The following is a 72089-nucleotide window of genomic DNA, read 5'->3' on the forward strand; positions in this document are numbered from 1 at the left end:
ACTCATTCATTTCCATATTGGAAATTGCCCTGGCATATGGCTCTGAGGGCCTTTGGGGGAGAGACATTGCAAGTTTGGATACAACAGTAACACAAATACATAGAAAATCTTTCAGCTCCCAAGTTACGCATCACAAGTCCAGATCAGGTTAGAGTTTTGGCTAATAAAATAGTCCCATGTGATACGTGTTGCGTTTTCTCTCTTCTATCACAAGGTCAAATTCGCAGAGGCACACATTAAACTACGATTTATGAGAGGATATCATGAAAAGGCCAGGCGCACCAGCGTGGGCCTACCTTGAGGAAACAATTACTCTTTTTGGGTTGGCAAATCTGTGGCCAGTTGCTGCAAGCCATGTCATCTTTTAAAAAAAGCTGTCAATAAAGCCATGAAAATAATTTTTTCACTAGATGATAAGGCAGTTCTAAAAAAAGCGCTTGCATGCCTGTGCTGCTTTAAACAGATACGAAGCCTTAAGACACCAGGAGGAGATAGCGTTAAACTGTAGGGTGAAGAGCAGCTATCTGAACTATTGTTTAGGGATCCTGCCATCCTATATACACAGTGGTTCCTGGCTGAGGACAGAAGGGCAAAAAAGACTGCTGATTATGCGTCTCGTAACTGAGATTCTGACTCATACCATCTGCCTCTGCAGTTCTACTTTATACATCCATCAGAAATGGCTGCACCCTGTCTTGAACCAGCTAGGGATGTATGCCGGCAGATAAGCCATTTTGGCATGCCTCAACTCAGCTGACCGTAGAATAATCTTGCTAACTGTCAAATACCCCCAGGGAGTAGAGAGAATCTTAAAGCAAGCAAAAAACAACTAATCTGTTAGAAGAACATGAATTATGCTGTTTCTCCTCCCATGGTGTAAATGTACCTACAGTACTTTTTTCTTTTTTTAACGTATTTTACTGAGGTTTGCATATCTTAAACCTTTTATTTTTAGTTATTTCAAAAAATCATCTTTCACATTGCACTTCCACTTTGAGATACACGTTGCACTTGAACTACTTAGTCCTCGTTCAAATGTGTCCTTTTGTATACTGCAATAATTTTAATCAATCTAAACAACAAAGTTATTCTTCATAGTGAATCTCTCCATAACTTTCCATACAGTACCTAAACAAATTAGCGTACAAGTTTTGACAAATTTCAAATGGCGCCAAAGTTATTAGATAAACACAAAACTTTATGTCTATGGGAACAGTTGGTGCTAACGCTAATTACCTACTGACCATCGCCAGTAGGTATGTATATATATATATATATATATATATATATATTCCTTAATGGCAGTTACCAGTAGGTAGTTATGGTTAGGACCATGTATCTATAGAAAAATTATTTGACTTGCTTATATCTGTGTCGCCGTTTGACGAACTTCACAAAATCTTCCCCAAAAAGTGTGCCAGTGATTCTTGTTGTGCAACAAATATTGTTGTAAAGGAATGAATGGTAAAGGCAAATGTATTGTAAAGCTTTTACATGTAAGTATTAAGTATATATATATAAATACACGCACACACACTCAAACATATATATATATATATATATATATATATATATATATATTTATAGATATATATGCATATTTTCACTGAAAACATAGAAATAGAAAATAGGAACAAGGAAATAGAATGAAACAAAACATAGAAATTCACTTAAAATCAAAGGATACAAGGACGTTATAATTAAGTTCTGAATTTACTCATACAAAACCTTAGAAATGCAGCAGTTAGAGTTATGTCAAGTAGGGAGACTATAACTCCTGCCTCCACCATGCATACATTTTTCTTCATTAATTTGACTGCTAAAGCTTCCTTGATACCATCAAACGAGGTTGGATGATGAAACACTTGCGGCTGTGAAAGGTTCAGCTGATGGTAAGCCTTTACCAAAAGCATATCCTGCCAAATATTCCTGCTGCATAACTAGCCTAAACACTGCCCTAGTAACAATACCAGGGGTGGGTGATTGTGTGATTCCCAACCAAGATCAAATATTTAGAGGGGCACAAATGAGAGTTGTTTCTGCCTATTCAGGTGTAGTGGCTACTATTTCTTTACTGCAGAAACGATATTGGTGGCCAATTCAATACAAACAGACAAAACAATATGGCCCTCATTCTGACCCTGGCGGTCGGCGGAGAGACGGCGGTCGGACCGCGAACAGACCGGCGGTATTAAAAATGGCATTCTGACCGCGGCGGTCCCCGCCGCGACCGACCGCCACTTCTCCACTCCGACCGCCGCGGCGGTCATGACCGCGGGGCTGGAGTTTGCGCACTCCGGCCCGGCGGTCGTCCCAAGACCGCCAAGGGTATTATGACCCTGCCTACCGCCGCGGTTTCTTGCGGGCGGGAACCGCCGTGCGAACCATGGCGGTAAGCACTATCGGGGCCAGGGAATTCCTTCCCTGGCACTGATAGGGGTCTCCCCCACCCCCCACTACCCACCCGAGTCCTCCCCCCACACCCTGCACCCCCCTGCCACCCCCCAGAGGTGGTACGAACCCCCTCCCCACCCCCACCCCGACATGCACATACATGCACCCCGACATGCACACACCCCCAACATGCACATATACACACCCCCTACACACACATACACAACGGGGACACATACCCGCACACATACATGCCGACATGCACACCCGCCGAACTAAACACATTGCCCATAGGCACAGCAGCACTCCCCGCCCGCATGCACGCACTCACACACCCCCTCTACACACTCACACGCACACCCCCATGCACGGACACATCACACAACACCCCCCCACCTCCTCCCCTCACGGACGATCAACTTACCTTGTGCGTTGGTCCTCCGGGAGGTGACAGGAGCCATGGGGAGGTGACCGCCAACAGAAGACCGCCAACAGAAGACCGCCACACAGAAATGTGGGTCGTAATTCTGTGGGCGGTGTTCTGCTGGCGTGGCGGTGGAGGTTGACCAGTCTCCACTTTCCCGCCGACCGCCAGTGTGGCTGCTGGCGGTTTTCCGGCGGAACGCTCCCAGCGGTCAGAATGCGCACAGCGGCATACCGCCGCGGTCGGCGGTCTTCACCGCGGCGGTAACTCGGCGGTCTTGCGAAAAGACCGCCAAGGTCTGAATGAGGGCCTATGTCCTTTGTTGTGGCATTTGTCAGCAAATAAAAGGGTCCACTGTTAAACGCCACCTGCAGAAACCTCTTCTATTTTCAAACAAGCCATTAAGATGTGTGTATCTGGACCACTGTGGTCCCCTGATTCCTGATGGTGCAAACAAATATATTCTAGTCGCTGTCGACTCATGCTCCAGATTTCTATGGGTCTGGCCACAATGACCAGCTGACACTTGAACTGTTATTAAAGATTTGCAAGTCTTTATCCGTTCATATGCAGTTGATGCTTTTCACTGGGACAAGGGCCCTGCTTTTGCCTCAAGAGCATTCAAGAACACCATGGTTTTAATAGGTGTCCAACTACATTTTTTCATTCCCCTACCATCCAGAGGGTAACAGTGTAGTAGAGCAGAATAATCGAGACTTAAAGCAATCCTCAAAAGTGAGAGTATTAGGCACAGATTGTAGAGGACTTAATCACCTGTATGGAGTCCAGAGAGCACTTAATCTGCCCAGACAGTCCTTGGTAGGGCGTACCCGATATGAGGTGCAGTTTGGAACATGAATGTATGTTCCAGATCTTGATGGCACTGGTATGGGGGTTGCAGACATACTCTCTGACAAATGAATGTGTCACTGTCTTGTAGGACATACAACAGTTCCGTGATGAAAACAAATCTGCCTGTGCCACCTCATTAGGACTAAGGGATGCACTAATAACATCGACCAGCTGGATTCCAAAATTTGGGGATCTAGTATGAGACAAGATTGCTGTGAAAAAGGAGTTTGGTCCATCATATCGTGTACTGGTTCCAGTCCTGGGAATACCTGGCACCAGAACTGTTATTCTACCACCGCTGTCTGGATCAAAAGAAAATCACTTTGTCTCCATTGATAATGTCAAGCTACACCATATGGTTGATCCTCCCTAGCAGACCTAAAGACTCCCGGGTAATTCCAAAATCCCTCTCACTACAGATCATGATGTTCCTCTACAGGTTTTGAGCAGTGATGCTGACACTTCCCTGAGCTTGGGGAGGGTGGAAAATTATATTTCATTAGTACCACTATCTTCATCTGCGACAAGAAATGACCCATATAATGAGCACTACTACTCAAATGCAATTCAATTGTATGGCATTGTCTACTATGAACCACCAGGGAAGACATCAGTCAGTTCTCCACTTCCTAACTTGGCTCCAGCTTTTGCACTAACTGCTTCTACATATTTTGCCAATCAAAATGATTCCTCCTTTGACTTACCCACTTCTTCTGTGACACCATTGTCAAGAGCATGTAAGATGATAAATTGGCTTAAGGATAACTATCTCATTCCATGGCGGAGTGGTAATAACATATCTGCACAGCTTTGCTAACTTTCTCCTTGTGAGCAGCCGCTCGACTCCTGTGTCGCATTGGTAGCGGCGCGGGAAGACTTGGGGAGGCTGTAAATGGTGGCAGAGCACCGCTCAGAAGGTGGAAATTGTTCCGGCTGGCCTGGCATCTCCGGACGGGCCTGGCTGGGCTCGAGGTGAGCATGGGCCTTGACTGGGGAGGCGGGCCTGGCCACAGTCGGAGTGATCTGTTGGGTTGCGCGGGGGCTGTCCCTTGATTTGTACTCCTTTTCCGCTCCTCATATCGGGAGCTGGAGCTTGGGCGGCAGCCCCCCTGGCCTGCGCGCTTGGCTGCCTGATTCCTTGCCCCTGCAGGGCCCACTCAGTGGTTGCGGCGGTGTGGGCCCCAGATTGTGCTGGGGGACAGCCCTCCGGCCTACCTCTCTCACGCCTGTGCAACTTTTTGGAGATTGCTGCTGCTTGGGGGTTGTGGAGGTGTGACTCAACCCCTCCCCTTTGTTGCGAGTTGGTGGATACCTGGAGTGCTGTGGCAGGGCGCCGTGGCCTGGACTGGGGCCCGGCTGTGGACGACTAGCGGGGCCTGCTCGGTGGCGGGACTCGAGCCGCGGAGCCCTAGGGTGCAGGTGGATTGCCGTTTTGGGCTGCAGCGGTTGGCTCGTGTGGCTGTGACTGGCCTTGTGGCGCCGGACGCAGGATCAGCTTTAGGGCCCAACACTCAGTTCCCTTCTCCAGGCTTGGACGTGATGTGACCAGGGGACCGGAGTGTGTTCCTGTGTGGTGTTTTTATCCTTGGTGGCCTTACTTTACGGGGGACTATACTGGTGCGGTACGGTGCACTTGATTGGACGCTAACCTGGGAGACCACATTGAGGATGGTGAAGACTGACCATAAGCAGCCTAAACTCACCTTTGATCTGCCGCCTGAGGAGGGGGCTTCTGCTTCCTCTGTGAAGGCAATGTTTTTAGACCTCAAGCATAGCCTGGCTGGCATCGATGCTAAGCTCGACCATTTGACCGAGCAGATGGATTGTTTAAAGGAATGGGTGGATGGTCATGACGCTCGTTTTGAGCAACTGGAGTCTCGTACCTCGGACATGGAGGATGGACGCCGCGGGGACGGAGAACAATTGCTACGCATGGAACGAGTACTGGATGTGATCTGCAATAAGAGCAAGGATCTGAAGGCCCGGTCTTGCCTTAATAACATTTGCATTCTTGGCCTCCCAGTCGACAGCTACGGGACGTATGGAGGACTATGTTGAGATTATGCTGTCTGAGCTATTCCCCGGCGAACTCTCCCTGGTACTGGTGGTGGAGAGAGCCCACAGGTCCCTGAGTCCTCTGCTGCTGCCGGGAACTCCTGCGCCCTATAATTGTTTGTTTGTTGAACTATCAAGACAGGGACACCATACTTAGACTGTCCAGAGAGTGGAGCCCTGTGATTCATAACAACACTGAGCTTAGCATCTTTCCTGACTATATCCCTGGGGTACAGGCTGTCCGTAAGGCTTTCCTGAAGGTCAAGTGCACTCTAAGTCATACGGATGTTAAATACTCCCTCATTTATCCAGCTAAACTAGGAGTGCAGAATAAGGGCAAGTTGCATTTCTTTACTGACCCGGAATTGGCCACTAAGTTTGCAAAACCGGTCCCTAAAAAGACACCGTCGGAGAGTTCAAGAGATTCTGGCGGAGAGAAAGATGCCCTAAGTGACAATGACTAAATGGTTTCTACTGTTCTGGGGCCCTGGTGGCCTTGCTCACTGCCTTGTGACTGGCACACTGGTTATTGTTTCATATCTGCATGATGGATGCTCTATTATACACTTTGCATTGTGAGTCCCCTTGCCCCTCCATCCCATTCGGGATGGTGTTTCGGATGGCCTGTCTCACACCCCACTGGATGAGTCCTTCCATATTGTTTAGCACTATTTGTTGGGATGTGCATTTGGGATGGGTGGGATTGTAGCACTGACCCATTTGGGGGGTCAGCGTGGGTGGGGGTCTGGGCTGTTCTGCTTCTGGATTACTTCCACTATCTTTCTTCCTCTATCCTTGCTCCTCTCTTTGCATGCTGCCGAAGCCTTAACTGTGATGGTATGGGAGGATAAATGCTCAGACAGAGGTTTGGAGTGGCACAGAATAGCGTGATGCCTGTGCACTGCCTAACTTGGAATGTACGTGGGCTGAATGGTGGGCGTAAGATGAGACTGCTGTCTGCCTATGTGCAGCGCCATGCGATTTGACATTTGCATGTTGTAAGAGACCCACCTGGTGGCGGCCACCAAAAATCAGATAAAGGCCGGCTGTATTGAAGAGTGCCCACTGAGATGTATTCACGCTATGCTAGAGGTGTGGCAATTCTGATTCAGAAACGGTTACAGTGGCACACTGAAAAGTCACTTGTGGATCCTGCTTGGCGTTACGTCATGCTACGTGGTATGCTGCTGGATCGACCTTGTAGATTGGTATCGATCTACGGCCCTAATACTGATTACCCTGATTTTTTCCGGGAAGTGTGGCAGTTGATTGACTCATTGGGTCCGGGACCTTGCTGTGGGGGGGGATTTCAATATGATATTGGACCCTGTGACGGATCGTGAAAGTTTGTCTCGGCCGCAGCATGTTGGGACTGCTAGGGCTCTTGTGCAGGTGATGACTGAGGGAACTTTGGTAGATGTATGGAGGGTAAAGCATGGACCTGTGTCAATTATGTTCATAACAGTTGGTCCTGTATTGGCAGATGGCTTGGTACCAGGGATGTTGAGCTCTGGACGTGGACAGTTGAGCATATGGCACATACTCTGTTGGATCATTCTCCGGTCCTGCTGGAGTTGGCTGTACCGGGAGACCCTGTGCGGGCCTTGACATGGAGACTTCCTCACGGTGTTCTTAGAGATCAGGTATTCAGGAATGAGATCCGTGACACCATTATGCATTATTTTGCCTAGAATCGGGGGTCAGTGGCCTCTGCCAGAACCGTGTGGGAGGCTTTTAAAGGGGTGATTTTTGGCATTTTCCTCTCTAAATAGCATGGTGTGTTGAAAGTGCTGAGGAGGGATCTTGCGGAGCTGGAGGCCCAGCTTGTTGATCTGGAAAAACACTTAGTCGCGAGCTGGTCAGATGACTTTTTGGCCACTATGAGAAGTAAGATGACACAGTATGAGGAGGCAGTGCTGCACAAGGTTTGCTTCCTAGGGAGGCACGCTGCGGAGAGGAGATATGGCCAGGGAGAGAGAGCTGGCCGTACCCTAGCAAATATGCTTTGTAAGCCGTGGGCAAGTAACTATATTGTAGAGTTGTTGGATTCAACCAGTGAGTGTCACAACAGCACTGAGGAGATCGCACGCGTTTTGACTGACTTTTATGCGGATTTGTATGCGGAACCTCCAGGGTTGGACTCGGCGGCAGCCATTGATTACTTTGCAGATATCAGCTTGTTGTGGTTTCAGAACTCACATCGGTCATACCTAGATGCCCCTTTTTCAGTGGACAATGTGGTTCAGGTGATCCGCAGTCTGCCGGGTGATAAGGCACCTGGGCTGGACGGCTTAACACCGTCCTTTTATAAGGAATATGCTGACCTCCTTGCGCCGCACCTCCTGAAGGTCTATGCGGAAGCTCTTGAGGCCGGTACTCTTCCTGCCTCACTACGGGAGGCTCTCATTGTGACTATTTTAAAACCTGGGAAGGACCCGTGCAGTTGCGACTCCTATCGCCCCCTTTCATTAATCAACATAAACAATAAGATTCTGGCGAAGCTGATTGCTGCTCGATTACAGCCTTTACTCCCTCCCCTGGTGCTGCTGGACCAATCTGGCTTTGTGCCTGGCCGCTCTACCTTACACAATCTCCGTACATACTTTGTGGTATCTAGCATGATTGACCCTGATGACGGTGCAGCAGTGGTGTTCTTAGATGCCACCAAGGCTTTTGACTCCCTTGCGTGGTCATACATGTTTGCTCTGCTGACTGTGACTGAGTTCCAGGTTTATCCAACTGGTTCGCTTGCTGTATTCGAGACCTTCTGCCCGGTTGAGAGTAAATGGGACTATCTCTGACCCCTTTCTTATAGCTAGGGGCACTCTCCAGGGCTGCCCACTGTCTCAGTTGATTTTTGCAATAGCGATGGAGCCGCTGGCTGCTTGTTTTGAGACAGCACCACAATCATAGAGGACTGGCATTTCGACAGTGTCCAATACTAATTTCTTTGTATGCAGATGATATTGCCCTGTATGTCCGCGATCCGCAGCAACATCTTGACGCCCTGTTAGATTAAATAGTTTGCTTTGGATGGTTCTCCGGAATTACTATCAACTGGTCCAAGTCGGTGGTGTTGCCTCTTTCTGAGGCTATGACGCAGATCCCCTCTGAATATCCCATTGGCTAGGCTGACAGCCCGGTGTGGTATTTAGGTTTCTGGCTGAGCAGGGATATTAATGCGCTTTGGTCAGCGAATTACAGCAAGGCTCTTGCGTGGTTGTAGGACAAAGTGGAGATGTGGCGCTCGTTGCCACCTTCACTGATGGGTCGCATCGCGACAGTGAAGATGGTTATTTTGCCCTTATTTTTCTACCTGTTTATTAATCTACCCCTTGTCCTCACTGTGAGTTTTTTGCAGCGGCTTAGGTCCAAGCTGGTGAAGCTGGCCTGGGTTCATGGACAGCCCAGAATTTCGTGAGAAAAACTGACACTTCTGTTAAAGATGAGAGGTTTGGCTGCCCCAGATTTAGAGCTTTGTCATCAATGTGCGCAGGCACATGTTGGGCATTTCCGGCTGTACCCCACACAATATTTGCCACACTTGGCAGCTGAAAGTGACTCTGTGTGGCCTGATAGACTACCGTGGGTGCTTGGGAGCCTGTTTAGACCCATACCACGTGGGGTTGATACTGTGGCTTGTACAGTGAGGGCTTGGACCACTTTGTTGCAGCATGCCAACGTGCATGAGCCTTTTGCTCCTGCGATGCCGGTATTGGATGTTGCAGACAGGCAGCTGTCGGGAGATGCCCGGGTGCATGAGTTTCTTCGTGAGTCTAGCTTGACCACCTTGGGTTCTTGGTTTTCTGATGGGCTGGTCATCTCCTCTGAGGAGGCGCTTGGTGATGGGCGTGATACTGTGCTGAACGGACTATGGGGGTGATTCTGACTGTGGCGGCCGGCCGAGGCCGCCCGCCACAGTCCCGCCGACAAATGACCGCACCGCGGTCAAAAGACCGCGGCGGCCATTCTTACATTTCCGCTGGCCCGGCGGGCGCTCTCCAAAAGAGCGCCCGCCGGCCCAGCGGAAATGCCCCAGCAATGAGGATGCCGGCTCCGAATGGAGCCGGCGGAGTTGCAGGGGTGCGACGGGTGCAGTGGCACCCGTCGCGTATTTCAGTGTCTGCTTTGCAGACACTGAAATACTTTGCGGGGCCCTCTTACGGGGGCCCCTGCAGTGCCCATGCCATTGGCATGGACACTGCAGGGGCCCCCAGGGGCCCCGCAGCACCCCCTACTGCCATCCTGTTCCTGGCGGGAGACCCACCAGGAACAGGATGGCGGTAGGGGGTGTCAGAATCCCCATGGCGGCGGAGCGCGCTCCGCCGCCATGGAGGATTCTCCCGAGCAGCGGAAAGTCGGCAGGAGACCGCCGACTTTCCGTTTCTGACCGCGGCTGAACCGCCGCGGTCAGAATGCTCGAGGGAGCACCGCCAGCCTGTTGGCGGTGCTCCCGTGGTCGGTGACCCTGGAGGTCACCGGCCGCCAGGGTCAGAATGACCCCCTATATGTGCCTAGAATTGGCGCTATGCTACACTTGCGCTACCCCTGTTTCCCCGCGATGCCGCCGGTGTGCCGTGCGCTAGAGCTTTATGCTTGTATGCAGAGCGAGACGCTTGAGACTGTGATGAAGACTAGAGTACACTGGGAGGCAGACATAGGTGAAGCCATCTCTGATGTGTGGCAAAGATGCTTCGCACATATGAGAGAGCTGTCCCCTAACTATAGGCTGCACCTTATTCATTTTAAGTTCTTACATTGTTTGTATCATATGCCCTGTGGATTGGGAAGTATGGGTCTACGTGCTGATGCACGATGTGAGGGATATGGGGACCCTGATGCAGACTTCCTGTACCTTGCGTGGAGTTGAGCTGCACTGCGTGAATACTGGACAGAATTGTTGGGGATGATTGAGGAGATGACTGATGTCGAGCTGCTGCATACTCCTAAGCTTGCCTTTCTAGGTTATGTGGAAGAGATTCCCGCTCATAGGCAGCTGGAAGGACTGCTGTTGTTGCTAGCTAAGCGCAGGGTTGCGATGTGCTGGGGACACAGCCAAGCTCCCCGTTGTCGTGAGTGGCTGCAGGTTGCTTTGTTCTGTCAAGAGTAACTGATGATATACTGGGTACTTATGCCTGAGGGCTCCCGACCGAGAGATATATGGGGCCCACTGCACTCTTTTTTGGAGAATCGGGATTTCGGTGGCGTCTGACGGCTTGGCGCTTCCTATTGATAACATTAAAAGGTTTCTTTCCTCCCGTGCTATCCCTCGAGGCCTAAAGGAATACTGAAGCACTTTCGGCTGCATTGTTGTTCTGACCTTTCCTCTTCCAATTCTATCTTTACCCCCCGTATTTTCCTTTCTTCCCTATTCTTTATCTTCCTGAGTTGAGCCATTCTGTTGTTGTAAAGTTCTCTCACTCCTCGGTGTGCGTGTCAGGAGAGTTCAGATTTTGACAGCATTGTGCCGTATTTTGTGAAGCCTTGAATCCTGTTATCGAGATACTGTAAGATGGTTATATGATTTCGTTGCTAACTATGCTTTACTCAGTTCATGTGATATTAATGCTGACCTCTCAGATGTGACACATTCAATATGTTGTTATAACTGCAGTATATAAAAAAAAGAAAAAAAGAAAGGGAGGGTGTGTTTTATGCATGTGTGTGGTGTGTGCGTGTATGTATATGTGTAGCAGTATGGGTGTGCATGAGTGTGTGTGTGTGTGTATGTATATGTGTGTGTGGATGGTGTGTGTCTGAATGGAAGCGGAGGGGAGAGGGGCGTGTCGGGGTGCGAGTGAGTAGGCGTGTGTATTGGGATAAATGCGAGTAAGGATGTGCAAGCGAGTGAGAGGTATGTCAGGGAGTGTGTTGATGAGTGGGGTGTGTGCATGAAGGTGTGCGAATGAGTAGGGATGCTTGTATGAAGGTCTGCGGATGAGTGGAGGTGCATGTATGACAGTGTGAGACCGAGTGGGGGTACGTGTATGTCAGTGTGAGAGCAAGTGGGGGTGCGTGTATGTATGTGTGCAGTTGGGTGGGGGTGTTTGTATGTATGCATGCGGTCGGGTGGGGAGATGTCTTCAACTGTGTGGTTGGGTGGAGGGGTGTTTGCAAGTGTGTGCACGGGTGGAGGTATGTGTGTTGCCAGGGCTTTCATGGCATGGTGACTGCTGCGAAAAGCCTGGAAATTTGCTTCATCCTAATACGACTGACAGTCTTAGGCCTACCTCTGGCCCAGAGTAGCTCACCGCCGGCCACAGTGATCCAACCGGACCAGCAGGACTGGTGGGGTAGTGCCAGTTTGGCTTCGACCAAACTTCCAGACTCGTAATGTGTCAGTCTTTAACACCATACCAGTGGCAATAAGACCACCACCGTGAGTGTGGTGGTCTCAAGACCGCCACACTCGTAATGAAGGCCAAAGGCGGTCATTATGAACACGGCGGTAAACAACGCTAACCGCCGTGGCAACGGTGAACAGAAAACCGCCATTGACGGTGAACAGAAACCCACCATATAATGAACCAAAAACCAGATCCCGTCAAAAATCACCAGTCCACCAGTCTCTGTCAGGACCCTGTTGGCGGAAATGCTGGACCTCCCACCCCGCCACTGCCAAGCACACCCACATCCCGCCCTCCAAATAATGATGCACATTTCACCCTGGCGATGCAGACCACCACAGGCGGCAAGTGGACCCAACAGTAAGAAGTGCACACATTGGATAAGTTAGAAACCCACACACCTGACACACATCCACAACACCATAAAAACACTCACAGACACACCCCACAATCCTTTGCAACAAAAGTAGGCCAACGGAGACAGAGAACACCAGAAGCAGACACCGAATGCCACAATACACGAGACTCACACCGAACCACAGAAGAGTACCCTCACCGTGATTCCACCCCGACACCATTCACCACACTCACCATGTCACCCCCCAAGCATCCACACTTCACAGAAAGGGAGGTAAGGACTATGGTGGATGAGATCCTGAAGGTGGAGCCACAACTATTGGGGGATCAGGTGCAGCACACACCCATCGCCAGGAAGATGGAGCTATGGCAGGCCATTGTCAACAGGGTCAATGCAGTGGGACACCATCCACGCACCAGGGACGACATCCGCAAGAGATGGAACAACCTGCGGGGGAAGGTCAGGGCCATGGCACCCAGGCACCACATTGCAGTCCAGAAGACTGGGGGAGGACCTCCACCAACACCACCTGACTACACTGGCTGGGAGGAAAAGGTACTGGCCATCCTGCACCCAGAGGGACTCACTGGACTCACTGGAGAAATGGACTTGGGTAAGTCGTCTACAATTACCCCATATACATCACACCTGGAATGCATGCACCACCCCACCCCTCCAACACACACCAGGACCAACACCCCACCCAGCCCACCAGCACTTAAACCACCACCCATGCATGCTCACAAACCCACTAACAGGCCCATATCCCTTCCCCTGTGCACAGCCACCCACCCCTGCAATGAAACACAATGGGCTAGAATACCCACAGTGCACCTCCACACCATAAGTTAAAAGCAATGTTAACCCCACTAAAGCATCCTGCATGTTCCCAAAGTGTGTAAGCTGCACAAACCCGCCCAGGCCTCTGCACCCCATCCAACTATGCGAATGTAACAGACATGTCCATTTCCCCCAACAGGCACCACCACCCATGCCACCCTGACGGACAGGACAAGGAGTACCAGTGCCCCCCAGTGCACAGAGGCACCTCACAGGACACTGGGGATGGAACCCTAGACACTGATGAGCAGGCTGGTCCCTCACACAGTCCTGGACTGTCACCATCCAGCAGCCCCACCCAGGATACCACTGACACCCCTACCACCCTGGCAAGAACAGCAGCCCAGGGCAACCGTCCACACACCTGTGTATCCAGGCCACAGACTGGTGGAACACAAGTACAGAGGCCACAGTCACCTCCTACCAACAGGCAGGAAGACGATGGCCCCAGTACAAGTGGCACCGCCAGACCTGTGCAGGGGACACAGGCACAGGGGGCTAGGCCCAGTGAGAGGGCATCAGTGGCCCAGGGGGGAGGCCACAGGATGGATGCTGCAGCCCAGGGCGTGATCTCTGAGGTCCTGGGGGTCTACCAGCATACCCATGACAGATTGGCCCAGATAGTATCCACCCTGGAGCAGAGTCAGAGGATGCAGCAGGAACACCACCAAGAGGCCATGGAGCAGTGGAAAATGCACAATGCCACAATGGCCAGCATAGCAGGTGTGCTGCTGCAGCTTCTACACACCCAGTCTGAGACCCACACAGTACAGGAAGCCCCTACTACAGCACAGGAGACAGACCGGACAATGACTGCATCAGCAGCAACTTCCCACAAACTACCCTCAGAGACAACACAAGGAACAACCATTTCATCCCTTATAGGTCAACAACAGGCGCCAAACAGACCCTCAGGCCAAGAAATAGGACTGGAACACCTGCCAAAAACAAGGCCCCTTCAAAGAAGTGACTCTGCAACAATCTGTCCACCAACTATCCCACACAATCAACCACCAAACAGTGCTAACAATAAATAAGAACTCATGTGAGCATTGATGGACGTACCAATACTTAAAACACGGCTGCCACCATGTTGGCATTTAGAATAACCACCCATGACCAACTGCCATCACTGTAATTTGCACGATTCAATCTCTGCACCAAATAAAACACATATCACACCTGTAACACTGTCCCCTGTCATAACGTGTGAACAAAGTGAAGTATGGATGCAACTGGGTGATAACGACTTTATTTGTACCTGCGTAGCATGAAAGTACACACTCGCCTTACATGTTGGTGTGCCTAAATATGTTGAGAAAAAGAACCACTGAATTGTATTCTGTCCTATGCAGACCTGGACACAGTTGCAATTAGTATATTCAAACCCCCCCCAGATGACAAGGCACACTGACAGTATGTTTCACAAACACCAATCTCAGCCCTTGGTCTCACATAGTTACTGGTAGTATAGTTGTATAAGTTGGGACCTGGAATTAACATCTTCCCCTTCCTCATCATCACCATCACTCTCGTCCCCTCTCTGAGGAAGCTGGTCTAGATATACAGCACCCTCCACCTCCAAGGGGGGGATAGAATTTCTCACTGCCACATTGTGCAGCATGCAGCAGGCCACTACTATTCTACACACCTTTTCAGGCCCATAGGCCAGGGAACCCCCAGAGATATGTAGACAACGAAATCTAGCCTTCAGGAGACCTGTTGTGGGCTCTATCACCATCCTAGTACATCCATGGGTCTCATTGTAATTTCTCTCTGCATCTGTCCCAGGATTCCTCACTGGTTTCAGAAGCCAACGCAAGTTTGGATATCCAGAATCACCTAGAAAAAGGTGCAAAACAGAACTGTCATTGACAAGCCTCAGAGTCAGACAGCCTGGCTGTCTGCTAGGTGGCAGTTAGTGACAGAAACACCTACCTATGATCCACGCTCTGTCCTCTTGTAGTTGTTCCATCTTGTGTGGCACACTACTGTTCCTCAGCACAAAGGAATCATGGACTGAACCGAGGAACATGGCATTCACTAGTGAGATGTACTGGTCTGCAGTACATACCAATTGAATGTTTATGGAGTGAAAGTTCTTCCTGTTTCTGTACACCTGTTCACTGACTCTTGGAGGGATTAGAGGTATGTGGGTGCCATCGATGGCACCTTTCACATGGGGTATGTTGGCAAAGGCATAGAAGTCAGTACTTTGGGGAAACCTCACATAGGACTGCAGGTGTCGTACAAATGCATTCAGAAATCTTGTCAGTATCAAGCTGAACATTGGCTGTGAAAATCCAGCACCCATGCTCACTGTCACTTCAAAAGAGCCCGTGGCCAGGAAATGGAGTGCAGAGAGCACCTGCACTTCAGTAGGGATGGCATGCTGATTACGATTTGCCGGAGTCAGTGCAGGATCCAATAATGCACAAAGTTCGAGAATAGTTGGACGGGTGAGTCTGTAATTGATTATGATGTGATGCTCCACCATGGTCCGCATATCCACAAGTGGTCTGTACACTGATGGGGCCCTTCCTCACCACAAGGGTCTGTACCTAGGAGGAATTTGAAATACGTGTGAGGAAGACACATACATCGGCACACATTGTTAGTCATTGAGCACTGCTGACTTGATTGTAGGGACTCAAATGCTAAATGTTTTTGAACTAACATCAACTAGACCATAATTATTGATCAGGGTTTGTCAGGTGTGGTATTGTTAATGGTCACATGCATAGGTGTGTTAGGTGAACATTAGGGCCTGCATTGTGCAGATAGCAGTATTATAAATTAATTGTTTTTGGCAAAATGTCTGCCCCCTGTAATCCCGAACTGTCGTGGTGAAAGTGACCTCATACCGCTAGCGGTTGACTTAACAGTGTAAGGTGGTGTTTACCGCCGTGCGCACAGTCATTGGTTAACATGGATGTCAATGGGGAATCCTAGCGTATCATGATGGCCGCCGACGGTGACGGTGCACACCGCCGTGGTACGTACGCAAAGTCGTCACCCCAACTTCACTTGACTCCCTGATCTCGTGCAAGCAGGTCATCCACTGAGTGTACTGCTGTGTCCTGCCTCTGGTCATTGAAGTGGCTCGTGTTGCAGGGGAAAGGGCCCTGGCCTTCACCCAGGAGGAATTGGAGAGGCTAGTGGATGGGGTCCTGCCCCTCTACGCCAAGCTCTACGGATGACCAGAGGTACAGGTGAGTCGGGGGATTGTGGGCAATGGTTGTGTGTAATGGATAGTGTTGGCAGTACCTATGTGTGCACCTCTGACCCTGGATGGACCATGGTTCATGACATGCTGCATGCGTATGTGCTGTTAGTCTGTTTGTACTGTTCATCCCATAGTGGACATATAGCCAGCCCTATATATTTGCCAAGTGCCTGACCTCTGTGTTACATTCCTCTGTGTCCCTTTTAGGTCAGCGCCCACCAGAAGAGGGCCCTTTGGCATGCCATCGCCAGGTAAAGTGCAGACCCTGGGGGTCTACATCCGCCGGAGCACCCACTGCAAGAAGAGGTGGGAGGACCTGCGGCGATGGGTTTAAAAAATCTGTGAGGCACACCTGGGGAAGTCCTCCCAACGGGGAAGGGGTGCCTGTCGGGCACTGACCCCCCTCATGCTACGCATCCTGGAGGTGGCGTACTCAGACCTGGATGGGCGCTTGAAGGCTGCAGAGCAGTCACAAGGGGGTAAGTACACATACCACATTTTTGACCCTTGATGGGTGTCAGTGTGTGCATTCGGGTTCATGCTGCTTAGTTGCAGCGACTCTGACTGATGTCCATCTACATGATGGCCCCAGTAGGGAGGAGGGGTGTTTGGGTTAGGTCTCCTACACGTGGGGTCCTTAGGTTGTTTAGGGAATGGGTGTAGAGCAGGGTTCTGGTCACTAGTCAGGGGCATGGCCGTGGGTATAGTGGAAGGTGCTGCCTGTTGGAGGGTCTTCTGGGTGGGTGTATGTATGACCACTATGTCTCTCCTTTCAGCTATTTACAAGTGTCTCTCCTGTTTTGTCTCTCCATCCCTGTTGTCTTGTGTTGTTTGTGTACATCAGCATCATCTGGCGTGGGAGCTGAGGTACCAGCGAGTGGGGATGCAGCGGTCCACGGATCCTCAGAGGCAGAGTCATCCGACGCCAAGGGGACCAGTGGGTTGGAGGGCGAGGGGAGTACCTTGGGGGAGGCAACTACCACTGGAGGTAGTGACTCTGATACTTCCAAAGACTGAGACCAGACCACCATGACATAAAACTCTTTTTACAAAAGCTAGCAGTATTAACTTCTAAGCAACCTAGGATTTAATTTGTAAAGCCGAAAAAACTAAACATACAGAATCCTTGAGTTAGGAGTGAGGACTCAGGAGGAAAAGATTTGGTTAATTCATGTTGCTTAGCTTTTGTAATCTACACATGGAGGGCCTGATTCACAAAGGTAAAGTTACACTTGATGGTAGCTCACTGTCTCTTGCAGTGTAAGTTTCTGACTAGTAACTTTTCAATCAGTAATGTTATGAGTAGTAACTTTGCAAGTAGTAAGTAATACCTATTAGTTTGGAAGGAGTTACTACTACTAGTTAGTTACTACTTGTAAGATTACTACTTACTAATGGTAAACGTCTGGTAGTTCAGTTGAACAAAACAGCAAAAGTGCAACTTTACTTTTGTGAATCTGGTCAGATAGTGTACACTAGTACTACTACCTTTCATGAAACACTAGACCAGACATTGTTCTGACTCTGCACTATGATGATGTGTTATGGTACTCCTGTTATGCCTGGGTGGGTAGGTGGTGCTGGCATGGTCTACTGTTCAGGAAGAACTTGATCCTTTCACAACATCCGCCCCACCAGGTGTGTGATCCATTTATGATGTAACATTTGTGAGACACAACTCATTATATCACACAGCCTGGGAAAAGAAGGTAAGCGATTTGCAGCACATTATCATCATCAAATCTGTTGTGGAAGGAAATGAATGAATGAATCAGTTAGTTAAATGCAGTGCAAACAATACTTCAGCCCCAGAGATCAAAGTTATTATCTAATTGTTCTGTCATCTAGGTTTGAAAAACACACATTAGGAAGAAGTGAACGCACACAGTTCTATAAATTATGATTGTTAAAAGAAAATATTATGTATTTAAATACCAAATGTATTGGTGCTTCTGCATTCTTCTCTGAATGTCTCTCTTGGGTGCATTGCTGAACCAGCCCAGTAAGGTAAGTAGAAGTGTTATGGAGCTTTAGTGCAAAAGAAGAGAAGGTTGTGGATTATAAAACAGTAAATATCAATATTGTAGGGTCAAGGAGAAGGTAAGCTTCATGAGGAGTGGACCAAGAGGCAGGGCTATAGCATAGGCTCAGGATGACTCATGTGTGATTAACTGAGAAGTAAGAACAACTTTACAACCAATCCCAGCCAAGTAGCTGCATGTACCTAACTGATCAATCTCACAGCTGTAATAACATTTAGCCAAGTGCATCCATCATGTGATATGTCTGTCTCAGGTTACAACACCACCCGACCACAACCACTGCATTAGAGGCATTTGACATTTGAGCCAGCAGATTACTCAGCATTTCCCAAATCAACGCAACTCTGTCCAATCCACAGAACTGAGTAGGCCTGTTTGAGTCATGTTGGTTTTCTTTTGAACTTGAAGTGGATAATTCCTTCTTCTGACTGCTGAAGTAGTCCCACCCTGAGTCCAGGTCCGAGTTCCATCTTCTTCTGACTCCTGAGTCCTCTTGACCCAAATGAGATTGAGAGGTATAGACCTGTAGTGCACTGAGGTTCGTTGAACAAAAAGAGTAAAATAATTTGAGCATTTTGAGTAGATTTGTATTTGTTAACTCAACTGACTGGTTTGGTCTTTGAAAACCCCCAAAAACAGTATAGCAATGAGTGGACCACGCAAGTATATCTAGCTAAGTATGAAAGGGCTAATCACATTCCTGAAGAATCACCCATTTGCCCAGACCATTGCAATTAATTGAAATCAAGTTTATAAACATTAATTGAACAGCACCCTTACTGTCTGTCACCACATTAATCATCATCACTCACACCCACTCAAAATGTATATCTTAGTCATTGCTGCAACAGTTATCTGTTCCAAACATGGTGGTACACATTTGTCTATTGTAGCTTATCTTTTTTACAGAAGCAACACAATGGCAGTCTTCTTATATATTTATTAGGGCAGCCCAGCTAGGGAATGAAAAAAAGAAGGATAGGAATAGGATGGAAGCAGGCTTTGGCATCATTTCCTTTAAGCAAATGGGAAGGCTTCTTCTGTGCACACTGGCCCAATCCTAATCCAGCCATATCTGTGAATAAATGGAGGTGCTGCATAAGTCAGACACCAAATATAAATAAATGCTCCTTTAGCTATGCCCATTTTCTTTGCAAAGCAGTTTGCCGATAATGCACATTTTGTATTGTGATCCATTGAGTCAGGGAAGTAGAGTTCACCCTCAAATTCAGGGAGTTTACCCAGAAGTTAGTCAGCTAACACACTTGACACCAAATATAAATGTTCCTTTAGCTATACCCGTTGTTTTTGCAAAGCAGTTTGTCGATAATGCGAATTTTGAATTGTGACCCATTGAGTCAGGGAAGTGGAGTTCACCCTCAAATTCAGGGGGTTTACCCAGAAGTTGGTCAGCTAACACACTTGAGTCTGATCATTCACCCTCCTCCTCCTCCTGTGCTGTTTCAGGAACAGTGTATTCTTATGATATGAAGTGTTGATTCATTGAAATGATGGTCAGTCTCTCCAGGTTTTCAGGTGAGAGACTGGTCCTTATGACTGTGTCTGCTGAGCACGCTGCACTGAACACAGGCTCAGCAGACATACAGGCTACCAGAGAAGCCCAATACTTTATTGGCAGCTTGCTGAGTTCTGGCCATTGGCACATCTTCCCATAATAAATGACCAATAGGTTTTGATTATGCCAGACCTTTTTTGCATCATCCAGATAGTCTACAACCATCCTCTAAATGATCATTGGTGCTGCTTCTTGCTTGACCACTGTCGTTTTTACCTCTGTTCTTGACTTAAACCTGGCCTCTTGAAACCATGCCGTGGCAGAGGTTGAGTCTGATTCCTTTGTTGCTGGTGCTGTTGCCGGAGTTGTTGCTGGTTTTGTTGGTGTTGTCTGCTTTGAGACAATTGCACTGACCTCTCTGAAGGTTGAAGGCTGCACACCAGATCTTCTACCCAGGACTCTATATTCCAGCCATTCGTCTTCCAGGTCTCTCGCTCGCTCAACAACCAACGTCTTGTATAATGAAACATCCCCTTTTGAATAAGGAAACAGTCAGTATTTTTTTGTACTCGAGTACTTAGTATTGAGGTACAGCTGTACTCTTTAGACAACAACATCTCTCTTTTCATTCTTAGATTAATAGCCAGGCAAAGCATTAAGCTTTGAACCAACACATACACTTCTTCGTTCACACAAATGCAACAACAGGATTGCTTGGCTCTTCATACTGACCTCCTTGCTTCTTCCCTTATGAAAACTTCAAAAGGAAGAAGCATTTGTGTCAGGCATTTGACTAGACCCCATTTGTCCATCTCCATGGTCATGTTTTTCACAGTTGCATTCCCTCCTCTTTGAAGGACATAGTGAGTGGTCTGTGATGCTCAAACAGATGTTGCAACATGTAGTAGGTCGAGTTTCAAAGTGCAGGCATATCCTGGTTGAGGACTTTACCTAATACTCTATTAGCCTGCTGAATGATCATCAACCGCTTCCAGGCTTTAAAAGAATGACTGAAATGGGTGCAGATTCTTCTGTTAAAATCTTCCAAGATATTTGCAGCTCTATGGGATTTCTCCATGGCAAACATCTCTTTTGTTGCATAGGGTTGAATGCCTTTAAACGTTTCTTCAGAGCTGAGACCTGCAGCTCCTCATAAAAGAGATCTAGTGTGCAGTGATACAATTGTAATCAGTTGCTTGACAACACGTCCACGTGTCTGTCATCAGGTGGATAGTATGCACAGCACTCTGCTGCAAAGCTTGTCCAACCAACTGCAACACATCGTGATGGAGCACTGGAACAGCAACTCTGGCAAAATAGGTCCGCCTGGAAACCTTCCATTTGAGGCAGATGGCTGCCACAAATTCTAAAAATCCCACTCCTTTCACAAAAGAAAAGGAAAGGAGGTACCATGCTAAAAGTTTAGCCAGCTTCCCATTGTACAAATGTGCCATTCAGTGGTTGCGTTGATAGAGCCCATCTGAATAAACATGCCAATAATAGTCGTTTGGATTGTTTTATTTTGTGTTGCCACTGATGAAGGTAACTTCCAAAGAAAGCCAGGAGGGGGTAGAGTCAGTGTGTGTCTGGGGGGAATAATCCCTGTTTATGGTGGATCTCCATCTGAGTCTTGTGCCATGTGGAGGTTTCTGATGCAACTGATGCTGGCACACTGCTGGGGACAGGGGGGCTATGTGTAAAACTGTCATCATCTTCTTCCTCATTACCTCCTGTCATCGTGATCAGAGCTGATTCCCCTCTCTCATCACCACTACCACCATCATCTATTTTTTTAAGGTGCTCCTCTCATCCTCCCATCAGATTGCATGATGTTTTTTCATATGGGTCATTTGGACTCCAGTACCATAGTGTGAACAAGGCTTACCGCAATGAACACTAGTGTGAAAAATGGAGCATACTGCAAAGCTATCCTCCTGCTTGCTAATCATAAAGAAGTTCCAAACTGGAGAGAAGAACTTTTTTAGTGTGTCAATGCCTGAATAACTGGAGGTAGGATGATGTGTATCTGCAATGCGTACTTCAACTCAGTGGTGGATGTAGGTAGGTGTCTGTGGGGGCTTGGAAAATATGGAAGCTGGCGGTGGTGGTAGTGGAGCTAGTGCCACATCCCTCTGAGCAGGTCGAATGGGAAGGTAATCTCTGTGTCCTCTGAGCCAACTACCCTACTGATATTCACTGGCTCGTCCTCACTGCTTCTTTCCATAATTCTAAGACTTTCATGAACATTTATTTTCTCTTGTCTCTCGTAGCAGGACTCAGACTCAGCTGGAGTCCAGTGCATGTTCATATCATCAGAAGAAGGCTTGGGGAAGATGGTGGAGTGCCCTTTCTTTTTCTTGCTGGAGATCGGGAATGGTAGAAGAGCTACATCTTGCTCAGCAGGAAGCTCAACCTCCTGTTCTGCTCCTACTTTAGGAAGAACTGTTCCTGGCTTTGGCGACTTTTGTCAACTTTGCTAGGTTTCCTGTGATGATTTGAGTACTCTGTAGATGGGACAAATCCAATTCAGACTCAGTGCTCGTCTCCATTAATTAGAGGTGGTGCCTTGCTGAGAGATATGGGCTTGGGCTTAGGTTAGGGTGGTGCTATTGATGTGGAAGTGCTGCTCCCAGTTTGTTGCCCAGAGGATGGTGCAGCAGGCACACCGTGTTCCCTGAAAAGGTGGAGGGCGGCGCACAATGGTGGAAATCTGCTTCTTCTTCTCCTCCTCCTCACTGGCCACTTTCTTGGCAGGAACACGTTTCTTTGGGACCTTTTTCAAGCTCTCTCAGTTGGCAGTTAGCTACATACGCGAGAGCAGGCAGAGGAGTACTCAGGTGTTGTGGTGTCACGTTGTGCCAGCCTTCTGTCTGGCAGTACTGTGGGTGATATTTCTTGTGCACCTAAGCAAACAAACAAGAGGACCAGTATGTGAAACTGGGTACTTATGCAGTTTGAATTATTCATGTGCACCATAGTGAGGTTAAAATAATGAACAACAATAGTTTATCCATTCTAATCCAAACTATATAATAATATTTCAATTAGGATAACAACAACATACAGATTTAAAAGTGTGCCCTTAAGGTGAGACACCTGTGGCACACAGGCACAAGGTAAGCGCAGGGGAAAATTAAATAATCCTTAAAATGGGGAATTCTGGTGTGGACGAAAGGCCTAGGATCAGACCTATGGCAGGCAAGGGGTGCAGGGAAAAATTGGATCGTTTTTAAAAAGGGAATGCTGGTGTCCTTCTATGACTCAAGACCTATTGCAGACATGGGGGCAGGGAAAAAACAATAATAATGCTTAAAAAAGGTGAATGCTGGTGTGCACCTAAGGCCTAAGACTTACGACCTGATTTAGATTTCGGCGAACAGGTTACTCTGTCACAACAGTGATGGATTTCCCATCTGCCGAAATGTAAATCCCATTATATTCAATGGGATTTAGATTTTGGTGGGCGGGCTATCCGTCACCGTTCTGAAGGAGTAACTTGTCTGCTGAAATCTAAATCAGGCCCTCAGACCCATGCAGGCAGTGGGTGCAGGGAAAATGAGATAATACTTAAGAAAGTGAAATCTGGAGTCTGTTTAGGACCCAAGGCACCTATGGCAGGCAGGGAGTGCAGGGAACTATTGAATAATGCTTACAGAAGTGCATGCTGGTGTGCATCTATGGTCTAAGGCTCAGACCCATGCAGGAAGGGGGTGCAAGGAAAAATGGGATAATCCTTAAAAAAAAGTGAATGCTGGTGTGTACCTATGGCCTAAAAGCCCTATGGCAGGCAGGGGATAGAGGGAAAAATTTGACAGTCCGTAAAAAAACTAATGCTGGTGTACGTCTATGGCCTAAAAGACCTAGGGCAGGCAGGGGTGCAGGGAAAATGGGATAATCCTTAAAAAAGTTAATGCTTATGTGTGTTTATGGTCCAAGAGACCTGTGGCAGGGAAGGGGTGAAGGGAAAAATCTAACAACATTAAAAAAAAAAATTGCTGGTGTTTTGGAGACAACCGGTGTAAGGGAAAATGGAAAAAATGCATATAATGGTACATAAACAATGTGATCCTCAAGCACATCAAACTGATATCAGGGAAAAAAGTTAACAAATGAAGAAAAACAAAAAGGCAGAGCCCTCTTTTATAAAAGTCCCTAAACTTGCTTTGAAATATGGAAAAAAGTGATTTACCACATTGGTTGGCTACACAAAATGGCCACTGACAACACCAACAAGCAGAGAGCAATGGACAACTAAGAGCACATGCAGGTCTATGACGAAAACCAAAAGCACACTGGCTGAGTGACAAAATGGTCCCCCGCCACATGGTCATACAGCAACAAGCAAATATGCATGGATAACAAAGAATGCATGCAGACACATGGCAAATGCACTCTGGCTGATTTCACAAAATGGCCACTGTCCACATGGTCAAACAACAACAAGGAAGGAGGCATGGAGAACAAAGAAGGCATGCAGTCTTATGGCAAAGCTCACTGGCTGATGACACAAAATGGTCTCCAGCCACATGGTCACACAGTAAGAAGCAATGAGACATGAACAACAAAGAACACATGCAGGATTATGGACACTGACTACACAAAATGGCCACTAGCCACATGGGATAGAGAACAAAGATAAAATGGTGGCCTATGGCAAACACATGCATACATGCTGGGCAGACAAATGAGGCATGTCAAACAATGAAGAAAACACTACCATTAATTGCAGACAAATAGAGTGATTCTTTCACGACAAAATCCAAAAGAAAAGTGACCAGCAGATGGACAAAGCATTGGGAGAAGCCTTCAGTACAGGAAGAGAAATTTCAATTCTTTGTGGCCCTTCCTCCCTGTTGAAATAAAAATGAATGAAAAATGCTTTTTGCACTAAAAAACAACCTGAACCATCTATTTGAGTGAAACATTCACTTCAAAATGTATTTTCGAGTTGATTTAGCTGCTCTGGAGTAGAAAATCGACTCTAGAAGCAGTCCTCTCACAATCGCCAACATCACAAAATGGTACTCTACGGCTCTTCGGCCACAAGAAATGGTGCTAGCATCTAACATATCTCTTCCATAAGCATGTGGTGCGGAGCCTCGCATTGTTCAGGTAAACATTGTGAGGTGTCAATGGGTGTATAATTTAGCCATGTGCTTATTGGCAATATTTGGCAATAACTCCCAGGATACACATTTAACCCCTTCGCTGCCAGGCCTTTTCCCCCTCCTGTGCCAGGCCTTTTTTTGCCTATTTGGGGCAGTTCGCGCTTAGGCCCTCATAACTTTTTGTCCACATAAGCTAACCAAGCCAAATTTGCGTCCTTTTTTTCCAACATCCTAGGGATTCTAAAGGTACCCAGACTTTGTGGGTTCCCCTGAAGGAGGCCAAGAAATTGGCCAAAATACAGTGAAAATTTCGTTTTTTTCCAAAAAATTGGAAAAAGGGGCTGCAGAAGAAGGCTTGTGGTTTTTCCCCTGAAAATGGCATCAACAAAGGGTTTGTGGTGCTAAACTCAGCAGCTTCCCAGCTTTCAGGAACAGGCAGACTTGAATCAGAAAACCCAATTTTTCAACACAATTTTGGCATTTTACTGGGGCATACCCCATTTGTGCAATTTTTTGTGCTTTCAGCGTCCTTCCAGTCAGTGACAGGAATGGTCATGAAACCAATGCTGGATCCCAGAAACCTAAACATTTCTGAAAAGTAGACAGAATTCTGAATTCAGCAAGGGGTCATTTGTGTAGATCCTACAAGGGTTTCCTACAGAAAATAACAGCTGAAAAAGAAAAATATTGAAATTGAGGTGAAAAAAACATCAATTTTTCTCTACTTTTTACTCTGTAACTTTTCCCTGCAATGTCAGATTATCGAAAGCAATATACCGTTACGTCTGCTGGACTCCTCTGGTTGCGGGGATATATAGGGTTTGTAGGTTCATCAAGAACCCGAGGAACCCAGAGCCAATAAATGAGCTGCAACCTGCAGTGCGTTTTCATTCTATACCGGGTATACAGTAATTCATTTGCTGAAATATAAGGAGTAAAAAATAGCTATCAAGAAAACCTTTGCATTTCCAAAAAGGGCACAAGATAAGGTGTTGAGGAGCAGTGGTTATTTGCACATCTCTGAATTCCGGGGTGACCATAGTAGCACGTGAATTACATGGAATTTCTCAAATAGATGTCTTTTTTACACACACCCCTATATTTGGAAGGAATAAATGTAGAGAAAGACAAGGGGCAATAACACTTGTTTTGCTATTCTATGTTTCCCCAAGTCTCCCGATAAAAATGATACCTCACTTGTGTGGGTAGGCCTAGCGCCCGCGACAGGATATGCCCCAAAACACAACGTGGACACATCACAGAAAACAGAGCTGTTTTTAGCTAAGTGACTACCTGTAGATTTTGGCCTCTAGCTCAGCCGCCACCTAGGGAAACCTACCAAACCTGTGCATTTCTGAAAACTAGAGACCTAGGGGAATCCAAGGAGGGGTGACTTGTGTGGCTCGGACCAGGTTCTGTTACCCAGAATCCTTTGCAAACCCCAAAATTTGGCAAAAAAAACACATGTTCCTCACATTTCTGTTGCAGAAAGTTCTGGAATCTGAGAGGAGCCACAAATTTCCTTCCACCCAGAATTCCCCCACGTCTCCCGATAAAAATGATACCTCACTTGTGTGGGTAGGCCTAGCGCCCGCGACAAGATATGCCCCAAAACACAACGTGGACACATCACAGAAAACAGAGCTGTTTTTAGCAAAGTGACTACCTGTAGATTTGGGCCTCTAGCTCAGCCGACACCTAGGGAAACCTACCAAACCTGTGCATTTCTGAAAACTAGAGACCTAGGGAAATCCAAGGAGGGTTGACTTGTGTGGCTCGGACCAGGTTCTGTTACCCAGAATCCTTTGCAAACCTCAAAATTTGGCTAAAAAAACACATGTTCCTCACATTTCTGTGGCAGAAAGTTCTGGAATCTGAGAGGAGCCACAAATTTCCTTCCACCCAGCGTTCCCCCACGTCTCCCGATAAAAATGATACCTCACTTGTGTGGGTAGCCCGAGCGCCCGCGACAGGATATGCCCCAAAACACAACGTGGACATATCACAGAAAACAGAGCTGTTTTTAGCAAAGTGACTACCTGTAGATTTTGGCCTCTAGCTCAGCCGCCACCTAGGGAAACCTACCAAACCTGTGCATTTCTGAAAACTAGAGACCTAGGGGAATCCAAGGAGGGGTGACTTGTGTGGCTCGGACCAGGTTCTGTTACCCAGAATCCTTTGCAAACCTCAAAATTTGGCTAAAAAAACACATGTTCCTCACATTTCTGTGGCAGAAAGTTCTGGAATCTGAGAGGAGCCACAAATTTCCTTCCACCCAGCGTTCCCCCACGTCTCCCGATAAAAATGATACCTCACTTGTGTGGGTAGGCCTAGCGCCCGCGACAGGATATGCCCCAAAACACAACGTGGACATATCACAGAAAACAGAGCTGTTTTTAGCAAAGTGACTACCTGTAGATTTTGGCCTCTAGCTCAGCCGCCACCTAGGGAAACCTACCAAACCTGTGCATTGCTGAAAACTAGAGACCTAGGGGAATCCAAGGAGGGGTGACTTGCGGGGCTCGGACCAGGTTCTGTTACCCAGAATCCTTTGCAAACCTCAAAATTTGGCTAAAAAAACACATGTTCCTCACATTTCTGTGGCAGAAAGTTCTGGAATCTGAGAGGAGCCACAAATTTCCTTCCACCCAGCGTTCCCCCACGTCTCCCGATAAAAATGATACCTCACTTGTGTGGGTAGGCCTAGCGCCCGCGACAGGATATGCCCCAAAACACAACGTGGACATATCACAGAAAACAGAGCTGTTTTTAGCAAAGTGACTACCTGTAGATTTTGGCCTCTAGCTCAGCCGCCACCTAGGGAAACCTACCAAACCTATGCATTTCTGAAAACTAGAGACCTAGGGGAATCCAAGGAGGGGTGACTTGTGTGGCTCGGACCAGGTTCTGTTACCCAGAATCCTTTGCAAACCTCAAAATTTGGCTAAAAAAACACATGTTCCTCACATTTCTGTGGCAGAAAGTTCTGGAATCTGAGAGGAGCCACAAATTTCCTTCCACCCAGCGTTCCCCCACGTCTCCTGATAAAAATGATACCTCACTTGTGTGGGTAGGCCTAGCGCCCGCGACAGGATATGCCCCAAAACACAACGTGGACATATCACAGAAAACAGAGCTGTTTTTAGCAAAGTGACTACCTGTAGATTTTGGCCTCTAGCTCAGCCGCCACCTAGGGAAACCTACCAAACCTGTGCATTTCTGAAAACTAGAGACCTAGGGGAATCCAAGGAGGGGTGACTTGTGTGGCTCGGACCAGGTTCTGTTACCCAGAATCCTTTGCAAACCTCAAAATTTGGCTAAAAAAACACATGTTCCTCACATTTCTGTGGCAGAAAGTTCTGGAATCTGAGAGGAGCCACAAATTTCCTTCCACCCAGCGTTCCCCCACGTCTCCCGATAAAAATGATACCTCACTTGTGTGGGTAGGCCTAGCGCCCGCGCCAGGATATGCCCCAAAACACAACGTGGACATATCACAGAAAACAGAGCTGTTTTTAGCAAAGTGACTACCTGTAGATTTTGGCCTCTAGCTCAGCCGCCACCTAGGGAAACCTACCAAACCTGTGCATTTCTGAAAACTAGAGACCTAGGGGAATCCAAGGAGGGGTGACTTGCGGGGCTCGGACCAGGTTCTGTTACCCAGAATCCTTTGCAAACCTCAAAATTTGGCTAAAAAAACACATGTTCCTCACATTTCTGTGGCAGAAAGTTCTGGAATCTGAGAGGAGCCACAAATTTCCTTCCACCCAGCGTTCCCCCACGTCTCCCGATAAAAATGATACCTCACTTGTGTGGGTAGGCCTAGCGCCCGCGACAGGATATGCCCCAAAACACAACGTGGACATATCACAGAAAACAGAGCTGTTTTTAGCAAAGTGACTACCTGTAGATTTTGGCCTCTAGCTCAGCCGCCACCTAGGGAAACCTACCAAACCTATGCATTTCTGAAAACTAGAGACCTAGGGGAATCCAAGGAGGGGTGACTTGTGTGGCTCGGACCAGGTTCTGTTACCCAGAATCCTTTGCAAACCTCAAAATTTGGCTAAAAAAACACATGTTCCTCACATTTCTGTGGCAGAAAGTTCTGGAATCTGAGAGGAGCCACAAATTTCCTTCCACCCAGCGTTCCCCCACGTCTCCCGATAAAAATGATACCTCACTTGTGTGGGTAGGCCTAGCGCCCGCGACAGGATATGCCCCAAAACACAACGTGGACATATCACAGAAAACAGAGCTGTTTTTAGCAAAGTGACTACCTGTAGATTTTGGCCTCTAGCTCAGCCGCCACCTAGGGAAACCTACCAGACCTGTGCATTTCTGAAAACTAGAGACCTAGGGGAATCCAAGGAGGGGTGACTTGTGTGGCTCGGACCAGGTTCTGTTACCCAGAATCCTTTGCAAACCTCAAAATTTGGCTAAAAAAACACATGTTCCTCACATTTCTGTGGCAGAAAGTTCTGGAATCTGAGAGGAGCCACAAATTTCCTTCCACCCAGCGTTCCCCCACGTCTCCCGATAAAAATGATACCTCACTTGTGTGGGTAGGCCTAGCGCCCGCGACAGGATATGCCCCAAAACACAACGTGGACATATCACAGAAAACAGAGCTGTTTTAGCAAAGTGACTACCTGTAGATTTTGGCCTCTAGCTCAGCCGCCACCTAGGGAAACCTACCAAACCTGTGCATTTCTGAAAACTAGAGACCTAGGGGAATCCAAGGAGGGGTGACTTGCGGGGCTAGGACCAGGTTCTGTTACCCAGAATCCTTTGCAAACCTCAAAATTTGGCTAAAAAAACACATGTTCCTCACATTTCTGTGGCAGAAAGTTCTGGAATCTGAGAGGAGCCACAAATTTCCTTCCACCCAGCGTTCCCCCACGTCTCCCGATAAAAATGATACCTCACTTGTGTGGGTAGGCCTAGCGCCCGCGACAGGATATGCCCCAAAACACAACGTGGACATATCACAGAAAACAGAGCTGTTTTTAGCAAAGTGACTACCTGTAGATTTTGGCCTCTAGCTCAGCCGCCACCTAGGGAAACCTACCAAACCTATGCATTTCTGAAAACTAGAGACCTAGGGGAATCCAAGGAGGGGTGACTTGTGTGGCTCGGACCAGGTTCTGTTACCCAGAATCCTTTGCAAACCTCAAAATTTGGCTAAAAAAACACATGTTCCTCACATTTCTGTGGCAGAAAGTTCTGGAATCTGAGAGGAGCCACAAATTTCCTTCCACCCAGCGTTCCCCCACGTCTCCCGATAAAAATGATACCTCACTTGTGTGGGTAGGCCTAGCGCCCGCGACAGGATATGCCCCAAAACACAACGTGGACATATCACAGAAAACAGAGCTGTTTTTAGCAAAGTGACTACCTGTAGATTTTGGCCTCTAGCTCAGCCGCCACCTAGGGAAACCTACCAAACCTATGCATTTCTGAAAACTAGAGACCTAGGGGAATCCAAGGAGGGGTGACTTGTGTGGCTCGGACCAGGTTCTGTTACCCAGAATCCTTTGCAAACCTCAAAATTTGGCTAAAAAAACACATGTTCCTCACATTTCTGTGGCAGAAAGTTCTGGAATCTGAGAGGAGCCACAAATTTCCTTCCACCCAGCGTTCCCCCACGTCTCCCGATAAAAATGATACCTCACTTGTGTGGGTAGGCCTAGCGCCCGCGACAGGATATGCCCCAAAACACAACGTGGACATATCACAGAAAACAGAGCTGTTTTTAGCCAAGTGACTACCTGTAGATTTTGGCCTCTAGCTCAGCCGACACCTAGGGAAACCTACCAAACCTGTGCATTTCTGAAAACTAGAGACCTAGGGGAATCCAAGGAGGGGTGACTTGCGGGGCTAGGACCAGGTTCTGTTACCCAGAATCCTTTGCAAACCTCAAAATTTGGCTAAAAAAACACATGTTCCTCACATTTCTGTGGCAGAAAGTTCTGGAATCTGAGAGGAGCCACAAATTTCCTTCCACCCAGCGTTCCCCCACGTCTCCCGATAAAAATGATACCTCACTTGTGTGGGTAGGCCTAGCGCCCGCGACAGGATATGCCCCAAAACACAACGTGGACATATCACAGAAAACAGAGCTGTTTTTAGCAAAGTGACTACCTGTAGATTTTGGCCTCTAGCTCAGCCGCCACCTAGGGAAACCTACCAAACCTATGCATTTCTGAAAACTAGAGACCTAGGGGAATCCAAGGAGGGGTGACTTGTGTGGCTCGGACCAGGTTCTGTTACCCAGAATCCTTTGCAAACCTCAAAATTTGGCTAAAAAAACACATGTTCCTCACATTTCTGTGGCAGAAAGTTCTGGAATCTGAGAGGAGCCACAAATTTCCTTCCACGCAGCGTTCCCCCACGTCTCCCGATAAAAATGATACCTCACTTGTGTGGGTAGGCCTAGCGCCCGCGACAGGATATGCCCCACAACACAACGTGGATATATCACAGAAAACAGAGCTGTTTTTAGCAAAGTGACTACCTGTAGATTTTGGCCTCTAGCTCAGCCGCCACCTAGGGAAACCTACCAAACCTATGCATTTCTGAAAACTAGAGACCTAGGGGAATCCAAGGAGGGGTGACTTGTGTGGCTCGGACCAGGTTCTGTTACCCAGAATCCTTTGCAAACCTCAAAATTTGGCTAAAAAAACACATGTTCCTCACATTTCTGTGGCAGAAAGTTCTGGAATCTGAGAGGAGCCACAAATTTCCTTCCACGCAGCGTTCCCCCACGTCTCCCGATAAAAATGATACCTCACTTGTGTGGGTAGGCCTAGCGCCCGCGACAGGATATGCCCCACAACACAACGTGGATATATCACAGAAAACAGAGCTGTTTTTAGCAAAGTGACTACCTGTAGATTTTGGCCTCTAGCTCAGCCGCCACCTAGGGAAACCTACCAAACCTATGCATTTCTGAAAACTAGAGACCTAGGGGAATCCAAGGAGGGGTGACTTGTGTGGCTCGGACCAGGTTCTGTTACCCAGAATCCTTTGCAAACCTCAAAATTTGGCTAAAAAAACACATGTTCCTCACATTTCTGTGGCAGAAAGTTCTGGAATCTGAGAGGAGCCACAAATTTCCTTCCACCCAGCGTTCCCCCACGTCTCCCGATAAAAATGATACCTCACTTGTGTGGGTAGGCCTAGCGCCCGCGACAGGATATACCCCAAAACACAACGTGGACATATCACAGAAAACAGAGCTGTTTTTAGCCAAGTGACTACCTGTAGATTTTGGCCTCTAGCTCAGCCGACACCTAGGGAAACCTACCAAACCTGTGCATTTCTGAAAACTAGAGACCTAGGGGAATCCAGGGAGGGGTGACTTGTGTGGCTCGGACCAGGTTCTGTTACCCAGAATCCTTTGCAAACCTCAAAATTTGGCTAAAAAAACACATGTTCCTCACATTTCTGTGGCAGAAAGTTCTGGAATCTGAGAGGAGCCACAAATTTCCTTCCACCCAGCGTTCCCCCACGTCTCCCAATAAAAATGATACCTCACTTGTGTGGGTAGGCCTAGCGCCCGCGACAGGATATGCCCCAAAACACAACGTGGACACATCACAGAAAACAGAGCTGTTTTTAGCAAAGTGACTACCTGTAGATTTTGGCCTCTAGCTCAGCCGCCACCTAGGGAAACCTACCAAACCTGTGCATTTCTGAAAACTAGAGACCTAGGGGAATCCAAGGAGGGGTGACTTGTGTGGCTCGGACCAGATTCTGTTACCCAGAATCCTTTGCAAACCTCAAAATTTGGCAAAAAAAACACATGTTCCTCACATTTCTGTGGCAGAAAGTTCTGGAATCTGAGAGGAGCCACAAATTTCCTTCCACCCAGCGTTCCCCCACGTCTCCCGATAAAAATGATACCTCACTTGTGTCGGTAGGCCTAGCGCCCGCGACAGGATATGCCCCAAAACACAACGTGGACATATCACAGAAAACAGAGCTGTTTTTAGCAAAGTGACTACCTGTAGATTTTGGCCTCTAGCTCAGCCGCCACCTAGGGAAACCTACCAAACCTGTGCATTTCTGAAAACTAGAGACCTAGGGGAATCCAAGGAGGGGTGACTTGCGGGGCTCGGACCAGGTTCTGTTACCCAGAATCCTTTGCAAACCTCAAAATTTGGCTAAAAAAACACATGTTCCTCACATTTCTGTGGCAGAAAGTTCTGGAATCTGAGAGGAGCCACAAATTTCCTTCCACCCAGCGTTCCCCCACTTCTCCCGATAAAAATGATACCTCACTTGCGTGGGTAGGCCTAGCGCCTGCGACAGGAAACACCCCAAAGCGCAACGTGGACACAACCAAAATTTTGGAAGAAAACAGTGCCTACCTGTGGATTTTGGCCTGTAGCTCAGCCGGCACCTAGGGAAACCTACCAAACCTGTGCATTTCTGAAAACTAGAGACCTAGGGGAATCCAAGGAGGGGTGACTTGCGGGGCTCGGACCAGGTTCTGTTACCCAGAATCCTTTGCAAACCTCAAAATTTGGCCAAAAAAACACTTTTTCCTCTCATTTCTGTGGCAGAAAGTTCTGGAATCTGAGAGGAGCCACAAATTTCCTTCCACCCAGCATTCCCCCAAGTCTCCCGATAAAAATGATACCTCACTTGTGTGGGTGGGCCAGGTGCCTGCAACAGAATAAGGCCCAAAACCTGAAGAGATAGAAGGGATAGGTATTTTTGCAATATATCATTTTGATGTGTGCACATACGTCCGTGATGTGCCAAACACTAAAATAGTGAAAAGAAACACACTTAGGTTATGTGAAGAAGACCCCTCACCCACCAACCAAGTTGGTGGCATGCTTCATCATCGGGGTCCCACCCGAGGCACCTAGCGTGTCACAGGTGTGCTGCGACGCCTGATTACAGCGGAGCAGGTTTTGTCATTTTTTACAACACATACTGGTTGGATTTGGCACGAGGGTGAGTGATGGTTCAGTGGATCAAATTTTATTAACAAGAGATTTCACAAAAATGAAATGCACTGCTAATAACTGAAAGGCAAAAAAGTGAACCAATGACTCACAGCTCATGAGCTGTAAAGCCGCGACAAGGCACCAACCGCTTTACAGTCCATTCACACAGCTTTCATACATGACACGCACAAGACCATTCACACCGCCAGCCACGGGCCCAGCACATTACAACACTCACATCGACAGACCGCGCCACTCAAGGGCCCATCACTTACATACGCCACATGCCTGATACAAGAATCACACCAGCTGATGGGAGTGTGGACTGCTGTATGGCTGGCACCGCCAGCCAAGCGCCCCCCCACGCACACCGCCAGCCAAGCGCCACCCCACGCACACCGCCAGCCAAGCGCCACCCCACGCACACCGCCAGCCAAGCGCCACCCCGCGCACATCGCCAGCCAAGCGCCACCCCATGCACACCGCCAGCCAAGCACCACCCCACGCACACCGCCAGCCAAGCGCCACCCCACGCACACTGCCAGCCAAGCGCCACCCCACGCACACCGCCAGCCAAGCGCCACCCCACGCACACCGCCAGCCAAGCGCCACCCCACGCACACCGCCAGCCAAGCGCCACCCCACGCACACCGCAATCACTTTTTTTTATTTATAAACAACAAATAAACTACTAATTATAAAATAGGCACAAAACTACAAACACAAAACCTCAAACTAAATACACGACAGATGCCAACCGTGAAACATATGAAAATATAAAACAGACAGCTTACGCTCACGGTATTTCCCAAAAGTTTTTCCTTGTGTGGTAACTTCTAAAACAGCTGGGCACACACAGCCCAGGCTTTGAAGGGCATTCGGGGCAGTACATCCGGCTCTCCCTCCGGATTGATCTCCGGGCACATACTCTACATTTCTTTGTGGGCATGTCTTTTTTGGGAGTGGGAGGAATGTGATCTGGAAAGTGCCGATCTTTCAATCTAGCCACATCCTCCACCACTTCTACTCTAGGAACTCTTGCCGGTTCCACCACAATAAGGCTTTCTATTACCGACTCCTGAAATTTAACAAAAGTCATCCTTGACTCAGGTGAACAATCCTTGTATACAATTAAGGCATTAAAAGTTGCCAAATGAAATAAATGTAGGGCCAACTTTTTATACCACACATACGACTTACGAAGAGCAGTGTAAGGTTCCAACCTCTGATCTACTCTATCAACACCACCCATGTGCCTATTGTAGTCCAAAATGCACGCAGGTTTGCGCACTTCCGCAACCTGACCCCAAACAGCCACAGGGGAAGTACTCTCATCATGGATGGTCGATAGCATGTACACATCCCTCCTGTCTGAAAATTTCATAGCTAACAGCTCATTATTCCGCAAGGCACTGCACTGTCCCCTCTCAAGTTTTTTACAGACAAGCTCCCTTGGATAGCCTTTGCGGTTAGAACGGATTGTGCCACAAGCAACAGTGTCCACCCTAAACAACTCCTTGAACAACTGCACTCCAGTGTAGAAATTATCTACGTACAAATGGTGACCTTTGTTAAACAGCCGTCTAGCAAGTTCCCACACAATTTTTTCGCTAACTCCAAAAGTGGCCGGACAACCAGGAGGGTCAATACTGGAATCCCTACCAGTGTAGACCCGGAAATTATAAACATATCCTGTACTGCTTTCTGACAGCAGATACAATTTAATCCCAATACCGTGCCCTCTTACTAGGGATTTACTGCTTAAAAACTAAACGCCCCTTGAAAAGGACCAAAGACTCGTCCACACTTATCTCTTTGCCTGGAACATAGACCTCTGAAAACCGATCCACAAAATGATCAAGGACAGGCCTAATCTTAAAAAGGCGGTCACAATCAGGGTGATCTCGTGGCAAGGCTAAAGCATTGTCTACAAAATGCAGCATACGAAGAAGAAGCAAATACCGATTACGTGTCATAGTTGCAGGAAATATAGCAGTTGCCATCAAGGGACTAGTAGACCAATAAGAAGCCAGTGACGGCTTCCTGATCAACCCCATCAAAAAAGACAAACCTAAAAACCTTTTCATCTCTTCCAGATATGTGGGAACCCAATGAGTAGCTCTAGACTGAGGCTTAAGTCTGGCAGCGTTGTCCCGCAAATATTGCTCTGCATACACATTTGTCTGCTCCACAATCTCTTCCAAAAATACATCGTCCATAAACAAGTGAAAGAAATGGACAGGCAGAAAGTTTTCCGTATTAACTCTACACCCTGGGAGACTAGTAAATGCAGGTAACTGTGGCTGCTCCATGTTTGGGGCAATCCAGGTGTCAGGTCTTCTAATGGGAAACCCTTCAGCCCCAGGCTGCTGCACTCTTGGCACATCAATGTCCTCCTCTAACTCAGGCCCTTCATCTGCACTGAGAGTAGCTTCCTCATCAGAAGAATACTCTTGGACAGAAAACTCACTTCCAGAATCTCCTGCTTCCTCCTCTGCCTCAGATGCAGAGTCTGTGTCGTAATCATGGTCTGAAGACGACTCAAAGAGCATGCGAACAACCTGCTGAGCGGTCACTTTGCGGCTAGCCATGATCCTAACAACAAATGGATTGCCAACAACAACTAGCACTAAAATAAGTAATAAACAAAGTGTAGCTTTATCACAAAGAGTTATGTACTACAAAAAACTATACCACTCAGTTGCCTGAAATAGCTACTCACCAAGCAACTACTCTGCACAGACACAGCAATCACCAATGATATCCCACTAAAAAGAAAAAAGCAAATTAGACATATGACAACACAAACATCACTGTGCTCAAATCTAAGGACAATGTCAAACACACAATACTGCATTTAGTACACCACCTACAAACATGTCATTCATGCATGTCAACAATACTCCTTTGGAGTAAATTGCTTTCACTTACCTAAAACATGCAGCTATGCAAACCACTGGACAACTACTGCCAAAACCGCTAAGATCCACAGCAAAGGAAGCAAAAGCGTTGAACTAGAAGAAAAAGAAGAAATAAATTGTTATAATCACAAATACAAATACTTTGCCAGTTGACAAACACCCCACCACCAAGAACTTAGAAGTTGTCCCTGGTACCTAAGTGGATCCTGCCCCCCCACGGGGGTAGATGGGCGTAAAAAAATTAGCCGAAATGGGCAACACCTCTGTGCCCCCTTTTAGGGGGCAACCCTTCCCAAAGGGGGCACCCCCAGCACAAAACAAAAAAATCCCTGCCGTATTGGTGGTTTCTGCCCTCCTTGGGGTCAGATGGGCCTACAAAATTACACACACACCACACAATCCCTGGCGCCTAGTGTGCTTCCACCCCCCCGGGGCCAGATCGTCCAAAAAATGACTGGTCTGCCATCGGGGGGGCCGAAACAGAAAAAAAAAACTCCCCAGGGGAGAGACCCTTGCCCAAGGGGTTGCCCCCAAAATAAACAACAAAAACAAAATCCCTGGTGTCTAGTGGATTTTGCACCCCCGCCCCCCCCGGCGGCAGATCAGCCCAAAAATTGGCAATCTGCCCCCAGGGGGGGAGGGGGGGACAAATACTAAAAAATTTGTCCCCCAGTGGGACGCCCCTTGCCCAAAGGGTCGCCCCCCAAAAAAAACTTTACAATAAAAATAAATCCCTGGTGTCTAGTGGTTTTCAACCCCCCTCGGGGGCAGATCCGCCAAAAAATCAGCGGATCTGCCCCCCGGGGGGGGGGGGCTAAATACAAATAAAAATTGCCCGGGGGGGCCACCCTGGCCCAAGGGGTCGTCCCCAAAATAAACATAAAATACTATATCCCTGGTGTCTAGTGGTTTTCGCCCCCCCCTGGGGCAGATCCTCTGAAAAATCGGCAGATCTGCCCCCAGGGGGGGGCGAAATACAATAAAAAAATGCCCCCGGGGAGGGCGACCCTTGCCCAAGGGGTCGCCCCCAAAATGATCAATATAATAAATTTTCCCTGGTGTCTAGTGGTTTTGGCCCCCCCCCTGGGGGCAGATCCGCCGAAAAATCGGCGGATCTGCCCCCAGGGGGGGGGGGCAAAATACAAATAAAAATTGCCCCCGGGGGGGCGACCTTTGCCCAAGGGGTCGCCCCCAAAATAATGGCAAAATATAACTATCCCTGGTGTCTAGTGGTTTTCGCCCCCCCCTGGGGGCAGATCTGCCGAAAAAACGGCGGATCTGCCCCCAGGGGGGGGCGAAATACTAAAAATAATTGCCCCCGGGGGGGGGGCGACCCTTGCCCAAGGGGTCGCCCCCAAAATATTGAAAACAGTAAATCCCTGGTGGCTAGTGGAGATTCCTGCTCCACGATCGCGGGCTCTGCCCGCGATCGTGGAGCAGGAATCTGATGAAAACAGGCACCGGGGGAAAGGAAAAACCCTTTCCTTTCCCCCCGTGTCTGTTTCCACCACCCCGACCCCCAAAAACGAAGAGGACTTACTTTTTACGTCCTCCTCGGTAGACGCGCTGGAAGCAAATGGCTACCAGCGCGCCCGGCAACACTAGATGACGTCAGCGCGCTGTGCGCGCGCTGACGTCATCGGATTGCCGTGGGGGGGGGCGGGGGTGGAAGGGGAAGGTCTTCCCCTTCCATCCCCGCCTGGGAGAGGGAGGGGGGTGCAAGGGGGCGCGCTAGCGCGCCCCCAAGTTCCCCTGTGACTAGGACGAGATGATCTCGTCCAAGGCACAGGGGAACTGTAGCCTTGGACGAGATCATCTCGTCCAAGGCACCCAAGAGGTTAATGCGGAGGTACCAAATTTCGCCAACTCTGTGATTGAAATTATTATTCTGCCGGGACCTATATAAGACTTGATTGCGTTGATTATGGTGAGAAGCTAATGATATGTGCTATTAGCCTGATTGTTTATTATGAAACGTTACGCTAAAGGCAGTAGGCATGATATATTGATTGTGAAATGCATATATTTAAGTCAATAGGCATTTAAGGATGGATTGTTATTGCTCTGAATCAAAGCCTACAGATAGTTTTTTATTACATGTGATCTCACTCATTACCTTAGTAGGAAATGGTTTTAGTGTTGGTTATCCCCTCTGACAAACCATGGTTATAGAAAATTTGCACTGTGAGAATCCTTTCATACCCCTGTTAGGAGAGATAGTATTTTGCTTTACCAACTGTAATTTTGAATACATTTGCAATGTTATTACTGCACGACTGATGGATGCTTGTGGGAAAGCTTATGCTCAGTTCAGTAGTTGTTTTCTGGTGACATGTCAATGATGCCAGCAACAGGCTTAATTAGTTTACAGGGAAATGCTATGACAGGTGCCATAAGTCTGGCCTTTGTATTATGAGAAGGTAATACAATGGTAGCAGGCCTGGCTTAATATTGTGGTAAATGGAATAGACCTGTCATGGAATCAGTTCATCTCACTTCAACATTGTTAGGCCTTGATCAAAGGTTATTGCTGGGGGATATGGTTCACAGAAAGTTTGCCGGTGTGTCCTATATACAGGAACACTGTGGAAAACCCCAATTTCAAAGTGGCTAGTTCAATATGGCCACCGCTATCGATGTCTAGGTCAGGAGGGTCAAGGCTATCAATGACTAGGTCAACAGGTCAAGATTGCCACCATTATCAATAACTGGGTCATGATGGCCCACATACTCCAACTCTTGTGAGTCTTGGTAACACTCACAAGAGCCTGCACATGTTTGACATCCGTATTGGATCCTTTTCTATAAAAGGTGCCAACTCCTGCTAGTCCGAGCCTGCTATTACTAGCATTTTCCAGAGGAGGGTTTTGTGGGGCAAAGAGTTCAAGAGATATTGAGCCACTAGGCATCTGGAATGTCAAGTAGGCTGAGTTGTGGTTCTTATTTCTATGAGTGATCCAAGAGAGAATCTGGTAGGGAGATGTTATTCCCCCAGAATAAGTTACTTTTAGTGTTCACCAAGAACTACGCAGATTAGAGCTCAATGAAGCACAAGAAAATCCTGTTTGGACATTTGTTCACAGGAACTCAGGATCCAATTCTGCACAAAGAATTTGAGGTGTGGATTAACACCTATCCAGGAAGATGTTTAAGGGCTTTGAGTCATTAGGCTAATAGTTAAAGACTAGGGGTTTGTGAAATTGGCATAATTTGATTCTAAGGAATTCTGTGGAATTACATTAAAATTCAGCAAGATTCTGTGGGATTCTGTGATGGGGCAGAGTGGGCATTTGGCGCTCTGTTCTCAGCACGGAATGCAACCTTGCATCCAAAACTGGATGCAAGGATGCATTCTGTGCTAAGAAATAGCGCTGCCAAATACCAAATGCACTGCAGTTCAGAGCCGTCAATGACTTTAGATACTCTCAAGTGATTACTGTAGATTATGTAAGGGCCCTCGATGCCCTAACATATTCAAAGTATAGAAACCTTATATAGTCTGAGTATATAAGGCTGCAGAGGGGTACACACAGCCGTACTGTCAGTAGTTTTTATGCAGAAGGCTAAGAAAGGGAACTGTCCCTCAATGTTTAAAGATCATTGCAGATTAAAGTTTAATCTGCGATTTTTTTTTTAAACATAGAGAGACTGCCACCTTTTCAAGCCACGATTAAAAAACAAACAATGCAGATTCATTCAGCTGGTGCAGCAGCAAAGGTTATTAGTAATATAGCATCACTCTTGTAATACATAATTGCCAAATTCCTCCAATTTTGACAGTGAAATTAAAACATTTCGCCCACCCCTGTCAAAGACTGGAGCCTCGATCCCTGAAGAATAAAAGAAAATCAAATGCCTGTGACCTTCACATAGTCTCAGAAGCATTGATTTAACTCACCTTACCAAGGATAACCTAACCAAGAAAATTAGCAAGACAAACATGTCAGGTGAACTGGCAGTTTATTAAAGAGATGCATTCAGGGACACATGTGCACAGATCTTTAAAAGCATGGTACTAACGACCCCTCATTCCTCTTACAAGTCTCTTTTCCTGCAGTACCTTGTTACTCTGTGAATCTTGATTCTGATTCAGGACTGCAGAAAGGTAGGATTCTGGGAGGTGTTGTTACGAAAGATTCATTGACCTGACAGAATAACAGGCCCACATAATATCAATCCTCTTGACTGTACCTTCTGAAGATGGCCTATATGGAGGACCTGTGCTCCATGATGGCTGAGTTAAAAAGGGACATCACAACTTCTAGGGCAAAAAACTGCAGCCTTTGCAGGCAGAGTTAACCAAATTCAAATGCAATTAAGACACTCTAATAGACCCAATCCATCCCTTGATATACCAGCAATAAGTTCACCTATAACCTCAGGATCTGCTTATTATTCTACATGTTCAGTCTGTGTCACCATCCCAGCCACAGTACCAAAAGCACCCCCATAGAGATTTTCCCATGATCTCACCAAGGTGCAAGTTTTCCTAACACAAGTGGAGTTACATTTCATGGTGTGCACTCAAGCATTTCAGGATGGTGAGTTTAGGATTGCCTTCTTAATATCGTGTTTAGGTGGAGAAGCTACAGCTTGGGTAGTACCCCTAGACAATGAGGCTAATCCCCTCTTATATAGTTGGTCCTGGTTTAAAGATGAGTTTGAAAAGATACTTGGTAGACAAACCATTACCATGTCAGCAGATTGCGAGCTCTAGGAGCTCATACAAGGTAGGAAGGACTTAGTTTCTCACTTAATCCACATTATTAGGCTGGTTTCTGAGCTAGGTGGGCAGAAAAAAAGGGGCAGCTCTCTATTATCAGGGTCTAAGAGATGACATGAAGGACATTCTCAATCAGGTTCATCCTCAACCATACAACTGAGCTGAACTAAGTAATCTAATGCCTAGGTTAGACCATTGGCTGGCTGAAAGGTGAAGTGACAAGAAAAAGACCAAAAACAAAATCATGTGTAAATCTTGTGGGAAAAGCACCCCAATGACTGATAATCTGGAAGCCTTCCAAATTGGGGGAATTAGAGGCTCATTATCTGAAGAGGAACGGGAGATCACGGGAAAAAATGGCTTATGCTTGTACTGCAGTAAGAAAGAGCATTTTGTTGAAGACTTTCTGACACACTCCAAATCAAAACAAAATATGATGCCGGAAAGCTAGACATTCCATTCCAGAATCAAGTGTCAGTACAGGGAACCTTTAAAGTATCTCCTGAACAATGGGTGGCCAATACGTTGCAGAGTGCAATGCACATGTTTGGATTAGTAGAAGCCATGGTAGACTCAGGGGCTACTGACAATTTAATGGATGCTAAATATCTGGAGTACTTAACGTTAAATACCCAAAAAAAGGTCAAGCCAGGGTCAGTTTGGGCAGTAGATGGAAGTATATTACCCTCATGACCCATAGTTACACAGACCACTTTAGTAACATTCAATTGTAATCAAGCCTCTGCTTATCATCAGGAAAGAATTACATTTGATGTTAGCAATGCAATCCAATTCAAGTTGATTTTATGGATGTCTTGGTTAACCCTTTACAACCCTGTCATAGACTGAAATCACTATCACTTTCCCCTCCACTTACTGTCAAGAAGTCTGCAAGCCCAGTACTGTGGAACTAGAATGGCCCACAACCCATTTAGGACACACCATCCCCACTGCTGCCGAACAAGATAAAGAACGACCATGAATTAAGAAGAATGTCCAGTGAGGCAAATGCTTTAATTCCCCCCGTACGTCACAGCTACAAGTGCCAAATTGACCTCATTTCAGGGGCCAAAATACCTTATAGCTGGATGTATGTCCTCATTGAAAAAGAAAACCATCATCTAAACAAATACTTGGATAAATATTTCAATAAGACTTTTAAATCCCCAGCAGCTTCACCATTATTACTTATATCAAACCCAAATGGAGAGCTATGCGCATGCATTAATTACAGGACACTAAACAATGTAACGATTAGGAACCATTACTCTCTTCAGCTTATCTCTATGCTGCTCTATCAGGCACGCATGACCCAAGTTTACACCAAGTTAGATCTACATGAGGCCTATCACCTGGTCTATGTTAAGGCTGGTGATGAGTGAAAGACCATGGTCCATACCTGTTTTAGGTATATGAATATTGTGTAATACTCTTCGGCCTGTACAATACCCCAGCAGCCTTTCAGTTCTTTTTGACATATGTTCTACATGCGCAATATGTTCAAAACTATCTTATCCAAGCTATGATAACATTGTTTTTTCTGTAAACTACCGAAATGTAAATTTCATGTCACTAAAGTGGTATTTTTACGTTTCATCCTTACTCCTGAGGGTCTGACTGGGGCCAAAAGAAAGATTCAAGAGGTAAAGGATTGGCCTAGGCCTAGGAAAATGAAATAAATAAAAACAATACTTAGGCTTCAATAATTTTAATCATTGACCACAGTTGCACCCAATTAAAAATTGTTATGTTAAAATGCCACCTTCAATTTAACCCTGATGGCTGCCCAGGCCTCTACCAATTTAAAGAAAGCTTTCACCTCACCCTAATATTAGCACATCCAGATGTAGCGAAACCATTTATCATAGAGGCAGATCCTTCCGATGAGGCCTTGGGAGCAATTCTGTCACAAAGACATTCAATATCTGGCCAACTCCATCCTGTATCCAGTTTATACCAAAAATGTAATTCTCTGGAACGAAGTTACACTATTGCAGAAAAATACCTCTTGCCCATTAAATCTGCATTCAAAGAGTAAAAGCACTATGTACTAGGGAATAAACACTCTTTCGCGGTATACACAAACCATCATTTTCTCAAGTTTTTAAAATCAGATAATGCCTTGAGACTGCATTAGTTGCTCTAGTCCTTGTTTATTGCTGAATATTATTTCATGGTCACCTTTCCTCCTGGAGCACAAAATAGAAAAGCTTTCCTCATTTCACATTATAACAAAACTGAGGACACATGTACACTCGGGGAAAACACAGATATCATCCCTGCTCAAAATGTAATTGGGGTCATCTTGTACATACCTTCCTAGAAGATATAAAGATATCAGTCCAGCTGATAGAATTAGTGAACTGGGCTTCATCAGAACCAACAAGGAAAATCCTAGAAGGACTGCCATTTTAGGGGTCTCAATTTTACATCCAACACCAGCTTTACGAAAGCGAGCTATGGAATGGTGTCATGACACCCCTTCAGTAAGGCATCCTTGGAAGATTTAAATTCAAGAATTTGTGGCTTGACACTTTTAGTGGCCAGATTTGACCACAGATTTGTTTCAGCTACATATCTGACTGCAATATTCGTACTCAAGCCAAGGTTAATTGATCCAGGTCCAAAGGGCTCTTGCTTCCTTTAGCTACACCCACTTGTGTCTGGGAAGACATTTCAGTAGATTTCTATGTTGGCCTACTGCCTTACAATCTTTACAATATCATTATGGTTGTTGTCAACAGTTTATCTAAAATGGCACCATTTTTGTCCTGCAACAGATTACCTTCAGCCCCCCCAAGTTGCCTAAATGTTACTAGAAAATATTGTGAAATTACATAGTCTCCCTCGAACCATCACTTCTGATCATAGACCACAATAAATTGCCCATCTTTAGAAGACCTGATGCTTCCACTTAGGCATAGGTTTGTCTGTCCACCAGCTTTCATCCACAGAGTGATGGATAAACAGAATGCATAGGTCTATGTATTAAAAAGTACAGTGTGAGAAAATGAGTACAAATTGCACACCGAACCAAACAGAATGTTATTCATGCAAAAGAAACTTACAAGAAATGTGCCGACAGACTTTGGCAAAAAAACAACTCAGTACCAATCTGGAGACCAGGTCCGGCTCTCAAAAAAACAGTTAAAGTTCAAGCAGAAATAAGGATTTCACCCAACTCAAGCTACAACAGACAATAAACATACACCCTGTCTTCAATATTTATTTACTAAAACCCCCTTCTCTCAAAGCTCGCCCATGTCTGTCGCCTATCCATGTTCAAGGATCCCCTAGAATATGAACCTAAAACCATTACTGGTCTTCTCAAAAGGGATATATAGAAGTGGTATTTAGTTTCTTGGGCCGGCTGTGCTCCTGAAAGCAACTCATGGCAGCCTGTGCATGCCATCCATGCTCCCCATATATTTAGTTGCTTCTTGGTGACTCCACACCCCCTACAAGTGTTTTGCAAAATGGGCTTAGGGGAAAGAGTGATGTCATGAAATCAGCTCCTTACTTCTACGATGTCAGGCTTTGGACAGAAGTTATTTTCTTGGGGATATGGTTCACTGAAACTTTGCTGCTGTGCCAGGTGCACAGAAAGATTCTGTAGGAAACCCCACTTTCAAAGTAACTTTTGGTGGTGCTCATGCACACAGGCACTAGGTCACAATGGGCACAGCTATCAATCGTTTGGTCAAGATGGTAACCTCTATCGATGGCTGGGTCAAAATTACCACCGCTACAAAATGAATAGGTCAAGATGGCGACCATACTCCAAAGCTTGTGAGTCTTGGTAAGGCTCACGAGAGCCTGGATACTCTCAGTGGCCATTTTGACTCCTTTTCTATAAAAAGCACCCAGTCGCTAGTTGGAGCCTGTTATTGATCACATTTTCTAGAGGATTCAGCAACAGAATAGGAGAGAGGGGCATCATGGGGCACAGACGTCAAGAAATATCAAGCTACTGGGAATGCAGATTCTCATGTAGGCCCAATAGCACAGTCTTTATTTCCATGAGTGATCCAAGAGAGAATCTGCATTGGAGTTGGTAATCCCCCAGAGTGTGTTACTTTTAGTGTTTACCAAGAACTGTTCAAAATGGAGCTCAATGGAGAACAAGACAATTCTGTTTTAACAATTGGGTACATGAACTGATGATACAAATCTGCATGAAGAATTTGAAAGGTGAATTTCTTTGAGTCATTAGACTATCAAGACATGTGCTTCTGGTTCTCTGAAGAATTAAAGAGCATACAATGCCTGTGAGCTTCATATAGACTCAGATGTATTAGAATTGATTGAACTCACCTTCCGAGAGATGGCCTATCCTTTAAACTCAGCAATACAAACATTCTATATATGAAGGCAATTGAATAAAGCGGTTGACCAAGGAGGTGAGTTGGGGGACGAATGGGCACGGATTTTTGTGAAGTACAATACAAACCATCTCTCATTCCTCTTAGAGGTCTCCTTCACAGCACTACCCTCCATAATATCTCATCTCTTCATCTGGACTCGAGCTGCTGAAAATTGGAATTGTTGGACGTGTAGTTCCTGAGGATTTGTCGACCTGACAAAGCCTCATCAGTAGATTGTTGACACATTATATTTGTGTCCATTGAAAGATATTTGCTTACATGGAATCTCACAGATTGCCAAAATAGGCAAGTATTTTGGTGTTGGTCACCAACTTAGCTAAGAATTTCACTGTGCTGGTTCTAGTTACACCTAATTGAGAGGAGTTGCTTATTATTTTATCAATTGTAATTTTGTACATATTTGTATATTTTTACAACTGTATGCATGATGGTTATCAGTTTATGCACACTTCAGTAGGCCGGTGTTGTATATAGTGTCACACCATTGTTAAAGGCTAGAGACTTTATTGGTTCACTGCAGAAAGCTATGTCAGATTCTATAGGTGTTATCTGTTTATAAGGAAATTTTATAGCATAGCAAGTAAGCCTTATTCAATTATTGTGAAGAACATTTGTTAAAGGCAATAGGCTTTTAAGAATGAATTGTTAGAACACTCTGCTAAAGCCTGGAGGCAGGTATTTTGTTACATAGAATCCTACAGATTACCTTAATAGGCAAAGGTTTTGGTATTGGTGAGCCATTGAACTAACCACTTGGATAGATGATTTGCACTTTGGTAATCCTTATTAGGTTCAGTTAGTAGGGATTTTACATGTTTTTCAGCTGCATTTTGTAAGTATTTGTAATTTTATTATGGTATGCCTGACTGCTTCCTTATGGGAAGTCTTATACCTGGCATAATAGGTCTGAGTTGTGATAAGCCAATGATACCTGATAGAGGCCTGAATGGTTCTCTGGGAAAAATATTTTGGATGCCACACATCTGATCTGTTTATTAAAAAAACTCATGATAAACGTAGTAGTCCCTACACATTGTTTGTGAAACACATGTGTTAAAGTCAATAGGCATATTTCTCTCTATTAAAGGCTACAGGTAGGTTTTGTGTTCAATGAAGTGTCACAAATTACCTTTGTAGGGGAAGGACTGCGGTGTTGGTAATCTCCTCCGACAAAACCCTAAGGGAAGAAAATTTAGACTGTCATAATTCTTGGTAGTGTCTCTTCTTAGCTGTCTGCCAGTACCTTGTAACAAAGAAAACTATTAAATAATGTATACATCCATACATATAAATATATATACCTATAATTACATAGCTGGCCTTTGGGTCAGCTCTGGTCTGCCATTGGTCTGTATGAGTGACATTTACACTCTGCTTACTTCCATGCCAAAACAATACTGCAAGGAGTAATGGTCCAGTCCACATCAGTCATTGGCTTTCTTGTGAATGAAGACATTTTCTGATCACTTGTGCATCCACCTGAAAATTAGTGTGCTTTATTGTCATGTCTGGGTGGCCAGTCCTTTCAATTTAATTTTTTTCTTTTTATAGTTCCCCCTCATTTCTTTGCTTTTCCTCTTCTTATTTTAATATTTATTAAGATGACACTATGGGGGTCATTATGACCCCGGCAGACGGCGTTAATATGGAGGAAAGTACTAACAACAGGCTAGCGGTACTTTTCTCCATATTAAGACATTAGCGGTTTGGCTAAAGCCAAACTGCCAATGTACCACACCGACCGCCACAGCGGTAATGACCGCCAGGATGGAGACTTCAGTCTCCAGCCTGGCGGCCGTCACTTAGCCCAGATTATGACCCCGCCTGCCGCTATGGTTTTCATGGCAACCTTACCGCCACGAAAACCATGGCTGTGGGCACTATCAGTGACACTGATAGGGGTCTTCCCTGACCCCCCAGGCCCCCCAGTACATACATGCACCTTCATTCACACATGAACACACGCATACACATGCTCATTCCCACATTTATCCATGCATGCATACATCCATTCACACACACATCCACACACATTGACATACATACAAGCACACACGCATTCATACAACACAACATACACACACTCACACATCCATACATGCACACACATACAACACGCATCACATACCCGCATACATGCACGCACAGACATACACACACATCCCCACACACACACACAACACCCCCCACCCCCTCCCCTGTTGGAGCACCCGACTTACCTGTTGTCAGGGAGTCCTCCGGCAGGAGACGGGACAGGACGGGGCGCTGCTGCCAGCAGCAGCGTCTGTCAGCAGAACACCGTCAGGCCATATCATGGGACATGATATGGTCTGCGGCGGTCTACTGGTGTGGCGCTGCTGCTGGCAGCAACGCCACCTTACCACAATCCGCCGGCATGGGCACAGCCAGATTTCCGCCATCCTTCTAGCGGAAATCCAGCTGTGGTCATTATAGGGCAGATGGCTGGTAGCCACAGCGACGGTCTTTTGGCTGCCGTCGCTGCAGCGGTAGGCAGTGTTTACCGCTGGGGTCGTAATGTGCCCCAATATCTCTCCAGGCAGTGCTAACTGGTCACTTGCTTGTTGCTCATTTCATCTTCAGTGAGCACATTCCATTTGACCACTTCCTTTAAATTAGGGAAGTGATGGAATGCTGCTGTCTATGCTGTATCACTGTTTTACCAACACCTTTGTTCTAAATATGGCTGACGCTAGGGGTGGGTGCAATATTCCTCTTGCAACACAGAGTTGCAGCCAAATTCTGCCAATCCATGCATGGCAGAATTGTTTCTCACGTGCGGGAACAGAATGGTAAGATGGTAAGTGCAAGCAAGATTTGGCATCCCCTAGTGCAATCTTCAGTCTCTAGGAGGACACCCAGCAAGATTTTTCTAACATGGGAGAAATCTGCCGTTGAAGCAGAACATCTACACAAGTGACAGTAAAATCAACATGAGTAGCTGCACCCTGTAGCATATCGCATGGTGCTGATTTTTCAGTGCAGTGTGCACTTCCAGCCCAAAATCACAGTGCAAGCAGCACAATGTGCCTATTTCTGCCTACTGGCGGAACTCTACAGAATCACAAGGAGTTTTTATGTATCTCTGCAGAATTCCACTGAGTCAGATTCCGCAAGTTCTGTCCACCCAAGCCGACACATTGGTTCTAAATGTAGCCACCATGCTGGAACTTTAGTACACTGATAGACACTTTGCAATACCTCTGCAAGACAATCACCCAGTGCTATGGTTAGTTCCATCATTGAAAGCAATTGCCCACTATATGTAGCTGACAGCAGGTTTTCTTTCTGTTGCTTGTATTCTTTTAAATGTATTGTGCATATGTTGCTGAATTTATGTTTATTTATTGAGACAGAGTCAGAAGGATGCAAAAAATAGACAGTTGATGGATAAATGGATGCATGAGTACAAAGATGAGTGATAGTGCATGGAGGATGGGGTATTCAATGCCTAAACCTATCAGTGACACAAGAGGCACTTTTATTCATGAGCCAGACCTATTGGCATTGCCGTTGCATGTTTTTATTATGGAAAAGATTCTTTCTTGAGACACCTTTCTTGTTCTCTTCCCTATATTGAGTTATACATACAATACTTCTTTCTGACAGTACCTCAATTTGGTTGAGGACATCTAACATTCATTTTCTGCCAGATAATTCAGCAGTGGAATAGTATGTTATCTGCATGCATGTTGCATTGTTGACTACATTAGTAGATCAGAACCAGGCATAGGTGGAGTTCACAGAGTTCTGCTTTGCAGAGTTCTGTGAAGTGCCATAAAAGCTCTGCCGCACTCCGCGGAGTTCTGCAAGTGGCTGAGTGTGGTAAGTCGCACTCCTCGCGCTGATTTTTAGCACCAGGACTTTGCCCTGCACTACCAAATCAGCACAAACAGCACAAAGCCTCACAAGAGGGCACTGCTTCTTTCTACCACTCAAATAAATTTTCTATTCGAGCAGCAGCCTCCTCAACACAAGCAGCAGGTTTCTCAATGCGAGCTGTAGCAACCTGCTGTGACCGGCTGCATAGAGAAATCTCACAGGGAGTTGGACTACCATGAGATTTTTCTCTCTCACCAACCTAACATTGGTGAGCCATGAGAGAAGAAAATCTCTGCTCTGTGGAGTGGGCAAAACCTCATGAACTCTGCTGACGGAGTGGAATTAATCTCCCACCCCTAATCAGAACTTAGTTGCAAAGCAACTGCAAGGTCTCCAGATAATTTTTCATTATCTGATTGAAAATCAAAGGCCTTTCTGTATACCTCTATGGAAATCAGGACCACATCAGAACTTTAATTTGGAATCTGAATACAAAGAGGAACTGGATGTCCTATTGCAAAGGATTTGAGAAGAATGCTTGTCACAGGTCGATGACCATGAACAACTCAGTATCACAGGGTATTTGGCACAGTAACACAGCAGGATTTGGTACCACAGGACAACGTGGAACAAAAATATAAATAACCTTTTTAAGATCCTGCACCATTTTCCATTTCTTGTTTGTATTTTGCAGGTTCATTAAAGGAGAATTACAGGGTCTTCCTAAGATCTATTTTAGCATTTTTTGTTCTAATTAGTTATGGGGGTAATTGCAGCCACCACCTCTGGTGAGAAATTGTACCAGGGCATTTGGGAATACTCTGCATTCTGTTTCATTGTCATCCCCGCAGGTTCAACATCTGTGATCAGGCCAATATATTCTATGCTTGCTAGTATAATCCCAGTCTTCCTCCATCATAGAAGTCAGGAGGTAAGTCCTCTTCCATCAAAAGAGGGAACAGTCCAATGGCTGATTTTTGTGTGCTCACTTAGCACACAAGTTAAGGTTTCAAGTGAGGTTAGGGAAAATTTAAGAAGCAGGTGTCAGCAAATGAAGCCTGGGGTTACAATAAGACAAAGCAAACATGTATTTGCTTTAGAGTTTAACTCTGCCTCTGTGAGCACTAATAGAATAGGCATAAAGTCTGAAGAGAGCCAGCGTTATCTGCCTTCAAGAAAGGACATGAGCATTCTGGCTGTCTAACATGGAAATGCACAATTAAAATATAAGCTTCAGCAAGTTTCCCAAGAGACATTAACCAATCAAATTTCAAAAATGTGTCAATAAGATGTCATTGCCACCTTTTCTCAAGCTTCACATAGTGAAGGCTTCGAGCTGCATGACCTTCAAATTATCTTATTCAGACTGGTCGAACCGTCTTGGGCTCAGATGCACAAAACCAACTGCAGCTAACTTGCTCCTGAAATGAGAACAAAGAATAAGATAATACATTAACAGCCAAAGACACAGGCCCTCATTATGAGTTTGGGGGGCGGCGGAAGCCGCCCACCAAACTCGTCCCGCCATCTGACCGCCTGTGTGACCAGGACACTACCGGCCCTAATACAAGTTTCAAACTGGGCTAGCGGGCAGAAACAGCATTTCCGCCTGCCAGCCCAGCAGGAAACATGGCTTAACATTGATGCCAGCTCGTAATTGACGTGGGGGCAAGGTTTTGGTGCGGCAGGTGCAGCAGTACCTGTTGCGCTTTCAACCGCCCATAATTCAGGCAGTGGAAAGCGGGACAGGAATGTCCATGGGGGCCCCTAAACTGCCCATGCCAAGCGCATGGGCAGTGCAGGGGCCCCCGACAACCCCATTCCGCAAGCCTTTCCATGCGGTCCAACCGCCATGGAAAGGCTGGCAGAATGGGGAGTCCTAGTCTGCAGGGTGGTGCTGCATGCAGTGTCTCCCTGGCTGATTACACACCGCGGACCGTGGCGGCTCTACCACAACATAATGGAGAGGCCGGACCATGGTTTGGCGGTAGTCCGACGTCCACACCATGCTTTGACGGTGGTCCGATGTCCACCGCAGCCCTGGCGGTCTCATGTCCTCCAGGGTCGTAATGAGGCCGATGTTATGATGTTAGCAGAAATTTCCACTCTGATTCCTACACGGACAATGGGTAACAATGTGAACACTCTAATGATCTTTAACTGTTAACCTAAAACTCACTAAATATGGTCAGCCTAAACATAAAGTAATGCGCGGTTACAGGTATGCAATGAATATCTATGATGTGCATTAGCATGTTGACAAGCAAAAAATAATGAAAAATAGTGACAATGCATCACTAGCCCAATTTCACTTTTATCTCACCTTAACACCTTGTGTTTTTCCACTCCTACTTTGCCAGTACAATGGTTTGTTATAGTAATGTAGATCTTTTTGAATATGCAGCTCCCCTGAGATGGTTTAGTGGCAAACCTGGAGAAAGGAAATCTTAAGAGGCATATGTACCTCACAGGAAATCTGTCATCCTGGAAATTCAACAAATATTGAATAACGGATACAACATGAATTGTGTGCAGTCATTCCCAATTAGTGTAATCAATATTTTGAAAACTACCCTTTGAAGCATCACCATAGGCATCACATCCTCACATTAAATACATTACCTTTGTTGAAACACAGATCAAAAAGACTAATACTGCATACAAAATTGACTTTCAGTGCAGTGACGATATTGAGCTGACATCCTTATACGTCAGGTTAACAACATGAAACCTTCGTATGAGGGCTTCAGTGCCGACACTCACCTCCAATCAGACTTTCTGCATTATCAGTAGAACGTGGACATATATGTAGTCATGTTCAGTTTACCCACATATCTAGGTATGTGTTTTGCTTATATATCAGGGATTTGGAGAGCTCAAGGGCTATGTATCCCATGTTTCAGCAGGGGCTATGTTTCCAGGGTACGGATGTCCACTCTCACTGCTCTGCACTTAGCAGTGACTCATAAATGGAGATCCCTCATCAAGGAAGCAGTTCTGGTGCTAACTCAGTTTTACACGCCATTATAATTGTGCACTGGGTAATAAATGTCGATCCATAAATCTGCACTCCAGGCACATATCCTTTAAAAGCATAGATAAGCACAATAAGCACGATTCTAGTAGGAATAAACTCATCCTACCCATCAAGTTAGATACCCTGTTAACCAGAGGTCGCTCAAACCATGAGTGTTCTCATATTTGCAACTGTGGTAAACTTTAGATATTGACCTGTATAGTCAATGGTTTTTATCAGCACATTTATGTGTGACCCTACTATCCTTTTAATTATAGCTCTGTTGCTTATTAACCAGCTTGGATTAGGTCTTCAATTAACATACAATGGTGGGAGAACTGAAAAATCTATTTCTATCCATGATTTCAGAAACTCACATGCTACTAATCCAGCAAACCTGAAAGATAAAACATGTATAGGTACACAGACAAACACATTTAGAAATTCTGTCATTGCTATGTGACTGTTTTGTCTAATCCAGTGCTCCACTACCATATTGTGAGATTACACACTGCATATTCTGAGTTTACTAATTTGAGGGCACATCAAAATGTCTAAGTCTAATATGTGGGTGTTGGTCATAATATGTCTTCTTCGGTGGTGAATCTTACCCAAAATATAATGTTTCAGGTCAACCATAGAATGCAGGGATGTGGCACCCTCTAAGTAACGGGTCTTCAAACTGGGGGGTGGGCCCCTCTAAGGGGGGGCCTCAAGTGATTCCAGGGGGGGCACCAGATTCTAGCCAAAAGAAGCATTGTGCTGATAACAGGGCTTTGATTTAAGCAGAAAAACATTTATTACACATTTAAAAAGGTAACAGAACTTAACTGCAATGTTTAAACTAGTATAGCCATATTTAAACATTGCCAACTTTATAGAATAATTGTGAAACATTCCGAGGCGGGCGTATATTTTTTTATCACGGGGGGCTGGGCATTAAAAAGTTTGAAAACCACTGCTCTAAGTACACTGACCTGTTGTAGTAGAACAGAAGACAGGTAGACGTTTGTTAGCTGAATATTTTAACTTATTTTTGTAGCACTTCATGATATACACTCTGAATTGTAATGATGACTGCAGTTTCGCCTACCTCGAAGCTCGGCTCATTAAAGGCATCAGGGGAGCCTGTGAGGTGTTATTTAAGCAGGCATGTTGTCCACTTTATCTGATCAAGTGCAGGACGATCGGCTAACCCTATACTGTAGGCATGTTGTTTCCAAAATCATGTGACCAGAGACAACGCAGAATTTCCCTGTGGCATTGGCACCATTTTTGAATGGCGATGATTTCATTTTAATGTTTATTGTAAGTGTATAAGGCAGATTTATATAAAAAAAATGACACACAAACATTTCCGCTAGCTGGATGTTTTATCTACATACTATGGTGGTCATTACGTCTTCTGCGGTCTTTTTCCAAGACGGTTGAAGCCACTGCCGCCAAGAGACAACCAGTGCTGGCGGTCCGAAGACTGCCAAATTTTGACTTAGGATGGGTTTCCGACCATTTACATCCAGAAATCCAACCTCATCGGCCTGGCCACCTGAGGAAGAGAGACGGTTCCACCACTAGCACTGCCATGCCAACAAGACTCCGCAGACTTTGTGTCCCTTCTTCAATCACGCGGCAGCGGCAACCAGCACCGACAGATATTTGTTCCGCAATTAAAAAATCAATAATTTTCCCATTCCAAAACAAAATAAATTAGCCTACCTTGGTCGCGGCAATAAAGCACTTTCACAACTGTCCAATTTTCCTCCACAAATGTCCGTATCGTCTCTGTGTAACAGAGACGCTTGCGGCAAAAGAAAAACACAATCCGCCACTCGTGCGTGACGACCTGTTATGTCAATTACGGCTGGAAAGGCTCCAAAACTCAATTACTTTCATCTGGAGCCTCCGATCGTAGCTCCAGGGCAAAAGTTAGAATCGGAATACATTATTTGATTAAACTGTCGATTCCGCTGGGGATTGAATAAGGATGAAGAACTTCATGTTCATATTGGATAGTCAGATATTGCTAAGATTTGGGAGAATTGGGTCAGGGTTTCAGAGTTTTGTATTTTTTAGTATTATTTTATAATTTTGTTAGTAAAGTCATGTGGTCACCCCACCAGTTCGAAAACAATGTTGAAGATATTGACACATTGTTTATCAGGTTAACTTTGAAGGTTGGATGAAAAATGGTGAATACTAGAGATGATTTGGGTATTTGGGTAATTAGTATTTCAAAATCAAAATAGATGTAGAATGCACATGGTAATATAAAAAATTAATAATAATTTTTCTATGTCTATGCAATGGATCAGTGGTTATATAAAGAGTAGGATGGGTCACAAGACTTGAATACTTAGAAGGCTAAGGAGGAAGACGGTGATGGTTGAAACGCGTCGCCCTAAATCTGTGATTTCTGAGTTACATGGATTGATGTGAAATTTTGGATAGAAATAAAGGACAGTAATCTGCATGGAGTGCCATTGTTCGAATTTTATGTGCAGCATATATTGAATGGGTCCTGTGCCCATTGTCTGAGCACCCACCTCAATAGGCGAGCACAGAAAGAATAGCAGGACTTCTTTCATATATATATATGATATATATGACTCCACTGAAAAAAAACAAAGTACCAGGGACTTTATAGTTAGGCTCCCATTTCACACATGCAAAACCTTAGAAATTCAGCAGTTATAGTTCCCTCAGCTAACTATAACTTGTGCCCCTGTAATGCACTGATTATGACCTCACATATTACATGGCAACATCACAAAACAAAATAAAATGATGGACTTTTCAAATATTCACCCCCAGTCACAGATTTGGGTTTAATCCATCATTATTGTGATTGCGCGTCCCCCCAGTATGGACCTAGCCATATGCAAATCAGTCTTGACCCTGTTCCCCATGGGAACCGTCCACCCCGAACTTCCAGACCAGGTCCTCCCTGGACAAGAAACAAGCATCCTGGGACAAGTTTCAGGGTATCACCCTTCATCAGCCAGGCTAGCTTGAATCCAGTGGAGCAGAGAGCAAGGGGCCCACGTCTGGGCACAACCTAGCCACTTAGGGCGCACAAGGCAACATCCCAAAACAAAATAAAATGATAGGTAGAGTGTTGAAACTTTTCTAACAATAACCCACAGTCACAGATCTGGGTTATATTTCTCATGGTCAGTGACATCACTGATGACATCACTGATGGCATCTTCCAGTGAGTGTAAGTGGTTGCATGGATGTGTGAGTGGGTGTGTCAGTGAGTCTATGGGTGAGTGAGTTCTTGAGTTAGTTGGTATATGGGAGAGTGAGTGTAAGTGTAAGTACCTGTATAGGTGAATAAGTGGTTTTGTATTGTTTGAGTAAGTGGGTGTGTGAGTGATTGTATGGGTGAGTGATGGAGTGTGTTTGTGATTATGTTAGTAAGTAAATAGGTGAGTCAGTGAGTGTATGGGTGAGCGATTGGATGTATCAGTGGCTGTAAGCATGTGGGTTCATGTTTCAGTGAGTTTATGGGAGAGTGAGTTGATGGGTAGTAGATATTTTGGCTAGTCAGTGGGTGTGTTAGTGTTTGCATTGGTGAGTGAGAGGGTGTATGTGTTACTGCACAGGCGAGTGAGTGGGTGTGTGAGTGTTTGTATAGGTGAGTGAGTGGGTGAGTGGGTGACTGTATGGGTGCCTCAGTGGGACCCATTGGGAGTATGAGGCACTGTATACATAAGTGACAGGCTGTGTGAGTGACTGTATGGAAGAGTAAGTGGATGTGTGAGTAGCTGTGCCAGTAAGTGAGCTGGCATATTAGTGCCTGCATGAGTGAGTGGGTGTGTCAATGGTTGTAGAGGTGAATGAATGGGTATGGTAGTTGTTGTATGGGTGTTAGTTTGTGTCTAGGTATGTGTGTTGGTGAGTGAATGGCTGTGTCTGACTAGATGGCTGAATATGTGGGTGTGTGACTGGTTGTATAGGTGAGTGTGTGGGTATGTTAGTGGCTGTGTGGACTGTGTAGGAGGCTGGCTCCCTATATAATGTACAAAAATGATGTCACTGTGCAGAGAGATCAAGCAACCCCATCTTGGTATCCAGAGGTAAAAAGCAGATCACCTAATGCTCTGTTTTTGTGGTAGTATAGGCAAGCACTTAGGCTTATCTTGGAGATGTGCTGAGCATTTATTGTACTCACAGTATCAATAAATGTGGACACACACTCAAAAGAATAACTCAAGACCAATTTACAAAACTACTTCAGATATTTATAAAAAAAGTTAAGACCAAGATCATCAAAATTGGGTAAGTACTTTTTAAGTTATGATTTTTCAAAGTTTTGCAAAAATTGTATTTTTGTGTGTAAAGACGCATTATAGGAATCAACAGGAAAACCTTTAACCTCTTCGTTGCCAGGCCCTTTCCCTCTCCTGTGCCGAGGCTTTTTTTGGTTATTTTGGGTAGTTTGTGCTTAGGCCCTCATAACTTTTTGTCTACATAAGCTATCCAAGCCAAATTTGCGTCCTTTTTTCCAACATCCTAGGGAGTTTAAAGGTATCCAGAGTTTGTGGGTTCCCCTGGAGGAGACAAAGATATTAGCCAAAATACAGCTAAAAAATGGGAAAAAAGTGCTACAGGAGCATATTTTGTTTTCCCCTGATAATGGCATCAACAAAGGGTTTGTGGTGCTAAAATCACCATCTTCCCACCTTTCCAGAACAGGCAGACCTGAATCAGAAAACCACACATTTTCCACACAATTTTGACATTTTAATTGGACAGATCCTATTTTCACTATATTTTGTGCTTTCAACCTCCTTCCAGTTAGTGACAGAAATGAGTGTGAAACCAATGGTAGATCCCCAAAATTCTGAATTCAGCAAGGGGTCATTTGCATAGATCCTTCAAGGTTTTCCTACAGAAAGTAACAGCTGAAATAAAAAAATATTGACATAGCAATTTCTGTCCATGTTTTCTTCTGTAAATTTTTCCATGTATGGCAGATTTTTAAAAGCAGTGTACCGTTATGTCTACTGGGCTCTACTGGGTCCAGCGGACCCAGTAGAGCCCTACCAAGAACCCTAGGTACCCAGAGCGAAAACATGACCTGCACCTTGCAATGGGTTTGTATTATATACTGGGTATACAGCAATTCATTCATGGTGAAATATAAAGAGTGAAAAATAGGTATCAAGGAAACCTTTATATTTCCAAATTGGGCACAAGATTTCCAGGGTCCTCATACTAGAATTTGAATTACAGGGCATTTGTCAAATACACTTCTTTTTTCCACACTGTCTTACATTTGGAAGGAAAGAATGTAGAGAAAGACAAGGGGCACTTGTTCTTCTATTTTGTCTTCCTCCAAGTTTTCCAATAAAAGTGGTACTTCCCTTTTGTGGGTAGGCTAGTGCCCGCGACAGGGAAGGGTCCAAAACACAACATGGACATATCAAAATTAACTTGCTGTGCTCAGCGGCCATCTGGGGAAACCTACCGAACTCAGGCATTTCTGGAAACTACACACCCGAGGGAATCCAGGGAGGTGTGACTTGCATGGATCCCCCAGTGTTTTCTTACCCGGAAGCCTCAGCAAACTTAAAATTTAACTAAAACAATCATATTTTCTTCACATTTCTGTGTGGGATCACTGCACAGGCACCAATTTCCTACCACCCAGTGTTCCCCTCTGTCTCCCAATAAAAATGATACCTCACTTGTGTAGGTGGGCCAAGTGCCTGTCTCAGGTGAAGGACCAAAAACATGTCAAAATTGAAAGGGAACCAAAGTGGGTCCAAAATGGCAGTTTGAAAAAAAATTATTTTTAGGCTGACAAGTGGGGCAGAATTTTTATCTATATAGATGCGACAATCCTGGGTGGTAGGAATTTTGTGGGTTCCTTCGGATTCCAGAAGGTTCCGTCACAAAAATGTTGGGGAAATGCTTGATTTCAAGCAAAGTTAGAGGTTTGCAGGACATTATGGGTAAGAAAATGGTGTGGGGTGCATGTGAAGCACACCACCCTCGACTCACCCAGATGTTTAGTTTTCAGATGTGACACATCTATTTTTTTCAATTCCATGGCATCTAGTAGGCTTTCTGACCTCCCCCAGAGTGGATCGGGGGTAATTACCCCATCTGCCCACCAGTGAGCCAAACAACTTTGTCCTCATTTATTTGGGGTGGGGGTATAGCCATACCTCCACCCTCTTTTTTAAAATAAATTCTTCCCTTGTCTCTAGTGGGCTTTCTGCCATGGGGGCAGAAGAGCCTTACAAAAATAGGCCCATCTGCCCCAAGGGAGTCAGAAAAGGCCATCAGTAATGTGCCCCATAGGGAGCGACCCTTTCCCAAGGGGTCACCCCCAAACAAAACACACACACCGATCCCTGGTGCCTATTTGGTTTCTGCCCCCCTCGGGAGCAAATGGGCCTAATAATCATAGGCAGATATGCCCCCAAGGGGGCAGAAATGGTCAACAGTAATGTGCCCACATGGGGCGCGACCCTGCCCAAGGGGCCATCCCCCCAAACAAACAACACACACACAACAATCCCTGGTGCCTAAGTGGTTTCTGCCCCCCCTTGGGGCAGATGGGCCTAATAGAAATAGGCCGATCTGTCCCCTAGTGGGGGCAGAAATGGCCTAACATACTATACCTCCATGGGGAACAGCCCTTGCCCAAGGGGCCGCTCCTTTTATGTAAAATACATATTTTTTAAATCCTTGTGTCTAGTGGTTTCTGCCCCTCTTGGGGGCAGATTGGCCTAATAAAAGTAGGCTGATCTGCCCCTAAGGGGGGCAGAAATTACATAATATAAACCCCCCCCCTCAGAGCGACCGTTGCCTAAGCTCCCCTTATGTAAATTATTTAAAAAAAACTCTTGGTGTCTAGTGGTTTCTTCCCCCTTTGGGGGAAGATTGGCCTAATTAAAATAGGCAGATCTGCCCCCAACGGGGGCAGAAATGACCTAGAATAAAAATGCCCCCCTTGGGGAGTGACCCTTGCCCAAGGGGCCACTCCCCTAATGCGTTTACTAGAAGTACACCAACTCCCTGGTGTCTCGTGGGCATTCCTGCAGCATGATCGCTATGCGATAGTGCTGCAGGAATGCGCAGAGAGACCTGACAGGAAAGAAAAAGCCTTTCCTTTCCTCTCATGCCTCTCCAACCTGCCCCTGTCCTTCGTCCGAGGAGAAACTAACCAGTTTCTCCTCGGGTCGCATCCAGCGTGATGGAGGTGACCTCTGATGAGGTCAGCATGTGATCGGGAGCTGGCATCATCAGATGTCACTGGGAGGGGGTCTGAGATGGCAGGGAAAGTGCTTCCCCGGCCATCCCTGCCTGGGGTGTGTGTGTGGGTGGCCCACGGGGGGAGCGCTAGGTGCAGGACGTAATGGTTATCTCCTCGGCACAGCAGCACTGAAGCCGAGGATGTAACCATTAAGTTCATGGCACCCAAGGGGTTAAAAATTCATATCAAATCAGGCAATGCTCTCACAAAAGTCACGTTAACGCCAAAATATAAATATGGAGTTAAGTTTGAGCTGGATTTGCGTAAAAACAAATGATGCAAATCCAGGGCAAACAGACTATAAATATGCCCCTTAGAGTCCTTCCAATGTCCAGTCAACCCCTCGAAAGTGATTGTTGAGCCCTGGGTGCAACAGGCAGGGTTTGGCCCATGTTTCTTGTTGTGGCAGGGCTTCTGTTCTCTTGCTTCGTATCTTCTTTGTTGCTGGTCTTCTTGTGTCCATCTAATCTGATCTGCAGATTTAGGGATGCCCAATAAATACTGCATTTAGTGGGCGTTCCTGGGGGTGGCCAATGTGCAACCTACCATAGGGTGGCTACACACACTATGTGACCTCTTCCTTTGGAAGAGTTCACATCCCTAACCCTGAATGGCTATTTTACCGCAATCCAAGATGGAGGAAAATAAAATTGAGTGGTCATCTCACCTGCCACACCTGGGGGGTGGTACAGGCTGAAGGTGGCCACTCCTCCTACTCTGACTCAGTTTTCCTTCTGATTTTCCCTCTCAAAGTGGGGGGGGCACCATTGGATGGCCATCTGCTGATAGCAGCAAAGTCAGAGGTCAAATTTCAAAAGCATTAAAGGCTTTGAAGCTGACCGCAGGGCCTGAGTGCTTGCCTGGGGGAGGAGGTGTAACACCTTCACCCTGGAAAGGCTTTGTGTTCTGGCTCCTGAGAGCAGAGGCTCTCACCCCAGGAGTTCAGATTTGTGTTTGATGGTGGCAGGCTGGTAAAAACCAGTCAACAACCAGACCAGTGCTATTAGGTTTTGCAAGGGGCACCTCTAAGGTGCCCTCTGGGTACATGTTATAATAAATCCAACACTGGCATCAGTGTGGGTTTATTATTCTAAGTTGTTTGATACAAATCAATCCAGTATTCAGAGACACCATCATGTATCTGGGGAACTCCTAATGACCAGTGCCCAGCACATGCAAGTGCTATGGCTCCCTTGTACAATTACTATGTTTGCATAGACAATTTAGGGGCATATTTGCTTGTCCAAACATATGCCCTCACATGCATTATAGCACAACCCGCCTTAGGGCTGTAAGGCCTGCCAGAGGGGTGACTTGCCTATTTATAATACATGCAGTGTTAGTGGACAGGGCACTCTTGGTGAGTGCAATGTTGAGTTTGCAACTTTTAAATGCATCTTGTCATGAACTTGGAAAGGCATTCTGCATGAGGCTGGTTTAGGGCCCCTACATACAATTTTGAGTTATTCATGTGATCACTTAGCGACAAAGTGGTATCAACAAATGCAAAGTCTTCTGTCCCACCGCTGTACCACCAAATGCAGAAGGTTGTCTCTCTATATAATGTACAATAATGATGTGCACTGTGCAGAGAGTCCAAGCAACCCTACCTTGGTATCCAGAGGCAAAAAGCAGACCACCTAATGCTCTGTTTTTGTGGTAGTGTGGCTGAGCCATTAGGCTTATCTTGGAGATGTGCTAAGTATTTGTTGTACTCATAGTATCAATAAATGTGGACACACATTCAAAAGAATAACTCAAGAGCAATTTATAAAAATACTTCCGATTTTTATAAATTTTTTAAGACCTAAGTCATCTAAATCAGGAAAGTAGTTTTTTTTAATTATGATTTTTCAAAGCTTAGCAAAAATAGTCTTAAAAATGCATTTAAAATCAGGCAAGGCTTTCACAAGTGACACCTTCTATTTTTAGGTCGAGGTCATTTGAGATATCCTGTGGGCCAGCTGGAGAAGTTCGGGAGGTTCCCAGTTCAAGCAGGAGCAGTAGCTGAAAGTCTTGGAGCTGGTGCAGAATGGAGAAGGGGACCACTTGGAAGCACACTGCACAGGTGGACCTAAAGGTAAGTCAGGGCCGTCCCCTTGAAGTGTAAAGGTCTCAAGGGGTTAGGAACCTCTTGAGCATAGCTGGTTTTCCGATGCAGGGGCCAGGGAGGTCAGGTACAGTGCAGATAGGTCAGCCAAGGGTCATGTTTCAGGAAGTTTTAGAGCCAGGTGCAGGTCTCTGTGAGGGTGGATTGCAGGCCAGCAGTGCCACTCTTGGGGGGGTGGTTCTTGGGTGTCCTGAAGTCTCTCAACTGGCACTTGCTTCTGGTCCTTGGAGGGTCAGGATTGGACATTTGTTCTCGGTGTCCGACAATGGGGGTCAAGGACCCCGGGCTATGGCATTCAGCCACTGGAGTTTGCACTGCCACCAAACTTGGCACACTGGCAGGTTTTGTTCTCCAAGTCCTTTGGGTGGAATTTGGTCAGTCTGCAGTGCCCTGTTCATTGGTCAGCAGCCAGTCAGTGAACTGGACTTCACTGGTTTCTGGCCTGCAGGGTGCAGAGAGCGATGCCTTAACTTAGAGGGAAGTTCTCGTCAGTTTCCAGCATGCAAGGTTTGGCACCTTTTTCTTTGTGCAGCAGGACTTCTGTTCTTGAGCCTTGGATCTCCTTTGTTCCTGGTCTTCTTGTGTCCATTGAATCTGATCTGCACTCTAGGGGTGCCAACTAAATATTGTATTTAGTGGGTGTGAAGGGGAGAACACGACAGTGGACAATGGGCCACCTACCTTAGAGTGGCTACACTCACTATGTAACCACTTTCTCGGGGAAGGAGTTACATTCCTAACCTGATAGGCTATTTTTCTGACATCATGGATGGAAGAAAATTAAATGGAGTGGTCACCTCGCCTGCCACACCTGGGGGTGGCGCAGGCTGAGGGGGTAATTCCTCCTATTCTGACGAAGTTTTCCAGCTTGTTTTCTTACTCAAAGTGGGTGGGGACATGCTTCTAGAAGCAGAGTCAGAGTTCAGATTTCAAAGGTAGTGAAGCCGTAGAAGCTGACCGCTGGGCCTGGGTGCCTCCCCGGGGAAAGAGCTGTAACACCTCACCCAGAAAGGGCTTTGTGTTCTGGCTCCTGAGAGCAGAGGCTCTCACCCCAGAAGTCCAGATTTGTGTCTGGTGGTGCAGGCTGGTACAAAACAGTCATCAACCATTCAAGGGCTGTTAGGTTTTGCATAGGGCACCTCTGAGATGCCCTCTGAGTAAGTATTATATTAAATAGAAACCTGGCATTAGGGTGGGATTATTATTCTGTGTTGTTTCATAACAAACAACCCCATATTCAGAGAAGCTATCTGTAGCTAGGGAACTCGTAATGACCAGTGTCCAACACATGCATTTGCTATGGCTTCCCTGTACACCTAATGTGTTTTAAAGTTTTGTAAATACACAGGGCCTGATTACTACCTTGGCAGATGGGATACTCTATCACAAATGTGACCGATATTCTGACTGCCATTTTACAAGTTCCATAGGATATACTCTTAATAAGGCCCACAGTAGGGGCATATTTGCTCATGCACACATATGCCCTCACATGCATTATAGTGCGCCCTGCCTTAGGGCTGTAAGGCCTGCCAGAGGGGTGACTTACCTATAATGCATGCAGTGTTAGTGGACAGGGTACTCTTGGTGAGTGCCATTACGAGTTTGCATCTTTTAAATACACATTGTCATGCATTTGCAATGGCAGTCTGCATGAGGCTGGTTTAGGGCCTCTTAGAGTGGCACAATTGGTGCTGCAGCTCTGAGGTGGCTTTCTTTGTTACCCAAGCCTAGTTACCAGGGATACCATTTACTAGGGATTTACAATGGTGGCAGAAGTGCCATACATAGTGCAGTTTTGGGGAAAGAGATTTGGCCCTGGGAACCTGTTTAGCAGGGGCCCAGGGGACTTACTGTTTGAAACCATATCATTTTCCAGGCAAAAAGTGGGGAGGTACCATGTCAAAAGATGCCCTTTCTCACAATGTTCCACTATCTGCCCAGCTTAAAAGTTTGTAATCTCCATGCCCAATTTTGTTCCATCTGTTCTGCATCTTTGAAACATTGCTATAATATATTTACCACTTCTCTGTATAAGCAATCTAGAAAATACATTTGATTCATAACTTGGACAGGTCCTATTTTGGTCACTCTTTTTTATTAGTTTATCAAAAGACACACTTTAAGAATCCAGCAGAGTTAAGTATAGAGTTTTAGTGGTAGATGAGAAAGAGCAATCTTCCCACTCTTGGGGCCAGATGTAATAAAAATCTGGATTGCGACTCACAAATTGTGAGTCAGACCGATTTGCAATTTGCGAGTCGCAATCCAGAATGTAGGATGGTGTCCCTGACACTATCTGCTACTCGCAAGGGGGTCGCAAAGGCCCACCTCATTAATATTAATGAGGTGGGTCGCAATTTGCGACCCCCTTGCGAGTGGCGGCACTCACAGGGATGGTGGCCTGCTGGAGACAGAAGACCACCAAATCTGTGACTGCTTTTAAATAAAGCAGTTTTTTTTTTTTTTTGTAATGCAGTCCATTTTCCTTGAAGGAAAACGAGATGCATTACAAAACTAAAAAATGAAACGTTTTTGTTTCATTTTTTCAGAGCAGTCAGTGGTCCATAGGACCACTGACTGCTCAGTAAATTTATTTTTCATGCCATACGCAAAGTAACAAGGTCACTGACTCACAAAACGGGGATTGGGCATCGCGATGTGCTTTTGCATGTCGCAAACAGCGAATTTCGCTGTTTGCGACGTGCAAAAAGTTTGGAACATCTGGCCCTTGATTCCATGTGTAACTGAATCCAAATATCTCATCAATATTTACATTTTCATCTTCTAAAACTCCAAGCATCATCATAATATATTCCTGTGTATCTTGTTGAGCATGTAGAGTAAATACTAAAGATTCACTATATTTGTCTACTAGCACTCAAATGCCTGAAGCAGAATGTACTACACCTCTGTCACAAGATAACCATTGAAGGCAATGAAAGAATGCCATGCACAATGACTCCTGTGTTTTTTCTTGAAGTGCATTTACAACATGTAGTAGATGGACGAGAACATTGAGAATAACATTAGCGTAGCAGTTTACACCATAAGTTTTATCTAACTGGTAACCTACAATATCGCCTTCATTTTCCAATTTTCTTTTCTTGATACATTTTTGCTTAACCTTGGTCTCTATCTTTTCTGTTATTTTCATTGATTCTTTTGTCAGTTTCCCCTTAGGACATACTACCTGTTTTTCATAAACAGGATATTGTCCTAAATGAGAAACATATTTGCTTCTTAATCTTTTGTACTCTCTCACACAATTTGCATCTGCACTAAGCTTTTCCTCAACAAAATCAACCAGAAACAAACCCAAAAATGTTCATACTCATGACAATGCTACATACAATATTCCTTCTCTAAAGACCGTATGTCCAATATGAATAAATGCAGCATCAACACTCATACCCTGAGACTTGTGTATAGTCACAGCATAAGCAAGACTGACTGTGAAATGTTTCTGTCAGACATATAAGTCTTTTACAGGCAAAAAGCGTACAACATATCGTCCAGTTTGCTTAACCACATCAACCTGATCAAACTTTACAGCTAAGAATTCAACGTCATCATGGTTAGGTTATTATTTAATAACACCTATAACTCTACCCATCACACCATTTACTAATCTTTCAACAGGTAAATTGCATCCTAAAATTACGCTATAGTTTTTGAAGACACACAAACACTTTTCTACACCAGCAGTCCTGGATACAGATTTCTCCACAGAGTTCAATTTATCTTGTATTTTGTCACTGAGTAGGACAGTTACTCCTTGGTGTTCCATTTTGTCAATAGCAGTCATCTCTAAAATGTCCTCATTCTCTAGTTTCAGTTATTCTTTGTTAAGTTCAGCACTCTCTTGAAGTGTAGGCATTAAATAAACTATAGATTTTGCTCCTTTACAAGTCATACATTAGCTCTGCTACCATGCTCCTACAAGAAAAAAGTTTCTTAATAAACCAACTTTCCAGCACGTTTTTCCTCCTTTGTCAGAACTCCTACTCTAGTGTCCTTTAGAATGTTTTAATATTCCATGTCAGAGGCTTGACACATGTTTTCCACAAGTTCCTTGTATTTGAAATACTACCAAAAGTTTACATTGCCATTTTATAGGGGCAAGTTCTTCCAAGGAAGACACTGCATTCAGTTTTATAATCTGTTGCATTCTGAGGTGAACAAAGGCAAGCAGTAGATTTGGAACCATGGTTACCTCATCACACTAAAAGCTTCAATTTCTTCAAAGCTCTTGCTACCTCATGACAAGCTTCACCAGATAACTTCTGGTATTGCAGTTTATTATCATGCTCTACTGGTAGCATAGGTAATCTATGTAAATTTATTAATTTGATGTTGTGTGCAGCTAATCCTGTTTGTGCTGTTACTACACATGATATATTTGATTCTGTAGTCTTGTGTAGGTAAGTGGACAGAAATGTAATTAAAAAACTTTTCCCAGTATCAACTTGGCCACTGATATACAAACGTATTGGTTTAAAGGATGAACAGTTGCATTCTTTCTCATGAATAAATCCATGCTTTGTTTTGACTTTTACTTAAATAAAAATGTCCTTTTGTTCATTGATGAATTATGCAATTAACTGTTCTACACCTACAAATTCCTTTCTCGCTTGTCCATTGCAGTGTCCACTTCATTCATAGCTATTGCAGCTCTGTTTTCAATAATAGGTTGTCCAAGAGGATCCTGACTTAGTGGTGCTGAACCTTGGCTGTTTTGAGAACCATCTTTACTTACCTCAGCAGCAATCATTTCTTCTTGTTGTATCTCATAATTTAGCATTTGTAAATAGTTTGTGAAAACGGAACACTGAATTGTATCTTTGACAGTATTAAAAGAATCTTCAGAGCAATCGTAGCCTCAAAATAATTACAATTCAGTACGCCAAGGCTTGAACTGTTGAAGAAGAGCTAAATAGAAAAACTCTGTTTTGTCAGGAGTTTTGCAACTATGTTTTTGTGGTTATTTTATTATTATTTTGCATGTTTGACTAAACAACCATCACATCCAAATACTGCATATTTCCCTCTATGTTTTCAGCTACGTTGTTTCTATATCTGTAGTTTTGAAGAATTCCATTAAGGCACTTTTCTTCTAGATATGGACTTCTTCTAGGATAGTAAGGGGCATATTTATACTCCATTTGCGCCGAATGTGCGTCAAAAATGTTGATGCACATTCAGCGCAAACGTTGCCCCATATTTAAACCCTGACGCCCGAGCCGGCGCAAAAGGAAGATGGCGCTATGTGCGTCAGTTTCTGGAAGCGGCACCCCGCCCTGCGTTAATGACATGCAGGGTAGGCGTTCCCGTCCAAAAAACGACGTACACAGCGGTGCGTCGTATTTATGCTTCCGGGCAAAAATGACTCCTGCGCGGTAGGCGGCACAAAAAAATGACGCAAAGCACGAATATCGTGAAATTTTAACGCCTGGGTCAGGGCAGGCGTTAAAATGGGGCAAACACACCTGTACTTAATCAGAACACACAGAACAAACAACAGAGCAGCAGAGCAGCAGAGCAGCAACAGGGAGACATGGAGGTGCTTTTTCTTCAGCGTGCACGTAGACGCAGAGCCCTGCAGCAACAACAGCAGCCACAACAACAACAGCAGGGACCCCAAAGACAGCGCAGAAGGCAGGAGAGGATATTCCGCCCAAGAACAACCCTGCATGGCCTCAGGGAACGGGACATCATCCAGAGGTACCGGTTGAACTGGCAGGCCATTCAGCAGCTGCTGAGAAATATTGAACAGCAGTTGGCCCCCACTTTAGTGACTCCCCGCACTATCCCAACAGAAACAAAGCTGCTTGCCGTACTTCACCTACTGGCAAGTGGCTCGTTTCAGACAACTGGTGCCCTGAATGGTGGAATATCACAATCATCATTCTCCGCATTCCTGCCTAAAGTACTGGATGCCATCATTCGCCTGACACCCCGCCACATCTGCTTCCTTAACACACTGCAGAAGCAGCAGGAAACTAAACAGGGGTTCTACGCCATCAGTGGTTCCCGCACGTCCTTGGTGCAATCGACTGCACACATACGTCTTGTGCCACCTGCTGCAACAGAACACCTCTACCGCAACAGGAAGCACACACATTCAATCAACGTGCAGGCCATAGTCGATCACCAAGGACTGATCACCAACATTGTGGCTAAATATCCTGGGAGTGTACATGACGCATTCATCTTCCGTCACTGCACCATCAACCAACACTTCCAGGATGGCCGATATGGCAATGGACTATTTGTTGGTAAGGACAAAAACCAATCTCATATACACACTGCACAGAAACCCCCTAGGACAAACAACACATACACCACAACAGCAACATCTAGACAGGAACACACTGAGGTACTCACATCACTAGCCATGTTTCAGAAGTCACCATTGAACCTGTCACACATTGGATTTTACTCTACAGCTTAATGTGAAGACATTAATGACTGTGGTTGCCTAAATGTCACCTTGCAAATTGGAAGGTCTCACAATAACCTGTACACCAATACAATGCATACGTTTAAATGTATGGGATGGCCTGGGTATGTTCATATGAAAGTTTCACATACACTTTCATGTTTCAACTCTGCATGGAACTATCATCACACCCCCAGTGAGGACACACGGACACCTGTATCACAAGTCACAATGCTAGGGAGGGCACACTGTACTTGAAAAACCAATACATCATGCTGACAACCAGTTAGGCAACAAACACTTGCTCAGCCAAGGAAAAAACTAAATGCCAAAGTTTTCACCAACAACCATAGGTTGTCACATTAGTACACAAAAGAGTCACAGACAACACAAGACAACTACTGCCATCAAAGATCGGTACAACAGTGCCTCCTACATCTAATTGATCCCATTCTGTGTTTCTCTTTCAGCTGATCAGGGGTATGGCATCCAGCCTTGGATAATGACACCATTTGGGAACCCAAATACTGCTGCTGAGCGGGCATACAATGACGCCCACAAGAGGACACGCAGCATTGTGGAGCGGACCTTTGGGATCCTAAAGTCAAGGTTCCGCTGCCTTGACATCACTGGTGGTAGCCTACTCTATTCCCCAGAGATGGTCTGTAAGATCATACTCACTTGTGCCATATTGCACAATATATGTGTAAAAAGGAATATTCCCCTCCTTGAACTGGACCCAGACATGCCTGAGGATGACGAAGAGGAGGATGCTGGCCGGCAACAGGAGGGGGAACAACCTAACACGGCAGCAGGAGTGCGTAGGCGCCAACAGCTTGTCAACAATTTCTTTTCTTAATCTATCTTAATAACTTGTATAGCACAATTGTAAATAAACACAGATAACAAACACCACATCATGCTTTGGCCTATGCATTTCTGACCACTTTTATTTTGAAATTGCTGAAGAAGAATGTTGTCTCATTGAGCAATAATGCTATAACAATCATCACAACCAAAATTAACATCACAAATGTATGCACAGAGGGTAGGATGTGACATGATACATTACCATACACAGAGGCCAACAGGAGTACAAATGTGGCAATCACACATGCCGGATCCAAACACCTGAGACAGTCTCTCACCCAGCCCAAAAATTTAGATCATTTGAAAGTCACATCACACATGTTCAGAGACAGGGTGGGACCATCCATGTGTACGTGACCATGTCATCAATGGCTTCTCTCAAGTGTGTGAGATGAGCAATACACAATTGGAACAACATTAGCTGCCACTAACTCAGGAGGAGACCTTGAAGTCACAGTGACAACATACACCCAGACAGGTGATAGTGGATCCACATTCCAACACACATGTACACATATGTCATACAATCAACCTAATATTTGAAAGTAGACCATCACAGTTGTGTCCCAGTCTGAACCTAGCAGGAAGAATGTAACATGCCACTAAACCAGTTAATGCAGAAAGGGACACAGACAACAACTAAATAATTTTCATCAGCACATCAGGAACGCTGAGAGTCTTGCAAACATAGTCATTGGAAAATGTAATGCAAGTTTGCTCAAAATCATCATTACTGCAAACGTCAAATGGGATAATGAGATGAATGAATGGTCAACAGTCATTAATCCATATGGCCTTACATTAGCCTGCTGCTGCACGTTTGCCATAATATAATAAATAAAACCCATGGATATAGTAGCTATTCTGGATGGTCAAATCCTAGGGTGCTGGGGGCCTAAGTCCACCTCTACCGCCCCCCAAACATACAAGAATCTTGTACTTGTGAACTAAACACATGCATAAGGCACATGTGTGGACTACATGTCAAAAGTCCAACACAAATCAGAAACACAAAATCATAATGGGACATGGTTAGCCCGATAAAAACTGTAAGTGACTATTGCACTCCCTGTTAGGACTACAGATAAAAGCATCACCATCATAATTGTGGCCACATTTTGGAGAAGGAATACATCATGGAATCCCATCCATCATTTCAAAACAGCCATCAGCAATTACCCAAAATATGTTGACAAATATGGTCAAGACATTATTTAACGTATCCTAAACATTACAGTGTGAATGCCCTCTATACATACAACAACGGACATGTGTCATATCCAACCACAAATGTGTAACACATAGCACCGTTTGACCATGACAAATCACCTTCCCCAAGTTAAAACCATGAAGACATAATAAAAAAGAATTGCTCAAAATTCTACGCATACAGCATGGGCGTCATAATTTGTTCATGTACATGAGTGCACAGAATGCAGAGTCAATTATAAATGTATCCAAAAGTTTCACATGTTTAGCCATCAAAGTATACTTTCCAGCATATATTTTTTTGACTCAGCATCATGTGCACTACTGTCCTTGGAAAAAATATGACGCCCATGATGTATGCGTGGTAAAATTGCCGCAACATGGACAATATGTTGGTCATCTCATGTACATTAAAAAATGATTAATATTCATATCATATTTTTTGACTCAGCATCATGTGCACTACTGTACGTGGAAAAATATGACGACCATGATGTATGCGTGGTAAAATTGCCGCAACATGGACAATATGTTGGTCATCTCGTGTACTTAAAAATTATTAATATTCATATCATATTTTTTGACTCAGCATCATGTGCACTACTGTACGTGGAAAAATATGACGCCCATGATGTATGCGTGGTAAAATCGCCGCAACATGGACAATATGTTGGTCATCTCATGTACATTAAAACATTATTAATATTCATATCATATTTTTTGACTCAGCATCATGTGCACTACTGTACGTGGAAAAATATGACGCCCATGATGTATGCGTGGTAAAATCGCCGCAACATGGACAATATGTTGGTCATCTCATGTACATTAAAAAATTATTAATATTCATATCATATTTTTTGACTCAGCATCATGTGCACTACTGTACGTGGAAAAATATGACGCCCATGATGTATGCGTGGTAAAATCGCCGCAACATGGACAATATGTTGGTCATCTCATGTACATTAAAAAATTATTAATATTCATATCATATTTTTTGACTCCGCATCATGTGCACTACTGTACGTGGAAAAAATATGACGCCCATGATGTATGCGTGGTATAATTGACGCAACATGGACAATATGTTGTTCATCTCATGTACATTAAAAAATTATTACTATTCATATCATATTTTTTGACTCCGCATCATGTGCACTACTGTACGTGGAAAAAAT

The sequence above is a fragment of the Pleurodeles waltl genome, chromosome 1_1 (assembly GCF_031143425.1).
Source record: "Pleurodeles waltl isolate 20211129_DDA chromosome 1_1, aPleWal1.hap1.20221129, whole genome shotgun sequence".
NCBI lineage: Eukaryota > Metazoa > Chordata > Amphibia > Caudata > Salamandridae > Pleurodeles > Pleurodeles waltl.